This window comes from Vigna umbellata, chromosome 5, assembly GCF_029865625.1.
Source record: "Vigna umbellata cultivar VRB3 chromosome 5, Vumbellata_1.0, whole genome shotgun sequence".
NCBI classification, from domain to species: Eukaryota; Viridiplantae; Streptophyta; class Magnoliopsida; order Fabales; family Fabaceae; genus Vigna; species Vigna umbellata.
The window spans coordinates 54,353,388-54,425,476 of NC_142169.1; the positions used below are offsets into that span (position 1 = coordinate 54,353,388).

Consider the following 72,089-nt stretch of genomic DNA (forward strand, 5'->3'; position numbering starts at 1 on the left):
TCTTGTCTCCATAGCAATTAATCATGCATTACATTTGCACATAAGCTTAAAGGCAACCGATCCTCCTATTTCTATGTCTAGGTAATATTGCTTCCGAGAGAATTTCCTCAGTTCTAGATTTCCCCGTATGTGTCCATATCGACAAAATCAAAGATCATGCAATTGAATGACTTAAACAAAGCATGCAAAGAGTAAAGAGGAAAAACCCTAAAAATTAATGAAGTAAAGCATATATAATCAAGAATCAATTCAATACATGAGGGTTTAAGATGTTACATCTTTCCCAACAACAAATAAGGTTTAGTTCTCCATCGTCATGGAAGAACTAGATGGACAATGGAATGAAAGAATGGAAGAGATAGAAAAACCCTAGAAAGAGAAGAGGAGAGCCATCACCATCTCCAAATCTACCCCTAAGGGGTGAAAAATGTGTTTCTGTGTTCAAGCCATCAAAAGATACAATCCCTAGGACGTGCAAGTCCTTAAATAGAATATAAAAGTAACAGAAAACAGGTCTAAGCCCATAAAAATAACATAAAACAGGTCCAAGCCCACGTCGTCGGCGCTTAGCGCCAAAATGGTGCTCAGCGCAACTTTTTCTTCACGCTGGTTGACTGGTTGACTTTTCTGCATTCCAACCATTCGGTACTTTAACTCTTCTTTCAAATCATTCCAATAGCCTTCAAAATCAAGGGAATCTAGCACAAAACCATTAAATTCACCTTCAACTCTCTTATTCACAAAACTAAAGAAAAAACATAAGTTAAATCAAGTTTCTAGTCAGAAAGGGTGTTTTAAATATCAAAATTAAGTATAAAAATAACGGTTTTTCAATCGTTATCAACCAGTTCACAGGTCTCGGCAATACACAGAAATCAAGCCAATATCAAATTATTCACACATGCACACGTTCAACAAATCATTTCAAACATAAACAAACATAATTAAATTACTAACTTCCCTTACCTCGAATAGACCCGACACTTCCTATGCTTCCACAGTTTTGACTAACCAGAAAGCAACTTTTGAGGCAACCTACTAATTTCTGATCGGTGAAAAGGAACCGATCAGAGGATCAAAGGCAGAAAACAGATTCAGAGAAGTAGATGATGAACACATGCAAGTTGAACAGTGCTTGCATGTATCAGAAAATACAAAAACTTCAAAGAACGAGTGAATTTAACTTACCAACTCCAAACAACAACTTGATTGGTGAAAAGAGAGACTCTTGCCACCCGGGAAAAACTCAGGCACAACCTGGTTCATGATCAGAAGAAGGAAAAGGTGAGAATTTGTAGAGAGAAGGAGGAGAATTTTAGAGAGAAGGAGGAGAATTTAAAACTCAGAAATTTGGAGAGAAGAGATGCATGCAGAAAGTGGCTCGAAGTTTTGAAAATTTTACTTATATACTACCGTCAAAAATCATTCGATCCAACCAGCTGCATACACCTGGATTCCACTTTTCTCTGAATTTAATGGTCTTGACATTCTCCCTAACAACAACAAAATTTTTGTCCCCGAAAATTGAACTTACTAGAGAACAGATGAGGATACAGCTCCCTCATGAGTTCTTTCAACTCCCAGGTAAAATCACTTGTCTTCTTATCCCAGACCACCTTAAATAAACTGATGGATTTTCCTCTAAGAATCTTAGTTAGGCTCTCGGCAATATTGAATGGCTGCATCTCAACCGAACGGTCTTCTCGTACTTGAATTTCATCCACTTCCAATACGTGAGAAGGATCCGATACATACTTTCTGAGTTGTGATACATGGAAAACCGAGTGAAGGTTGGCTAGTTGAGGAGGCAAGGCTATTTCATAAGCAACTGGTCCTATCCGCCTTAAAATTTGATAGGGTGCAATAAACTTAGGAGATAGCTTCTTAGACCGAATGACCCTTCTAATTCTCGTAGTATGATTTAGTCTAAGAAAGACGTGATCTCCAACAGCAAACTCCAAAGGTCTTCTTCTCCTGTCGGCATAAGACTTTTGTCTACTCTGTGAAGCTCTTAACCTTTCTTGAATTAGCTCCACCTTTTCAGTAGTCTGCTGAATCACCTCTGGCCCAGTCAACACTGATTCGTCTTCTTGAAACCAACAAAGAGGAGTCCTACAACGTCTTCCATACAAGGCTTCAAATGGCGTCATGCCAATACTAGATTGATTGTTATTTTTGTAGGTAAATTTCACTAAAGGTAACACTTCACCCCATACTCCCAAGTGATCCAAAACACACGTCCTCAATAAGTCTTAAAGTGTTTGGATTGTCCTTTCAGACTGACCGTCCGTCTGGGGATGATAAGCTGAACTCATCTGCAACCTACTGCCCAATTCACTCTACAATGATTGCCAAAACCGAGAGGTGAACCTAGTGTCTCAGTCAGAGATAATACTAGATGGCACCCCATGCAACCGAACCACCTCTCTGATGTAGAGTTGAGCCAACTTGGCCATTGACATCTTTAAATTAACAGCAAGGAAGTGAGCACTTTTAGTTACTCGATCCACTATCACCCAAATAGCATCATGATTTCTGACTGTTCGGGGTAAAAGGGTCACATAATCCATAGCGATGCTATCCCACTTCCATTCAAGAATTTCCAATTGTTGTAGCAAACCGTCCAATCTTTGATGTTCCACTTTTGCTCTTTGACAGGTTAAACATGACGTCACAAACCGAGCCACATCACTCTTCATACCTAGCCACCAAAATGACTCCTTAAGGTCCTGATACATTTTAGTCATGCTTGGATGCATGCTAAAACGACTTTGATGTCCTTCCTCAAGGATCATCCTCTTCAACTCACCATCATCATGTTAATCTTTACTTTGTCGATTAGTCCTCTTGATTTTTGTAACTTCACATCTATTGCTTGCTTCTCTCGTATTCGGCTCAACAATTCACTTTCTACTACTAAGCGATTACAATTGATACCGTTCGGTTCTAACTTAACTTGCAGCTTCAAGTCTCTAAAGCTCTTAATTAAATCCCACTCTCGAACCATCATTGTAGACACATGCATGATCTTTCTGCTCAAGGCATCAACAACTACATTAGCTTTTCCAGGATGGTAAAGTAAATCAAATTCATAATCTTTTATGAATTACATCCATCTTCTCTGCCTCATGTTCAATTCCTTTTGATCAAAAAGATACTTCAAGCTCTTGTGATACTGAACACCTAAAATCGAGCACCATACAGATAATGCCTCCAAATTTTCAAGGCAAAAACCACTGTTGCCAACTCCAAATCATGCGTCAGATAATTCTTCTCATGAGTTTTAAGTTTCCTTGAAGCATATGCAACCACCTTCCCTTCTTGCATCAGTACACAACCCAATCCTTGGTAAGAGGCATCACAGAAAACTTCAAAGGGTTTACGCGTGTCTGGAATTACTAACACATGAGTGATCGTCAACCTTTTCTTTAACTCTTGGAAACTAGCTTCACACAGATCGGTCAATGCAAAAGGTTGATCTTTCCTGATCAATTGAGTTAACAGTGCTACTATCTTAGAGAATGCTTCAATAAACCGCCTATAGTAGCTCGTCAATCCCACAAAACTCCTGATCTCAGTGACCGAACGAGGTTTCTCCTATTGAAGCACAACCTGTACTTTTGCAGGATCCACGGAGATACCACCTGCTGATATTACATGCCTAAGAATTGCACCTCTTCCATCCAGAAGTCACACTTAGACATTTTAGCATAAAGCTTCTTCTCTCTCAACACACCGAGCACCTTCCTAAGGTGGTCCTCATGTTCTTCATGAGTTTTAGAATAAATAAGTATGTCATCTATAAAGATGACAACGAATTTAACTAAGAATGGTCTGAAGATACGGTTCATGTAATCCATGAATATAGCTGGAGCATTAGTAACATCGAACGGTATTACTACATACTCATAATGACCATACCGAGACCGGAAGGCTGTCTTCTGCACATCTTCCTCCTTAACCAAAATCTGATGATATCCAGACCTCAAATCTATCTTGGAAAACACAGTAGCCCCATATAATTGATCCAACAGATCATCAATCCTTGGTAAAGGGTACTTATTCTTGATTGTCAACTTGTTCAGCTGCCTATAATCTACACAGAGCCGAGAACTGTCATCTTTCTTCTTAACTAACAACATAGGAGCACCCCACGGTGATACACTTGGCCTAATGAATTGTTTATCCATCAACTCTTCAATTTGCTTCTTAAGTTCAACTAGCTCTGCTGGAGCCATTCTGTAAGGGTCTATGGATACTGGCCCTGCTCCTGACACCAAATCAATTGAGAATTCCACTTCTCTAGGAGAAGGCAATCCAAGTATCTCTTCAGGAAAAACGTCCAGAAATTCGTTTACAATCGAACGGTCTACCCTCTGCTTACACTGCACCGATCGGTCCAAATTCTGCTCACCCTGAACCACTTCCAAATGAGATAGTATTGGGAAGCACTAGCACCTTCCATTATATCCTGCCTCAACTGACCAATTGCTAATGACTTTTCCTGCTCTTCATTTTGAAACAACAATTTCTTCCCACCACAATCTATAAGAATGCGATTGACAGCTAACCAATTCATTCCCAATATTACCTCTAAACCTTGAAGAGGTAAACAAATCAAATTCACTTTGAACCGACGACCCTCAACCACTATTGGACATTTAACACAATATGTAGCCGTCCTAACCTCCCCAACTGTTGGGTTGACACCACCTGATCAAACTAAAGCTCATCTACTGACAATCCCAACTTCTCAACACATTCCTTCGAGATAAAGGAATGTGTTGCCCCCAATCAAAAAGCACACAACAAGATATTCCATACAACAAGCAAGAACTGACAATGAGATTACCTGAACTTGTTGCTTTTGTTCCTGTTAGTACATATACTCGACCAACAGCCTGAGCTCTTCCTCCACCACCACCACCTCTTGGATGAAACCTTCCTACATGTTGCGGTTGACCACTAGCTCTTTCTCCCAGAGTACAGTCTCTCTCGTAGTGCCCTGCACTTCCACATCGAATACACCATCTACTACTATTCTTCTAAGGACAAACCGGTTGATAGTGTGGACCCCCACAAGAAAAACACCTCACATTCACAGGGACGTTTGGCTGCCCGAACTGTACTGGAGGTCTTGGAGACTAACCTCTAGATCTTGAAGAAGGAGGCCGAGCATAAGGAGTCTTCCTAGGACCGAGACTAATTCGGGAAGAAGTCGGCCCTCCAATATTCTGTTGTTGCTTCTGTTGTCTTTCTACTTCAAGCGTATTTTTCTTTAATACCTTGGCCCTTTCCACCAAAGAAGAAAACGACTTGATGCACAAACTGGAGATCAACAATTTAAGATCCCCTCTTAACCCACTTTCAAACTTTCTACACTGTCACTCCTCATCTATGGCCATTGTATAAAACCTCACTAGGTGTTTAAACCTATCAGTATATTCAGATGCAGTCATCCCTTCTTGAACCAGTTCGAGAAATTTCACCTCTTTGGCAAACAGGACACTATTAGGGAAGTATTCTTCACAAAACTTCTTGAAACTTTCCCAAGAGATGGGAGTACCACTGCTCTCTAGTAGCATCCTCATGCTACTCCACTAGTGACTGGCCTCTCCAGTCAGTAGGTACTCAGAGAACGCCAACCTATTGTCATATGGACATCTCTTAGCGTTGTAAATCCTTTCCATGTCGCATAACCACTGATCAATGGCGTCTGAACTACATTTACCATCAAACTTGGCCGGATGATGTTGAAGAAAACTCTCCAAAACTCCATTTGAGTTGATGACTAACAGAAGAAGTAGACGGCCCGGTTGTGTTTATGCCACTTGTCATCATGTCCACAAGTTGTCTTTGGGTTATCTTTGTTGATACCCTGGCAGCCTCCAAATTCTGTAGAGCCACAGTGTTTTGTTGAACTAATGCAGCGTTCTGTTGCTACATGGCTGCTATTATGGACTCCAACATTCGGGTGTTGTCTGGTGCATCTGTATCTGCCGGTGGGGGAGAAGGAGGTCTAGGTGCCATCTTCTGGTTTAACAGAGAGAAAGAACCATTAGTTTAACTCAAGGAGACAGAAACATTATCTAAACCAAACACTGAGTACACAGAACAACCACAGTATACTCATAACCTACAGAATTTATAAGAAACTAACTGCTCTGATACCATTAATATAACATCCCAAAATATAACATAATACTATATCATAGATTAATCACATATAACAATATGCTAGATCAGTTCTCCAAAAGTTAGTAAAGTATGTAACATTACAGTTATCCAAAATAACTATAAAATTAAAAACTTTACAGAGCACCATAAGTATAAATCAAGACATAGGAAATAAACCGAACGGTTCTACAACTAGGTTTATACAAAACATCACATAACGAACGGTTATACAACATTATGCATAAACCGATCGGTTTACAAAAGATAAGCTAAGTCTAATGACCGAACAGTCCTAACTAGGCTGCAGGATCCTCGCCTTCCAACGCTTGTTCCACCGAACACTCATCGCCTTCTGCTCACATCCAAAGGATGATCATTGCAAGAGAAAAGGTAATCGGACGGACAATACAAGACAAAACAAGAAAGTAGGATAAGCTAATGTAATTTAATTATAAACATATTTATACATTTCATACAAGTTCAAACCATGTGAGACCGAACGCTACCTCATGCCAACAACAATACAAGCAATCTTATACAAAATGAACACCACAATTTATATATAGACCGAACACTATGACTTGACCATCCGAATTGTATGAATATGTAGCTACAGTCGTCATTGCACTTGTGGTAATGTAACAGCTAACACCATTCAAGCTACTACCCAAGGTTAATCCCATAATACCTACCTCGGCACCCTGAGGTGGTAGGACCTCCTGTTATTCTCACAAATGAAATATGTCTCTCTATGTGAGAATGATACTCATAGAATTTCAGGATGAACGTCAGCTTAGCAATATCCATATTCATACTTTACAATTCAATAACCATCCACAAGACATTCCACCTTGGAATTCTCTTCCACAGTTTTGAAAGCATAATTCTCATAAATTAACATAAACAGTCATTCATCAGTTATATTTTCACTCATAAGACAAAGAGAACCTGTGAACATTGGAGACCAGACACCTTCACACTACCCAAAAGATAGGATCAAACGATCCATAATAGATACAACTGAAGAAATTGCCAAACGTAAATACTGGCTGATTACTAGAGAAAAGCTTACTACTAGGAGCTTAGCCAAACCCTAAGAGTTTAAAACGAACGCTTAAAAACTTAAACCGAATGCATATAGCTCAGACCGAGCGCTAGTACAAGACCGAGCACTACTAAGAACGAGCGCTAGTACATGACTGAGCACTACCAAGAACGAGCGCTAGTACAAGACCGATCACTATCAAGAACGAGCGCTAGTACAAGACTGAGCACTACCGAGAACGAGCGCTAGTACAAGACCGAGCACTACCAAGAACGAGCGCTAGTACAATACCGAGCACTACCAAGAACGAGCGCTAGTACAATACCGAGCACTACCAAGAATGAGCGCTAGTACAAGACCGAACACTACCGAGAACGAGCGTTAGTACAAGACCGAGCACTATCAAGAACGACCAACACACCTAAGACCAAACGTTCAACATCGGTAACACTAAAGAGAACAAACTCGGTTAATGACCGAGCAGGCCGATCGCTATGACTACCGAATACTACTAACACCGAACGCTAAACATAGTACGACTAAGAACGAACGTTAATACCAACCCAAAGACTGCCGAGGTCGAAAACAAGTATTTATAAAACTGAACGTCAATACTAAACCGAACAACACTAAGTTAAAATATCACTGCAAAACCGAATACCGCTAAACCCGATTACATGACCTAACCGAGCGTTCAACAATGAGCGTTCTGCTTTCTACATAATTCTACAGAACTTCTCAACCAGTTCACAGGTCTTAGCAATACACAGAAATCAAGCCAATGTCAAATTATTCACACATGCACACGTTCAACCAATCATTTCAAACATAAACAAACATAATTAAATTACTAACTTCCCTTACCTCGAATAGACCCGACACTTCCTATGCTTCCACAGTTTTGACTAACTAGCAAGCAACTTTTAAGGCAACCTACTAATTTCTGATGGGTGAAAAGGAACCTACCAGAGGATCAAAGGCAGAAAACAGATTCAGAGAAGTAGATGATGAACACATGCAAGCTGAACAGTGCTTGCATGTATCAGAAAATACAGAAACTTCAAAGAACGAGTGAATTTAACTTACCAACTCCAAACAACAACTTGATTGGTGAAAAGAGAGACTCTTGCCACCAGGAAAAACCTCAGGCACAACCTGGTTAATGATCAGAAGAAGGAAAAGGTGAGAGTTTGTAGAGAGAATGAGGAAAATTTTAGAGAGAAGGATGAGAAAATAAAACTCAGGAATTTGGAGAGAAGAGGTGCATACAGAAAGTGGCTCGAAGTTTTGAAAAGTTTACTTATATACTACCGTCAAAAACCGCTTAGTCCAACCAGCTGCATACACCTCGATTCCATTTTTATCTGAATGGTTTGACAATTAGTGTCTCATTTGATATAAAAAGTTGGATAAAAAAAATTATTGTCTCTTGCATTTTCTTTAAATTAAGAAAATTCTAAATTTAGTGAGAGAAAAGATATTGAAATTACAAAAGGATATTAAAACGTTATTAATAAATAAACTATGTAGTACAAAATATAATTAGTCAATTAATGTTTAAATAATATGTACGCATTTTTTAAATACTAATAAATATTTTAAATTTTAAAAATAATAATTAAAAATATAAAATTGAAAAAACAAAAAATATATATAATTATAAATATAATTTTAGATAAAATAAATTTTAGTTATAAATAATATTATGTAATTTTTTTATTATGAGTAATTATTTAAATAAAAGAATAAAAAATTCTTTTATAATGAATAATTGGAAGAATGTAATTACTAAAATGATAAAACTGAAAAACAATTTTCTATTGTGAATAATTATTTAAATTTAAAAAATAATAATTAAGAGAATAAAATTGGAAAAAAGAAAAGCATTAAAGAGGTATATATATAATTATAAATATATAATTATAACTTATATCTTTTTTAAAATTTGATATTTTTTCTAAATTAACCATTTTTTAGATTTAATAATTTTTAAAAAAATAAATATTTTTTGTGATAAAAAAATTACATACAAAATAAATAAAAATCATCAAAACTTTTAATTATAATAAATAATAATATTATTATCTTTTGTTACCATAAAAAAATGCACATACATATGTACCAGTTATTACTAATAGAAATACATGTTATGTGCACATGTGTTATAGATAATAAAACATAATAAAATTACTATAATTATAAAAATAAATATAAACAATTTTTAAAATTTTATTATAGTTAATTTTTATTTGTTTTATAATATTTTTATTATATGGTTATTTTAACTTAAAAATTTAATTAAATTTAAAAATGATTAAATAAATTAATAGTTCAAATTTAAAAAAAATTAAAATATAATGTTAATAAAATAATTAATTAATTTTAAAAAATAGTTAATTAAAAGATAAGATTGGAAGAAAAAAAATTTTATATAATGTTATAGCTAAAACATTTGACCGCCGCAATATTATTTTTCTAATAATAATAAATAAATAAAGATGTGGATGAAGTTTAACGTTCCTTGTGAATTGGAAACAATTTGGTTTCTCTCTTCCCTCTATCTTCTTCTTCCTCTGTTACATTAGGGTTTTCTTTTCTCAGAAGGAGCTTCCAATTGAAACACTATTTTGCAATCCCTCCATACTTTTTCGTTCGCACAATTTGTTAATTTGAAAGAAATCGGCGCCCCGAGTGGTAAGTTACCAATTTTTGTTCCTTTATATGATATCAACTTAAAGGTTCAATTTTGATCGTCTTTTTGGCCACCATTTATCACTTTGTGATTGGTTTGTTGTGCTGTAAATTCTCCCGTTGAGTTTCATTAGAAGCTGTTGGTTATGAAAAACAAGGCAATTTTCCTCGTACATGGTTCTGTTTGTGTTTGTGTTGAGACGTGTGTTATTTTCTTATGGTGGAGGGTGTTGTGTATGCAGAAAAATCGAATTTTAGAGGTTCTGGAAATAGGTCTAAGGGATTTGGTACTTGTGTCATGGGATAAGAGTTTCAAAGACGTTGAAGTGATTAGAGTTTGAATTGTGAAATGGGGTTTTAATTTGGATGCTCTGACAATGTAAAGAAATGTTGATTACCATCTACCAATAGTTGTTTTGTCTTTTAATGAGTTTGGTGAATGGCAAGTTGACTATATTTCGAGATGTCAGACATATTTAATTATTTGGCAGTGATTCATATTCTTGGACAGTGGTGTAAAATGTTTTTATGTTGACTAATCATTTGCACTAGATTCATAGGATGTATGACAGAGTGAATAAGAACTTGAGACTGATGTAAAACAATTTGTATTCCAATTATTCAACAATGAATGTATTCTACTTAAGAAATTTCTGATTTCCTTTTGCTAGATCTTTGCTGTTTATGTTTACCCTCTTATGAAAGTTCTCACATTAAACAAGATGGCTAGGAAGTAGTGGAGAATGTTTTTTAAATCAATGAAGCTGAAGTTTGAAGAGTAGAAGATGATGACAAATTGATTTATTTCTTATTTGCATTGGACAATTGAATCTGCTGGCAATCTAATCATCACTTAACTATAAAGTTGTATAAATGGAGCTCATCTTCAACCCTCTGCCCATGATAACTCTAAGCTGCCCCTGCAATGTGGAGAACCTTCTGCCATACCGTCACCTAAACATTTTTTTTCATTAAAAAAGAAAACTATAATAATCTATGCTGATTTCCATTCTTGGCTCTTTTTTTGGTTGTGTTTTGATCTTTTATTATCATCTTGGAAGTTTGTTGGAGAATTTATCCGTCTTTTGACATTGTTTACTGATATTATCTTCTATTTTCTTCAGTTATACATATAACTTTTTGTTTTTCTAAACTCAAATTTTGTTTTCATGTCAGCTGTCTTCCTGCCTGGTTATCAATGTTGGCTACTAGTGCTGTTACTTCTTTGCCCGTGTTACCACCAGGTAATGACGATTTATGACTTTTTGCATTTCAATTTAAACTTGTGTTTAGGATAAGTATTGAAGAAATTACAGTTCTCATCACTTTATTTTGCATCTGTTTCACAATTCCTGCACATAGAAGTCCTTGGACCAATATTTGTATACTTTATAGGAATGTGAGATTTTGCCAACAAAAGTTCTTAGGCTGTGGTGGTGTGACCAGAGGTCTAGATTGAGCAACCTGCAAACAAAATTGATGCATGTTTCACTGCATTGTTGGTAGCTTTATGATCCAAGCATTAACGTATCCATGTTTGAAATCCGAAATTTTCAACATATCACTTTCATGTAAAAATTTCATCTAATTTCTTAATTACACAATGGATTGGATTCAGTGTGAGGTGAAGATTTAGTACAGGTTGTCCTATTGTCCGCATTTGTGTAAAATGAACTGCTTTCATATACATTTGTTCTCTCTATTTGTATGGGTTACAGTGATTAATGTAACCCTTTGCAATCCCTAATTGAATTTCATTTCTAACAGTGATTGTATTTTTGCTAACAGTGAGAAGAGGTGGCCACCACAACGAGCAGAATGTTGGTACCTCATTGAGTTTACCAAGACTATCATGGACAACTAATAATTCAAAATCTCCTAGTTGTGCACAGTTTCCATTTGGTACAAGAGCTCGCTCTCCTCAAACAGCAACTATAATATGTTCTGCAGCTTTGGTAATGTTCTTTACTTTCTAAAGTTCACCTTTGATTCTTTTGACACTATTAGAATAATTACTGTTATATATCATCATTAAGGCTTGTCTGCTAGACCATTAATGAGTCGTACCTAGTTCTGTACCTAGAGGTCTAGTGCAGACTCTTGATGTTCCATGTACTATTATGTTTTCAATATATATAGAAGATAATGAGAGGGATCAGTTAAGCCCTCAAGAATATATTTTATCAGTTTTAATTTCAAGTTGGTATCAGAGCAGTTCATCCTGCTCTGGTTTCTGTCCTGGGTTGTCCACCAGCATTGTCATTACTGTTCGCATATGTCCAGTGTCCTTTGCCGTTGTCCGTGGTTGTCTTGTCACTATCTGTAGCTGTCAACTGCAATTTGAAGCTCTTCAACTTGGTTCTCTGCCATCTCACATCTGTCCGCCGTTGTCCGCCGCCGTCCGACGTCACTGTTTCGTCCGGCAACCACTGGATCTGGTTCGTCTCTTCATGCGACGACCACCCCACCGGTGTCGGAGTCTGATTCTCCTCCACGCTCCGCCACGCGCAGCTTCTTCGTGCGTTGTGAACAGGCGCGTACTGTTCACACGCTGCCCTCTGCCCGTCGGAAAGTCACCGTGACACCTCCATAGCTGTCGCCTGAGCCTCCTCTCTCTGTTCTGACCCTCAAAACCTTACTTCAGTGAAGTCCAGAAGCTCCCCTTGAAGAAAACCCTAAGAAACCCTCTAGGGTTTTCTGGTTCCTCACTGTCGCACTTTTCTTTCTCCTATTTTTGTCAAGAATGGCGTCTGGAAGTGTTCTTTCTTTCTCAATTACTTCCGAAAAGCTAAACGGAAAGAATTATCTATCTTGGTCTGCTGTCGTGGAAATGTGGTTCCTCGATCAAGGACATTATGACCACTTTGAGTAGGATGGAAGCCAAGTACCTTCTGAAAAAGCTGAACAATGGAAACAAGCAGATTGCCAATTGTGTGCCCTATTGTGGCAATCTGTGGAACCCCGACTGTTGATATCTCTTAGAGCCTTCAATCACTCTTTTTGGAAGAAAGCTCAGCATTTATGCTAATGATATTCAACGTCTATATGATATAGCAAACAAGCTTGCATGTCTCAAAATGACAGACCATGATATGGTCTCCTTCATGACTGAAGCCCAAGCAGTTGTGGAAGAGTTGAGAATGTTCTTGGAAGTGGAATCTTCGGAAGACATCAAGAAGAAGCTTGACAAGTATTATATGGTGATGATCCTCCGTGCTTTACATCCAGATTTGAATAATATCAGAGATCAACTTCTGACAAGTTATGAGGTCCCTCCCTTGGAAGCCTTGACCACACGTCTTCTTTGTGTTCCAGTGCCTCAATCTTAGGAAGCTCATGAAACAATGGAACCATCTGTCATGGTTGCCACGCGAGGAAGAGGAGGACGTGGCACTAGAGGAGGAGGACGTGGCACTAGAGGAGGAGGACGTGGAGGTCGGGGACGTCCACAGTGCGCTTGTTGTAAGAGGGTGGGTCACACCCAAGAAAACTGCTACTATTCCTTGCATGGTTTTCCTTCAAAAACAACCAATATCTCTAAAGCTGAAACTCGCACTTCCAACTCCAAGTTCACTGAGGAAGAGTATCTGCGATTAAAGTCTAACAGCTTGGCACAATCATCTCAGTAGTACGTCCACAGCTTGCATTTCTCAATCCATGGAAGGTCAAAATTCATTGGTAATTGACTCGGGTGCTTCTGATCACATCTATGGTAATACCTCATTGTTCTCAACCCTTTCCCTCCAAGAAAAACCCCATTTCATTACCCTTGCAAATGGCTCTAAAACTTGTTCAAAGGGAGTCGGCCAAGTCTCCCTGTCTCCCTCTCTAATTCTGAAATTTGTTCTTTTTGTCCCTAACTGTCCATTCAACTTAATTTCCTTAAGTCAGTTAACCAAAATGTTACATTGTTCAATAATTTTCGATTCAAAATCTTTTGTTATACAGGAGCGTGGTTCGGGGAGACAAATTGGAAAAGGATATGAAGTTTGAGGTTTATACCATTTTGGATCTCGTCCACGGGTATCCTGTGTTGCAGCACTTCCCCCTAAAGTGTTACATGACCGATTTGGCCATCCTCACTTGTCAAAGTTAAAAAAGATGTGTCCTGAACTAGTGGTCTTCAGACTTTAGAATGTGAGTCTTGTCAACTAGGAAAACATGTTAAATCTGTCTTTCCTAAAAGGTCTCAATTAATGTGTAATTCTAGTTTTTCTATTATTCATTCTGATGTCTGGGGACCCAGTCGCGTCTCTTCTTTTGGTTTTAGGTATTTTGTTACATTTATTGATGAGTGTTTTAGATGTACTTGGGTTTATCTAATGAAAGATCGCTCTGAATTGTTACCCATCTTCACATCCTTTTTGAGTGAAATCAAGAACCAATTTGGTCAAGTAATTAAAATCTTAAGAAGTGATAATGCTAAAGAGTATTTCTCATCCACTTTTTCTGCAATCCTTAGCTCCCATGGTATTTTGCATCAGTCCACTTGTCCTCATACACCCCAGCAAAATGGTATAGTCGAAAGAAAAAATAGACACTTGGTTGAAACTGCCCGTACCCTTTTGCGTGGTGCCCATATTCCGGTTCATCATTGGGGGATGCCATCTTGACTGCATGTTTTCTTATTAATAGGATGCCCTCCTCCTCTCTCAATAATAAAGTCCTTTCTCCATTCTCTTTCCCAATGATCCTCTCTTTCACACCCCTCTTCGAGTTTTTGGTTGTGTATGTTTTGTTCACGACATGTCTCCGGGGCTAGACAAGCTCTCCGCTCGTTCGATCAAATGTGTCTTTTTAGGCTATTCTCGGCTTCAAAAAGGGTATCGGTGTTACTCTCCTGAAACCAAGAAGTACTACATGTCTGCCAATGTTACATTCTTTGAACAAACACCTTTCTTCTCTCCATCTGTTTAAGATGTTCATATCCTCCAACAGGTCCTTCCTCTTCCAGTGGTTGAGTCCAATATCTCCAATTTCTCAGTCAATCCAAGTCATGCTCAAGGTCCTCCCGAACCTTCCTCTCCATATATTGATATCTTCCGACACAGTACCCCGATGGGTAGTCCTCTTCTAGAAAATGGTGGATCTCCTCCTTCAGATTCTTCTCCCTCACCGCCTCCTGCCACGCCTCCTGGTGAAGATGATTTTGGTTGGCCCATTGCTCCCAAAAAAGGTACTCGTTCCACTCGAAACACTCATCCCAATTATAATTTTCTTAGCTATCACAGATTGTCGCCCTCCTTTTGTTCCCTTTTATCCTCAGTGTCTTCTGTGGTTATACCCAAAAATGTAAAAGAAGCACTTGATCATCCTGGATGGCGCCAAGCCATGATTGTAGAAATGCAGGCTCTTGATCACAGTAATACTTGGGAGCTTGTGCCACTTCCCCCGGGCAAAAAGGTTGTTGGTTGTCGATGGGTATATGTAATTAAAGTTGGCCCTAATGGTGACATTGGCAGCAATTCGTCATTGGTCACTTCATCAATTGGATATCAAAAATGTCTTTCTTCATGGTGATCTTGAGGAAGAAGTTTATATGGAGCAACCTCCTGGGTTTGTTGCTCAGAGGGAGTCTGGTATGATTTGCAAATTGCACCGATCTTTATATGGGCTCAAGCAATCACCACATGCTTGGTTTGGAAAATTCAGCTCCATTGTTCAAAAATTTGGGCTAAAACGCAGTGAAGCAGATCATTCAGTCTTTTATTATCATTCGTCTCGCGGGAAATGTGTTTACTTAATAGTATATGTTGATGATATAGTCATTACAGGAAATGATATATGTTAATGATATAGTCATTACAGGAAATGATACTGCTGGAATATCTCAATTGAAGGAGTACTTGTGTAGACATTTCCAAACTAAGGATCTTGGAAGCCTCAAATACTTCTTAGGCATTGAAGTAGCTCAGTCAAAAGATGGAGTTGTAATCTCCCAAAGGAAGTATGCTCTGGATATTTTGCAAGAAACAGGCATGTTTGATTGTAGACCGGTTAACAGTCCTATGGACCCAAATCAAAAATTAACAACAAAAGAAGGTGAGTTATTCTTCGACCCGAAGAGATATAGGAGGCTAATTGGAAAACTAATCTCTCACTATTACAAGGCCGGATCTATCTTTTGCAGTTGGAGTGGTTAGTCAGTTCATGCAAGCTCCATGTGTTGGCCATTGGAATGCTATCATTCGCATTCTAAGGTATGTGAAAAAGGCTCCCGAGCAAGGGCCTTTATATGAAGAAAAAGGAAGCCTTCAGGTATAAGGATATTGTGATGTTGATTGGGCAGGTTCTCCTATTGATAGACGATCTACTACTGGATATTGTGTTTTCCTTGGAGGAAACATTATCTCATGGAAAAGTAAGAAACAGAATGTAGTGGCTCGATCAACAGCTGAAGCTGAATATAGGGCAATGGCGTCACTAACATGTGAACTTATATGGGTGAAGCAGTTCCTTCAAGAGCTTAGCTTCTGTGACATCCAGAGTATGAAGATGTATTGTGATAACCAAGCTGCTGTTCACATTGCATCAAATCCAGTGTTTCACGAGAGAACTAAATATATAGAAATTGATTGTCATTTTGTTCGGGAAAAGTTATTGTCAAAAGAAATATGTACCGAGTTTGTTGGATCATTAAGGAGTTTGTTGGATCAAATGACTAACTCTTATTTGTTCCAAGCTTGGTACATACAATCTGTATGCTCCAGCCTGAGGGGGAGTGTTAGAATAATTACTGTTATATATCATCATTAAGGCTTGTCTACTAGACCATTAATGAGTCGTACCTAGTTCTGTACCTAGAGGTCTAGTGCAGACTCTTAATGTTTCATGTACTCTTGTGTTTTCGATATATATAGAAGATAATGAGAGGGATCAGTTAAGCCCTCAAGAATATATTTTATCAGTTTTAATCTCAAGTGACACATTTCAGAACGCTAACTCCCCTAAATTTGATATTTTTTCATATAGAACTTGGTTTTGTTCAGACCTACTAGGCATATAAAGTCTAACCACTTGGGGAAAACTTCATTTGAGGCAACATCTTTAATGGCCACTTGGGACATTTTGGGAACATGGAATAAATGACTTTTAAAAGTCACGTTGTATATTGATTTTCATTTGTATTTGTGGCATTCTACTTTAAGGCATTAAATATCATACATCAATGTGCATCCAAGGTTTACATGCTTTGATGTGTTATCTGTCTTTGGTCTGAAAATATCTAAGTTTAACCATTTCTGTACTTTTAGTCCCTTACCCTGTAGACATTTTTCATTCTATTATTTCCCCATTTTTATCCTAAGAATTTTTAAAACAATTTACATGTGCTGAGATTTTATTTTTTTTTACACACGCATAATTATAATAAAAAAACAATATTTGATAGATCATCCATTTACTAGCATCCTCTGATATGTGCAGAATGCAAGATGTGGTGCAGAGCAAACCCAAACTGTTACTCGAGAGGCTCCTACAATTACTCACATTCCTGGTAATTGCTGAGCCATCATTACTGGTTTTTTGAGTCCTTTTAGTCAGGGCATATCCCTTCTTGTTTTGCAATTTATTTGTCTATTTTTAACTAATAATTAAGGACCTGTTCAGAGGAAAAAAGTTTAGCTTCTTCAAAGCTAAAATTATCTTATATGCGAGTTATAAGTCAGAGTTTGGAAAAGCTTACCTGAAATGACTTCTACGAATTAACTCATTATAAACTAACTTTACTTTTAGTTTATGGAGAAACTTATCCAACTTTTCCTTTTTACTTTTTTCTCTAGAAGTGCTTATGGTGAAGTTTCTCCAAACAAGCCTTTATTGCCCCTTCTAAAAGAAGTACCATGCTTCCTAACATGGAAAATTGAGCAGAAGTCCTTTAAAATAAAGTTAACTCCGTTGTAATTTGTGCTACATGTTATCTGTTACGTGTAGACTCTTATTCCCAAGCATGTTCTAGATTGCTCATCCTGGTTTAATTCAATTTTCAGGAAAGGAGAAGTCACCACAGCTTGACGACGGAGGAACTGGATTTCCACCTCGTGATGATGATGATGGTGGTGGTGGAGGCGGCGGAGGTGGAGGCAACTGGTCTGGCGGATTCTTCTTTTTTGGGTTTCTTGCTTTTCTTGGTTTCTTAAAGGATAAGGAAACCGAAGACACATACGGGGATGACCGAAGAAGGTGAAGAAGAATAGGTCACCACAAATGCATGCTTAACTTGAAGTATTCTTTAATTTCCTCTGTCATATTTGCATACCATAATAGGTTGCATTGGTCAATTGATGTTCTGGGCTTGCGTGAGATGATGTAATGCGCAGAATTTTGTAATTCCACTTGAAACTTTAGTATGTGAGGAAATGTAATAATAATTAGTATCAAATTACATCAGTATCTGATTAGCCTTGGCTTTACTGTAGTAGCTTCAGTTTTTTTTACCTAAATGGAGTTTTTCATCCCTTATCTTACACAACAATGGAATCATGGAACACAATAATATAAGCATTTCATTGTATCAAATATTACTGCAATAAAGCTAATTCATTCTAAATTGTATCACTTTACAAACCTGAAAATAGAGTTAATGGACACCGGTGAAAGATTCACGCAAGTAATTGTAAATTCACGCATACTCTTTTCTCTTGCATTTTTTATTGAGTTAATATTCTTTTTCATATACTAAAGCTTTATACGGTTTTCCTGACGAAGAAAAATTAGTGGATCTTAATTGGGTAACATCCCGTATGAGTATGGACTACTAATTCTCATAATGCACAGTGGATAAATATGAAATATACAAATTATCAATAGAGTTATATGGTATAATAATCATATTAACATAGAATATGTACAAGAATACATAAAGGATTATACAAGTTTTTCAAAAACTAAATAACTATTAAAGAAACATTTAACTAAAACTCCAAAAGATCACTCCAGAACATCTTCGACCTTTACCAAAGACATGTTAACATTTAATTTATTATCTGTTTCCACCAAACAAATGATCATTAAAAAAAAATAATATAAACAAAAAGAATATAAGATAAACTAGTATTAAAAAAATTTATAAAACAATTTAACATATTACATATTAGTTCAACATTTATAATATTTTATAAATCATATAATTATATAAACAGTTGGCTCAAAACTTAATTATTCGGATACATGTTTTGATATAGAACTTCACTATAGATGTGTATTCATAGTAGTATTTATGCTCTGGAGAGTCATAAACGTAAAGGTTATTCTACTATTCACAAGGTTAATCTCTTACACCTGAAACCAAAAGTTCAGGATAAAGACTTATCATTATCTTTTCTACCCCATACATCTCTGTATGAGTTGAATGGTAGTATATCAAGATATCTACTTTTTGAATTGTCATATGAGAAAGCATACACTAAACAAAACTATAACTAATTTCTCCTTGAATTGGTTCCAACCATTCTTAAATGAACATCACAAATCAATTATCACATTAACATTCACAAAAAATCCTTTATCGATTATAAACTAACAAAACACACGAGTTTAATGTTAGATTTTGTTAATCTCATTAAACGAGAATATTCTAACGAGATCATCATTGAATCTCACAAGCTTAATATATCACAAATATCTTGTCCAACGAGATTATTCTTGTCTAATGAACACCAAATCAATAACTCTTTAACTTTGAGCTCGTCCAACAATCATATTTTCGCCTAGCGAAGGCCAAGTTAGTGAATCCCTTGACTTTGTTGGTTTCGCATAGCGAGTAAATCTCGTATAGCAACAACTAAGTTAGTAGTTTCCAGACTTTAACCTTGTCCAACGAGAGTATATTTGCCTAACGAGTCTGCATAATTCTGCAGAACATACATTGTGCATATTTAGGACTTACTAGCCTCTACAATTCAACCAATCTTAGATGACCAAACCAAATTGTTCTTAGATTATATACATTTTAACCACACAATCCACCTCAAATACAGACTTAAATCATTCAATCATAACAGAGTTTCAATCACATTGTTTCTAAGGCTAATTCAAACTTCCTAATTCAACTCAATAGGTCATATTTCATTAGACAATTCAAATAGACAATTCAACTGCCATACAAACATCCATGCATGACTGAAAAACCTTAGTCAAGGATCCAAACACTAGAAGTATGGTCAAGCAAATCCAAGAAGAGTCATTAGTGGAAAGCGAAATCAAGCTCTTCTTCTCTTAGGCCATCATGGTGTAGAATAAACTTAGGCCTTGTATTTTGGACCAAGTAGAATAAAGTTTTAGATCACCTAAGTCAACAAAGGCCAAGGCCCAATGTTGACCAAAGTGGGGCATCCAAAAGTTAAAGTGGGGCTCAAGAAAGGGTTGTTCAAAACTTTGAAAGAGTGGTCATGTGTCATACTCACATTGGAAAAGATTTCTCATAGGTAGTGGTCACATATCATTCTTCTAACGGAAAGGATTTTTTATACTTGACATTCTCCTAATGGAAAGAATTTTTCACTTTATTCTCCAAGCTAGCCAAGGTTGAGTTTTAGGTCCAACTTTTACAATTTGGAGACACCCTTAATCTATAAATAGAGGTGTCTCTTACTCTTATAATCACCTTTGAATTTGAGTAAAGTTATGCTGTCATTTTTATGTCATACTTATCTTAGGTCACCAAAGACTAGAGTATCATGTGTGGTCTCCTCTGGCCACCTTCATCTAAAGAGTAGAAATTAAATTACTTTTTTACAGAAACTGATCAAGTAGACTTGAATATCTAATCTTAAGAATCACTCAAGCGATACAGGGAATCAAAAAACTTAGACAAATAATAGAAAGTCTTAAAAAAAAGAATTGTGAAAAAATAGTGTGTATTTAAATAATAAAAATCATTAATAAAAATTATATTTATACATTTAAAATTTTAATAATTAAATAATTAAATTTTATTATTTAAAACACTCTCTTCCCTCTAATACTTGATTTTCTAAATTCTTACAAATTGTCTCTATCATACTAATAATGACTCTTCTTATATTATTTTGTTATTAAAAGTACTAATGATGATAATATTATAAAAATTATTACACTACTAATGATAGCACCATCTCTATTTAGTCTACTTTTAACCAAGACATCTCACTACTATATGAAATTATTCTTGTTAATAATCTTTGATGAAATTGTGCTTGACGTCAAACACACTTTCAATTAGAATATTAAAATACTCAATTAAAAATATAAAAAAAAAGTTTAATAAAAATACAATTAAAAATAATCAAATTAATTAAAACAATTAATTAAGACTAAAAAAGATATAATTTCTTTAAAGTGTTACTTTTCATCGCTTTTACTTTAACGGTAAAAATTGATTTGCTCGTTAAAACATCAAATTGATACAGAAAAAATGAAGAAAAAGAACAAAAGAAAGATGTTACTGAAATAAGTGTCTCCACAAATTCTTTAAATTGAGACAGCAAATGCTGCAAACGGTTGATCGTTGATTTTCACCAGATTTTACACATTTCAACTGATTTTCATTATTTTCCATTCCAAGGCTCATCTGTATTATATATTTTGCAAACCAAACCAGTTTCCGTGAAATTTCAATACTTCTATTTCAACAAGTTTTTTCATAGAGAAAAAACAAACACTTGAAATAGAAAATTATCTTAACTTTTTCATAACTTAAAATTAACAAATAAAAAATCATATTTTTTTATAAGTTTTATTTTTCTACCTTACATATAAATTAAAAATTCATATAGGAAATCGTCATGAAGAAATTTGTGGAAACAGCTCTACGTCTTATATGTCCCTTCCTTTCCTTTGAATTATACACACAAAAATGGTCCACAATAACAATATTTACCATGGTTCAATTCTGCACCACCACCACCACCACCACCATTTCAAACAAAAAAGTGAGCTGCTATTTAGAAATGCTCTGTCGTAGTACATATAAAGGTCAGGAATAAATCAAATATCTCGGTTTTCTAGCATGCCCCCCAGACACTAATTAAAGCCTACTAACACAATACGAGGAAAAGAGAAACAAAAAGTTCTAAGCATTAAAATCCTTTGTTAGCTCATCTTGTTGGCCTAGTCCATGTTGTCTCCGAGGTGATGGTGTTACCATAATAAATCTGTTTTGTACTATCGTCCCAATAAGCCTGAATACCAAGTAAAAATGAGTAAGACAAAATGACTCAGTTTCATGGTTTATAGAGAAAATGAATAAGGTTCGGTGTATAGAAGTTATGGTTATGACTTATTACTATTTGCTTAAGAAACAAGTTTACTAGTAGTTGAAAACACTCAAGAAAAGTGGTTACCCCAAGTTAGCTCAGTTGAAGCAGAAATATAAATTCTGTAATCAGAAGTGCTTTTAACCCATCCTTCTCAAATCAAATTTCTCTCTCTAGAAGTGAGGACAACAGATATTGCAGCAGCATACTGAATGCGATTGTTTTAAAGAGCGCATTAAAAAGGTTAATGAACACATACCTGCCAATTACTTGGGAGACCCTTGGCGAGTTCAGTCAGATCTGGTTGTTGTTGGTTCTGCTTAATAGCATCTTGCGGTTTGCTACCAGATTCTTTTGCTGCCTGTGCTCTCTTGCGTTTGACCTTCTCTCGCCTGAAAACAAGAAATCTAATTATTGTGCAAGATGGACGGGTTAATGTGAAATTAAAGGTTTCTGGAGTTCCATACCAATCACCACCAAGAGGCTGAAAATTAGCATTATCTTTGGCCTCTCCACTTGCAATTTGCTTGGCATGCCACTCCTAAAATCAAAGGAAATTGAGAGACAAAGATCCCGAAGACTGAAACGTTTAATGAAGGTAAGTTCCACATGCAAACCTCTATTTCCCTTTGGCGCTTTCTTTCTAAGGCCTCATACACACTGTCAGGTTCTTCCTCTTCTTCAAGCATCTCCTCTTTAGCTGCCTTCCACTAATAACAGAAAGAGACCAGAAAGGTCAAATATTAGAAACTAATATCAATTTCACATTGAAGAGGAAATAATACAGCAAATGAAATAAGAAAATCTACATATTTTTATTTTAAAAAATCCTACCTTGTCTACCAAACTTGAAACTTTCTTATTAGACTTTAACGAGGATCCAACTGCAACTGCTCGCTTCCTAGTGCGAGCAACTGAAAACAAGGAAAAATAAGAATCAAGAATGGAAGGATTGCTATTTATCATATAGCTTCACGGGCACAAACATCATTCAACAATTACATTTCAAATTTAAAAGGATGAACGAATAAAAACAATTAGGAAGAAACTGTATGCAGATGCTTGAAAAATAAATAAACCTAATTATCAAGAATACCAAAAATGCATTGTCTAAGAGTGGACAATTTGAAAACACGAATTAACCTCTCAATCCACAAATGGAAAGGCGTGCATACAAATAAACCACTCATTACCGTCAGCCAATACAAGGAGGGAGGAAGAAGGTTAAAACGACACTACCAAGTACTTGCAACTGAATATAGTCAATTATTAAAAACAGGATATAATACCTAATAAACCTAGGAATGTGTTCTAGAACCCTTAGATTGCGAACAAAACCAATCAGCCTCTTAACTTTACAAACTGAATTTGAAACAGGATCAACCAACCAGTAACACTAGACTGACTCTTGCTTGACATCTGTACCTTTAGATTGGGCTTTAGAAACTACTGATGAGGCATTATTTTCTGCAGCAGTTTCAGAAGAAGCCGGAGGTAACGAGACACCTTCATCAACTGAAACAGTTGCAGGTGCCTGGATACTAGATGAGGTGGACGGAACATCACTAGATAACCAGTTGGCCCCACCAACACCAGAACCGTTAATATTGATAGCAGGTATGGGCTTTGAACCAGCTCCTGAAAAATTAAAGGAAACCACATTGATTTAAAGAAATGTTGGAATTACTCAGAGTCGGACAGTATTATTTACAGTAATAGAAAAATAGAAATTGCATCACTGTCATATGGTACCAAAACAAACCTACCATCTTGAACATCATAATAAGCAACAGTGTCAGTTGGATTGATCATAACTTGAGGATTTTCACTATACATGTTAGGAATCGCGCTATTATAGTAAATCTGTGCAGGGGGCATAGCAATTTGTCCATATATATTACTGCTTGGGACTTCAGCAGCTGTCTGACCATAATATTCAACAGCAACACCAGGATAAGATAGAGTATACTGGGCATAGGAAAGGGGCTGCCCTGTCTCAGCATAAGATGGTAGAATACTATAAGAAGGTGGTAGCGGATCACCAGGTGGAGGAGGCACCTGATCATTATCTGGCGGTGGTGGTGGAGGCACATGCTCATTATCAGGGGGTGGAGGAGGAATCCATTCATCATCTGGTGGGGGAGGAACAACAAACTCACCCTCCTCAAGCAACACAGAATGGTAGTCCATAGGAGGATTCAACTGAACCACTTGATCTATTTGCACAGAATCCTTTGCAACAGGCACATCCATGACAGCAGTATTGTCTGAGGAATTCATATCTTCGACTTCCATATCAATATCCATATCAACATCTTCACCGGATACATACCCATGTTTATGAATTGGTTCCTGGGGATTTATAACTGCTTCAACTTTTGAATTAATATCTACACATGTTTCCATATGACTACCAGGAGAACTAGACGATGGAACATGCTGACCATTGGTAAAAAAATTATTGTTGATATCTTTTACAACTACAGCTGAACCATCAACCTGAGATCCATGACAAGCTTCAGAAGTAAGAAGGCTCCCTTTGCTCTTACTTTGATCTACCTCATACTCATGTTCCATACCATTCAATTGGTCCCCCAATTCTTCACAGACAGAGACATTTTTATCCTCAACTTCATCATGTGAAGATTTACCAGTTTCAAGCAAATCATCGTTGATTAAACTTTCAAGCAATTTTATCTTTCTGTCAGAATGCACCCAGAAAGGAAGCAAAGATGATCCGTGTGAAGCAAGAAACCTAATATCAGAGAGCCTAATCTCAATCTCTAGCATGTACTTTGACAGGAATTCCTGGCCTTGAAGATTTTCCTTTGACCTGTGCAGTATTCTGTTAGTTACTTAAATCTGGAACTGGAAAAAATAAGCTATGAAACAAATAAATAATCAAACAAAATTCTGAAAATAAATAATAAAGAGCCGCTAACGTTATATACATACTTTTTCAGTGATTCCAGCCTCTCTAACAAACTCTCACACTGATTCACAAGACGAGAAGGAAAATCAAGGTCCACTTGCTGTTCTTCAACACTAAACTTGGAAACAGATGAATGATGTTCACCTTCGAATATACTCATATGACTGTCATCTCTTGTCAATTCATTACCATTAACATCAGAACCCTGATTTTGACTTCTACATTCAACACTACCTTCATTCATTTGGGACCCATGACCATACAACTCTTTATGAGAAGTCCTTGTAGCATCCAAAGAAGTGTCAGTAGTGAAAGCAGCAGAAGTGTCCAGCATAACAGTTGAGAGCACACTGGAACTATCACCAACAGCAGCACCCTCCGTTTTATCATTAACAGAAGCATGAGGTATCAAGTCATTAGCCAACTGATCTGTAGGAGCCAAGACCTGGGGCACTTCCCATGAAGTTTCACCGGTTTCAGTGTTCCAGTAGTAATAGCTTTGGCTTTCCTCATGCATCACGATCTTCCACCCCATACCAACATCAGTGACAACTCTTTCATCAAAACTTTCAGAGACACATATTTGATCTTTGGAAACCATTCCATTTTCCAAATTTCCAGTAACACCGTGACTTTCATTTCTTTCACAGGATCCGGCATCAACTGAAGCAGAATTTGGCATTGCATTTTGCTGTTCGTTATTTTGAGGAACAAGATCTGCAGAGACACTGATATTCACATCTTTGGAGCCTTCATCGAGTTCACCCTTACCCTAACAAAAATAAAACAGTAAAATATATAAATAATAAATAAAAATATAGCTTACTCACTGTAGGATTAAGCACCACCCACATTCCATAGACAATATTTCCTCAAATTAATTATGACTGGGTCAGCATTCAGGAATATCCAAATATCAAACAATGCAATGAAACGTAAAAAAGGAGTACACAACTCATACTTCTAGATAGAAGCACTAAATAAATATGAATATCGTAATATATTATGAACAAGTTAAAAATGAATATCATATCATATTATATTATATTATATTATGAACAAGGTAAACAGAATTCCATTCAAAAGAAGTACTCAAAGTTTCACAAATCATAAGCCTCAAATTAAAAAATAAAAATCATATTACAGCATCAGAAAAGTGGACCTCAAGCAAAGGACGCCAGAATTGAAATTTTATAAAATTTGCTAACGAATGATAGACACAAAAACTTGTAATTCATAGCCATTAAGAAAACAGGATATCACTCTCTCAAATAACAGGAGCATACAATTAATCCATAAAAAAGCAATTCAAATATAACACTAACATTGAACCAAGCCAAGTATTGGTGGCACACCCCTCCTTACCATTAGAGATTTAATCTAGAAGATTATTAAAATCAAGAAATATCAATTTAAGCACTGCAAGGAAAGCCACAAAAATGAAGCTCAGACATATATCTAGTAGGTCATAGAATACCTCTTCATTGAGCACAGGGCTTTGCAAATTCGCATCATTAAGCCTTTTGCTTGATCCGTCGTCCCCTTCATCATCACTATATTGCCCAAGTAGCAGCAAGGGATTTTGCGGTTCTTGACCTGAAGACAAGATGCCAGCATGTTAGAAACTACAGAAATGCTGGATTATTGACCATGAAACAGCAAGAGCCTTAAAAAAACTATTAAAAAAGGTGTGCTACAATTGACAAGACAAAAAGCAACTCAAGGATGAAAAATAGATTCACAAGCATTTTAGCTTGTATAATCTAAGTCACCTGTTACAATGGGAAATGTCAGTTAGTCATTAAGAAAATAAAGTCAAAAACATACGAACCGATAAAACTTTTTACCGTCTGAACCTCAGTAATCCCTTGATGCAGCCAAAGGGGGGAAAACGAGATTACGAGTCATTCATATTTCAAAGTGGCAGGGCCGACGTCATCTGAAATGAATATTCCCAAGACCACACAGCAGCCCTACAGTCTGCGAACAGTTTCTTGGGGCAAACAACAAAACATGTCTTGTATATATAGATCCATATTTCCACCAATTTAATGTTGAGCACTCATGTCCTCTAAATATAGTCCTTTTGAGAAAACTGACAGAACCCACCTGAAGACGAGGGTGAATTGGGTAACCCATCACGATGTTGAGAATCAGTATCTCCTCCAGCATCACCATGTAGAGTGGAGCCACCCAACTCTCCTGGAGAGGTATCAGATTAAGAACATAGCATGACAAGTAAAGAAATGTATTAAAAGCCATTTCCATAATTTGATTCTAGAAAAAAAAAACCCTGGCATCCTCTTTGACAGGTGTACTACGCTCAACGCTCAAAGCATAGCTTTTCAAAATCAGTAATCTTCTACAATAAAATATGTCTTGTGCATAGTTCTACAAGTCATGCGCATTCCAGATCATTGCACTTGCGCCAATTATTTTTCAGACACATAAAAAATAACTAATACATGGATAGAAACTAGCCAACAGATAGCGCCCAAATATGTGAAAACTCTAAACTTCTTATTTCGCTTAAGACAAAAAACATATGTAACAACAGCACACGCCTAATTTCAACCAACGACAATGTGAAAAAAAAAAACAAGTGCGAGAAACCCCGGAAAGCATGAACAATACAGTCTGGTGAGATAAGACAAGTATCATTGTAACATGCATATATCAACTCATTCCAATCTCGTAACAATAGACTAACCACGAACAAGTCATACTACAATCACTTCCAGTAAAAAATAAAAGAAAAAAAATGAAGAAAAAAAGTAGAAAGCAAAAATAATACAACAGGGAAAAGATCATAGAGACATTGAAATGGATAAACTATCTCGTTCGAAATTCATGTACAAATCATATTACTTTCATCCTCAATTAAACTCTAACAAAACCTTAGAAAACAGTAATAGTACAAATTTAAAAAAAAAATCATAATCAGCAAAGATATGGACCAAAATTAGGGTTTTCGAATTCGAACTAATAAGACAAAGATCACAGAATAAAAAATTGAACATTCAAACGAGAGGTTATAGGAAGCAAAGATAGTGACTACCAGAGGGTTCCGCAAAAAGATCGAGTTTGACTCGGCGACCGGAGTTGCTGAGAGCGGCGAGACGACGCTCTTTTCTCTTCCCCATTCGATTCGCTCTTCGAATTTCGATTCAACAAACGGCCAGTGGAGGAAACCGAGCTGCAGATTCTAGGGTTTGTTTGCAGTGATCTTTTGCTTTTTAGTCTCAGAAGAACCAAAAACGAACAAAGCAGATGATAACGAATCGGGTCACTTGGTACGGTTTCAAATATTCGGGTCGAGCAACTCGGATACGGTTCCTCTGCAGTTCCGTGCCAAGCTCGTTAATACTTACAGTGTCATCATATTTGAGCGCCACGTGGAAAAGTCAAAGGTATAAATAATATAAATAATTTTAATACACTTATTACTGAAATTATTTTACTTTCAATAAATACATTTCATTTACTACACTTATTCTTTAATTAACAATATAAATTTTAAAAAATATTAATCAATAATATATTATCATCTGAGAAGATATATAGTTTTTAAATAAAATTATTAAAACTGCAAATAACTTGAGATAAAAGTAGTAATATTTTCTTTTTTTCTTTTTATTTTTGTGTGATATTGAGGTTTGTATTTTTTTATTTCATTAATATATCTTATCAGGTTTAAATATATTTTTTAAATTTTAAAATATTCTTAATTTTGGTTTTTAATTTTTAATTACTTATAACTTTATTCTATAAGACTTCTGAGATTCGTTATCTTTTTCTTTTCTCTTTCTTCATTATTTTCTTAAGAAACTTTATCTTTTTAACTTTTATCTTTCCATGTCTCTTTTAAATTTCTTAGTTTAATTAATTCATATCTATTATCTATTTCAACATCATATCAATGTCTGGCATGGAGTACACAATGATTAAATGACCAATCTTCTTTCAATTAAAATAAGTTTCCTTTTCTCTTAAAATCATTAAATTTATTTTCTTATTAGGATTTGAATTTAATGTTGGATTGATTAATTAAGAAAAGTGGTTTTTTCAATTAATTTAGTATTGAAGTTTTGTTTTATTTAGTTCTGTTAGCTTAAGTCTCTATCATTTTGATATTCACCAACTTTTGTATATTTATTACTTAGTATAGAAGTCACTTTTAAGGGAATTTTTCTTTGATTAACAATTAATAATATGTTAAATTTAGAATGTTTGTTGAAACTCAATTTGACTTAATGCACATGAAACTACTAAAAAGTTGAAAGCAATTTTATAAAAAATTTATAATTTTGAATTTATTAGTTCTATATGTTAAAACAGTATGAGTTAATTCAGTCTATTTTTTTAGTTAAAAATTTTGAAATTTGGTTTAACTTGAATGGATCATGTTTTTTAATTTATTTTATATATTTATTGTAAAATAGATTATTCAGTTTATTTATTTTTTACAGTAATATAACTAAAGTGTTTAATTATTTTACCTAATATTATTATAAAATTATAGTTAAAAATTAAAATATTAATTAACACGTATAATTTAATAAATAAATAAATTAAAAACCTAAACTATTTATATATTATTAAATAAACATTCCAACTTAAATAGTAAAAAATAATAAAAAGTTATAATAAAAAACTTCTAAAAAAATTATAAAATCAATAAATAAAACTATTAGTGGTGGATTATGATGAATTCACTCTTATTGTCTTTTATTATCTTTTTAAATGAATTAGGTGAGTCATATTTAATTCGACCCACATTAAAATAAATTATTCATATGATTATCCTTTTCTAATATCATCATTGTATTTTCATTCAAATATTTTTCATTGAGTCACATGGCGGTTGGTGATTATTTTTTCTTCTTTATCGTATTAACTAATTCTTCAACTTACATTATGTCTATAGTGTGTTGGAAATCAATTATATCTTGAAACAATCATATGATCCAATCCTCCAAAACATTTCAAACACAAAGGTACAAGTTTTTCTCTTATAGCATCTTGCAAATTAATATTTTAATGTTAAAATCAAGTTGCTTTAAATAATTATGATTATGATTTATTTGGGTAGAAAAAAAGGGTTTGATAATTGACCTACCCTTACTTAGGAAGAAAAAGAAAGCCTTTGTGGTTGTAAAGTGTTGGTTGTAAGACTAATAGTTGTTTCTTCTCAGGAAGAGATGTTCCACCTACCCTTGCTTATTAACTCCTCCAATTTTATTCAACTTTCAATTTCAAAATATTTCCCTTTTTATTTTCATTTTTCATGTACCATCTAATGAATATTTTTGTATTGAAATGTGTATAATTGACTAGTAAATTTTCGTCCTCACTTCTATTTGAAGATGCCTTATTGAAAATTTCTCTATATAATATTAGAAGCTTAATTTTAATATATTAATTGTATGAAGTTTTGTACATTGTGTATTTAACTATATAGCACTTTCTGGTTTTCAAGTAATTTTGTCACCGTATCTAATTATTTAATATTTAATTATTGATTGGTCAAGTTATATATATATATTATTTAATATTTAATTATTTTGTTATATTATGGTTTAGTTAATAATTTGTTTCTTAAATTTAGTTATATGATATATTTTTGTTTTAATGTGTTCCAACATAGTTTAAATAGAATCAAATTGGTTATTTTCATTAAATTGGTGTTAGCGTCATGTATAAAACTTTGTGTTATCTTCTACATTAAGTTCTTTTAGTTTTGACATATCACATTTCTAAATTTTGACAAATAGCCAAATACTATTAATCAATTTAACAAAAATACTTAATTGATTTTATTTAAAAAGTATTGAAGTTCAATTGAGTGAAAAAAAAATTAAGACCAAAGTGAATTATAATTCTAAACATAAAAACCAAATTACTAAGTAAGCCTTAAATAATTTATGCAATTATTTTAACTAATTTTAGTTATAATTATATTCCTATATAATCAATTATTTTAGTTTAATAAAAATTTTAAAATGCATGAAATAGACAAAGGTTTGCTCAGAAAACTTCTTTGAATTTATTTCGCTTTTAGCAGAGTAACCTATATCTTATTTGTTAATAACCCTTTTCTGGGATCCTAGCCAGCCTCAAGATTGGATCTTTTTAGATTGGATCTTCTTAGAGTAAACGTGGATAGTGTACTGATTAAGTATTTAATTTTCTCTAGGTGTGTTGGATAATCAGTGCAGTCTTGAACAACAATTTTTATTTCAACTTTAGCATTCTTACCAAATTGTAAAGCATTATCAAGTTCAGTTTTTAGACATGCATTATCATCAACCAGGTTCCACATTTAAAGTCCTTTTTTTCACTATTTAACCGATTAACCTTGTACTGTAATCTCATAGCTTCAGCATGCAGTTACTGAAAAGCATCCAATAGTTGATAGTACTTGTCTTCTACAGGCTCTTCATTAAGATTGTAATCACTACTTTTTGAATTCACTGAACCAACCATTAAGCATAGATTTGTCTCTTCTTCTAGACTTTGATCATTGTCACTTGAAGAGTTGTCTGAATCACTGTCTTCTCAGGCAACAGAGGTTTTCCTTTGCATGTCCTTTCTTCTATCTTGATTAGTCTTCTCATCAGATCTTTGTTTAATCTTCAAGACAAGACATTCAGACTTGATATGGCCTTCTTTTCCACATTCATAGCATGTAGGAATCACAATCCTCTTTTTACTGTCTCTTGAGTTACCTGCAAAGTCAGAAACAACTTTTCTAGATTTCATAAATTTAGAGAAATTCTTTACCATCATGTTCATTACTTCCTGTTTAGGTATCTCTGAGTATGAGTCAGTTTCTCTAACTTATTTTCTTAAGACATTCTTGCTTGTAGTTTTGAGGACAATGAAGTGTTTTTATTCACTTTCTTCCTTCTCTCCCAATCTGCCTAACTCAAGCTCATGCTCTCTTAGTTTCCCAAGCAGAGTTGCCATGTTCATGGTAGGAGGTCTCTAGATTTTGAAATTGTAGTGACTTTTGGTTGCCAGTTCCTGCTAAGACTTTTTAGGATCTTGATGTTGATTTCCTTTTTATCAAAGTTCTTTCCAAGAGCAGTAAGATGATTTACAATGTGTGTAAACCGTTTCTGAACATCATATATATTTTCTCCAGCCTTCATTCTAAACCATTCATATTCCTGGATAAGCGAATTTTTCCTAGCTTTTTTTAACTTCATTTGTACCCTCATGTGTTACCTCAAGGACATCCCACATTTCTTTTTGTTGTAATGCAAGTTGATATCCCGAACAATTCATCAATAGTCAGTATAGAGGAAATGATGTTCCTTTCCTTCACATCATAATGTGCTCTTTTTCTTTCATCCAAACTCCATTCCGAGAAGTTATTGTTCACAGTCTTGCCATCAATCACTTTAGTAGGCTCATATGGACCATTGATTACAGCATCCCAAAGACCCTTGTCAATTGATTCCAAGAAAATCTTCATTATGACTTTCCAGAAGGGGTAATTTTCACCTGCAAACAGTGGTAGTCTGTTTATAGACGCACCTTCTCCAAAAGTTTAAGAAGTATTGGCCATCAGTAAAATTTAATCGATTATATTGAAAAACCTAACCGATTAAAATTTGAGTAAAGTTCGAATTCTCAGCTCTAGTGCCAATTGTAGAAAAAGTTAAGCCAATACTCTTAACCAAGAGGGAGGGGGGATGAATTGGTTTTCCCCTTTAAAAAAATGTTCTTTAAAAAGCTTTTTGAAATCTTTGAAGTTTTCTTGGAATGAATCCAATCAAGAATAAGAACAATGTAAGAGTGTAGGGATAGAGAGACTCACACAGTTGTTTATACTGGTTCGACCCACTGCCTACGTCCAGTCTTCCTTCAATCAACCTTAGATGAAGGGATCCACTATATTGATAGAGTTATTACAAGCAAGACATATAGAGAACAATCCTCTCAATTGTATTCTCCTTTCTAACTAAATATCAATTATAGCAACCTAGAAAGATCACCCACTTTTTGTCACCCGTAGAGCAGTCCCAACTCCAAGTCCTAGAACTTCACCAAGTCCTCTTCTTAGTTGCAGCAATAGGGACACAATCAACCTTGATTGTAGATAACACTGATCTGAAGAAGTACACCTCAAAGTGCAGAAATGATCAGCAATGTTGAAGCACAATGTTCTTGCAAGAATCTTTAAGTATTTCCTTCCAGTGAAGCAATCTTGATTTTCCAAGAAACTCAGGACGTTCTTGCAATTAAAATCTCAACAATCAAGTTAGTTATGAAAGTTATGAATCATAAAATTGTTGAATACAGAGAGCAATGCATATATTTATAGATTTTTAAACTATAACGCATTTTAATCGATTAAACAATTAATGTAATATGTTAAGCTTTTCCTTTAGCTTTACCAGTTTTACATTTGCACAGGATTTAACAGATTAAAAGTGCATGTAATCGATTAAACATATCATACAAGTCACAAGATTCAAAATATGACCGTTATTGACAGTTATGGCTTTCCAAGAAAAAGTTTTAACATAAAACGCACTTTAACCGATTAGAAAAATAACATAATCGGTTAAGTTTCATTGTTAACCAATTTCGAAAACTTTTTTCATTAAGTACTAGCACAACAATGTGTTTTAATCGATTATCCACCTAATGTAATCAGTTAAAACATAGTCGTTTTGCCCATATTATGCATATATTGAAATTTGATTAAATCTAACAGATTATACAAACATTTAATTAACTATTTCATATAGATATGCAATGTGTTTCACCCAATAATTCATTATAAATCAATGAATGCATATATCAATTAGTTCAAGCACAAATATAGATATGATCAAGCAAAAGTTTTGTCATTTTGTTGTGTAAGAAACTATAAAACATTTATTTTGTCATCATAAAAAAATCATATGTGAAATATGGGTTTAGTTGTGCATAGCTCCCCTATCAATAGAAAGATTATTTATTTATTTAAAAAAATAATAACTTTATGTTTAACTTTAGTGACGGAAAATATATTTATTATGTTTTATGAAATATATATTATATACCAAACTAAATAATATATATATATATATATATATATATATATATATATATATATATATATTGTTTAAAAAATAACTTTTACAAAAATTTGGAAAAAACTTTAAAATTACGAGTTTATTTGATACTTTGTTATAAAAGTTCCTTTCTTATGGAAAGTGTCGGGTGATAAAATATTTATATTATTTTCACTAGAGAATATCTATTTGAACCTACAAAATACCAAATTGAAAATGAACAGAGTTTAAAAATAAAAAAATATTTAGAAAATTAGAAAATTATTTTATTATACCTACAAATTCGATTTATATTTAAAATAAAATATTTGATCTCATTATTTTATTATACCTACAAATTCTAATATTCTATTTTCTAAAAACAAAAGAATATTTAGAAAAATACAAATTATATTACACTTAACATTCGTATTAAAAACATCTTTGAATATATAAATCATTTTTTTTATGAGAAACAATTTGAGTTAGAATACAAAATTATTTTTTAACTATTAACAACTTTCAATAAATTATTAAAATTTAGTTTAGGATTAAAAACTAAAAGGATAAATTAAGTTAAAAATATGATAGATACCAAACTCATTTGATTTTATCACTAAGTTATGAATATTTTTATACTACATTGTTTATTTTAGTTATTATACTATTTCTGCTTCAAAAGTATGCTATTTCGTACTATATTTTAATTGATATAACGGCCATATCATATCCATTTAAAAGTATGCTATTTTTATTATATTTTAAATTAGATTGAAAATATATAAAAATGTAGTATAAGATGAACACTAAAATACACAATATAAAACTATAAAACAAAAATCCGTAAATAAAAATAAAAACAAAAAAAAATTATAAATACTAAAAAATATATTTGATTGATTAAACAAAATTAAATTTAAACAAACTACCGTATAAAACTGTATATTTCTGTTATTTTTTATCCTTAATTATTTCAACAAATAACTTCATTAGATATTTATGATTTAATAAGATAGTAACTGAGCATTGTTAAGTTACTAAGTACCAATTTTTTGTTGCAGTTAATTTTTTAGTCTCTTAACAAACCATATTAACATTTAGAAAAGAAAAAAAATAATTTAATTTAAATATAATAGTAAGAATGGAAGCATCACTTTCCAAAATTCAACTTTTACTTATAATTTTGAATCAAACTCTACAAAAATTCACTGATTTTGTGAGAAGTAATGAAATCAAACTAAATTTGTAACAACTTGGGATTATTTGGTAGTTTGAAATATTTTGTAGATAACTTATCTTCTATTTACTAATTTTTTAGAGATAAGTTTATGATATGAAAAATTGAGTTAACCTTTGATATAAAATAATGTCAGAGGTTCTTGTGGGTTGTACTCTATCTGTCATCGACAACATCACTTGCGTCACCTTCATAAACACATTCCTTCCAATCATCCATCCCACTTCCACAAATTCCTTTTAATTCCAACCAAACCCTTCACTTCTCCAAATCTTCTACGCACTTTCTTTTTCCTTTTCTGGTGTCTGATCTTCTGCCTCCAAGGTCTGATTTTTTCCCCTACCCTTCTGGGCTGTTTGCTTTTCAATCATGGTCGAAGCTTCATAACTTGATTTTATGGTGTATTTTGATTTGGGGTTCTTGAGTTTTCTGTAAATTTTGTTTCTTTTATTTTATGTCTTGATTCGGTGCCGGTTCCCATAGATCGATGGGTTTTTTTCATGCTTATGAGGTGGTGGATATGTGTGTGCTGTGAATTGCCCTGTATTCATAATCTGGTACCTTAAAAGTTTGTAATTTTTTATGTGGGGAGGTTGAAATTTAAATCTGATGTTGTTCGAAGGCGACTTTGAGAGGATTTGTGTGAGGAGCTTGATGTGGGTTCATGGATTCTTAGTTTGTCAATTATCAGTAATTTTGTGTTTGTGTTTTGAAGATTATGGACTTGCTGAAAATTTGTTTTTAATATGGGCATAAGACCAATGTAGCATTACCCCCCATCTTGCTGAGTAAGGTTTTGTTTGTTTCTATTTTTGTAGTTGTTTATGTACGGTGTTATGCCGAGTTCCTTAATGCCTATTAATTTGAAAATTTTGTAACTAGCTTAAGGAGTGTCAATATATATATACACACATCATTGAAATATGAATTTTTATGCACATTTTCTTGTGATTCAAAGTGAAAGGAAGAAAACAATGCACAGTGTATAGTCTTGATGCTTGTAGTACGTGGTGATAAGTACTTTGAATTTTCAATGAGTTCAGCGTGTGGTTGAAAGTGGAACTAGTGGTGTTGCTTTATTTTCAAGTCGGTATCATGTTTCAAGTCTGAAACTAGGTTTCTTTTTCTCTGTTGTTACCTTTTCAGATCTTGCCATTTGGGATTTTTCACCGGAATTGGAAATGGTTAAAAGGTTCGTTTGCCTTGTGATTTATTATAATGACTTTATGATGGATGAACTAAATGGAATTTCTAACTGATTTATTCTTGGAACAGTTATGGAGTGTTCTGATTTGCGAAAGATATCATGTTGCACTGCTTAGAGGGATTAAAGTCTTTATTTGCTTCCATATTGAAATGTTGTGATCTGGACATATACAACCAGCCGAGAGGCCTTGAAGATCCTGAACTTCTTGCTAGAGAGACAGTGTGTACGTACTTACCCTTACTTTATGGTTATAATTCATTACTTGTCATTTTCGTTCTTACATAATTAGATTACAAATTGATTCTGATATTTCAACCTGTGTTTTTACTGAGAATATACACTTCTGAATTCCTTTATCTTCTATTATTCCACCATATTTTGAGGTAATTTAATTAGTGGCAGTGAACATTGCTGTTAGGAAATAAATACGTTATTTTTGTACTAGAAAATAGCAATATATTTCTTGTATGTGCAGTCAGTGTAAGTGAAATAGAAGCACTTTATGAGCTCTTCAAAAAGATCAGCAGTGCTGTTATTGATGATGGCTTGATTAACAAGGTACATAGTTGAGCATTTTCCAACACCGAAAGAAAGTGCATGTCTAATAGTTTTATTTATCATTCTTTATCTATGCTGTTAATTCTATTGTTCTATTTTGTCATTTACTTTGGGTTTAGTTTTAGAAACTCTATCAGATGTTATACTCAACTTTACATATCATTTACAGGAAGAGTTTCAGTTAGCATTGTTCAAGACAAACAAAAAAGAAAGTCTTTTTGCCGATCGGGTATTGCTTTCGTTTCATTTTATTGATTTCCTATGCAAATATCTTTATTTTGACGCATGAAAGTGTCTTTCCATGGTCATATCAGGTTAATATACACACAGATGCACAGAAAAAAAAACTGGTTCTATGTCTAATGCTTATTGTAATGACTGAAATGTTTGTAGTCCTCCCTTTTTTGTTATATTATTGGTCACTATGTTCCAAGGCAACCTTTTTAGCAGTTTTACAACTGTATCAATCACCTTGTCTAGTCATACTCATTTCTAGATGTTCAGTTGTCTCTCTATTCTATAATTTCTTCTCATTGGTCTGTGTATAATACTGCATATTATGTCACTAGTCCATCATATTTTTTTAGACACACTAGCTTGAATAGTTCACTGAACATGAGGATTGTGAAAATTATGTTAAACTTATGTACCTTGAGAAGGGATGTCATTTTAAAAATTAGTCTGTGCCTGTTTGTACATGTAACTAAAAGAATGGCATATTTAATGCAGTACGAAATAGTTAGTTTACTTGCCCACAAGTAGTGTATGCACACAATGCATGCTATGGTATTACAGCCTTTTAGCTTATTATGCACGCAAGCAAGTGTTATATTTTGTAGATTGTTCAACAGAAACTCATGCAGAATGAATTCTTCTCTAATTATGTTAGGTATTTGATTTGTTTGACACAAAGCACAATGGAATACTGGGTTTTGAAGAGTTTGCTCGTGCTCTCTCCGTTTTCCATCCAAATGCTCCCATTGATGATAAGATTGAATGTATGTTGTAAGGTTTTTCTTTTTGTACAATTATTAGTTTAGCATGAATTTTGTGTTTACAATGCATAATTGAAATCAAGTCTTCAATTTTCTGCACTGACCTTTTTAAGCAAACAAAACTAAACCCATATGATATCATGTTTCAGTTTCCTTTCAACTGTATGATCTCAAGCAGCAGGGTTTTATTGAAAGGCAAGAGGTACTTAGTCAGTTTTGTTTAATTCTAATTTTTTTTCTCTTCATTCAAGACAAGCCTGATTTTTATGTCTTTTTATGCAGGTGAAGCAAATGGTTGTGGCTACTCTTGCCGAATCTGGCATGAACCTATCAGATGATGTTATAGAAAGTATAATTGACAAGGTTTTACCCCATTCTTCTATCAACTACATTTCTAAGTTCTAACTGTGTCCACTAGTCTCAAGAGTCTCATTCTCTCTTTTTGATAACTCACATGGATGGTTTTAACATAAAGTTTTGGATTTTTGTAGACCTTTGAGGAAGCAGATACAAAGCATGATGGCAAGATTGACAAGGAGGAGTGGAGAAACCTGGTTCTGCGTCATCCATCACTTCTGAAGAACATGACCCTTCAATATCTCAAGTAATTATTGAATTTATATTTTTCTTGTCAATTTCTGCATTACATTTTCCAGAGTGTAAATAGTAAAATAACTCTTAGAAAGATTATACTTAACCCAACTTCACAAAACCAACTTGTGAGGTGAATATTGAACCCATTTATATATATATATATATATATATATATATATATATATATATATATATATATATAATTTAGCACTATTCCTAATTGATGTCGGACCTCCAACCCATCTTCTCCTGCTAAGGAATGAACATAGCAGTCTAATAGGAGTTCTATAATGGTGTCATAATAGTTCTAAAAAACTTGACTATGATTGATTCTAATATCATTTTGAGTTTATGTCCAACTTAATCTCACAAAGCTGATGGTTAAGGTGAGGATTGCACCTTGATTGTATATTATAATTTGGCTGTACTCTTTATTTATGTGGGATCACCAGCAATAACATTGATCTTTATATCTTTATAACTTCTCATCATTAAATCTCTGTTAAAAAAAGTATGAGAGTTGCAAAGTCTTGAGTTAACTTCAGCACATTTGGTATTAGTATACTGCTAATATTTTTTTATTTGTCCTTTGTCTTTCACTGGAGTTTTCTGACATCCTATTGAATGTGTTTGGGCAGGGACATCACCACAACATTCCCAAGCTTTGTATTCCATTCACAAGTAGACGATACTTGAAGATAAATTCTCCTATGGTTTCATCCTTTTGGGTTGCAGGGCCGCTTGTGTAGAAAAGGGCATGCCACTTTTACCATACATTTGTTACATCTTTGAATAATATATTTTATTTTGTGGATTCTTTTGCTGGCTTTCTTTATCATTTTTTTTTCTTCAAATTCCGGACAGATTTGGTTCCCATTTTTCAAATCTAGGATTGGAAGGTTGTGTAGAGTTTGGTTTAAATTGTGATTTATATTTTATATTGATTGATGAAGATGGTGGAGATACCCAAATATTTAGAAACGCTTATGTTTAGACAATGTATTTTAAGATGGTAGTTTATTTATTTTTGAAGAATTTGAAATGTTTTATGATAAAATATTTTGTTTGAGTAATAAATTTTTTTAAAAAAAATTAAATTCTTTCATGAGAATAATTGGATTACTTAAAGTTAAAGAATTTTAAACTTCATCTAAAAAGTAAGAATTTGGAATTCCTTTATTCTCGAATTTATATTTTAGTTTGTGTAGTTTTGGTTGATTTTGTTCTATTCAACTTAGTTTGACATGATTTTAACCTGTTTTATCTCAACTCAATTGAACTTAGTAGGGTTTATCTCAAACTCAAATGGGTTTAATTTAATTTGGATTTGATTTAAGTTATATCAGGTGATCTTATGCTAACTTGACTCAATCTAGATTTGGATTGACTCATTTTTATATATATGTTTGGATAAACTTAACACGAGTTTGACATAGATAGATTCAACTTGACTTGGATTAGCTTGGTCTTGATTGAATTAGACTAGACTTGGTCTTAATTATGAAGTTGGTATGAATTGATTGAATTAGGCTAGATTTGGTCTTAGTTATGAAATTGATATGAATTGACTTAATTTGGGTTCAAATCAACTTGATTTAGATGTATTCAACTTGATTTAAGTTTGAGTTAACTTAATTTGACTTGGAATTGAGCTAGTTTAATTCGATTTTAACTCAATTTAGGTTTCAACTAACTTGATTTTTGATCAAATTAGATTTTAACTCAATGTAAGTTTAGATTAACTTGATTTTTTATCAATTTAACTTGATTCTTATGAAGGAAGTATCAATCTAACTTTAGATGAGTTCAACATAATATTATCTTATTTAAGATGTTTAACATAAACTGAGAAAAATATTTACAGATATAAAATAAAAAAGCTTGAAAATATTTTATAAAAAGAAAAACTGATTATAAAAGATAATTAATATTTAATATTAATATTTTTAATTTTAACAATTATTTGATATTTAAATAACTTTTTGAATTTATTGATAACTAAAATACTTTATTTAAATAAAAAATTTGAATAGTCTTACCTAAATAATACATTTGAAAAATAAAATAATTTAAAATAAAATAAATTTGAATTCAATGTATTTTAATGTTTTAAAAAAATTGAATTTCTCCATCAAAGAGAAAGTAAAACCTTATTATTTAATGTTTTAACTAAGTTTAAACATGTTTGAAGTTATTAAAAATGGAAAAACCTCACTCGATTCTTAAAATAAATCATTCTCTTGTAGTTGCTTATTTTGGAAATGTTTTAGTGCTTTTCTATTTCAGAAATATGGACGATAACAATTTTTGTCCCGAATTAAGAATTATACATCCAAATACACTTTAAAAAACATGTAAATTAAGTAAAATAAAGAAAAACAATTTCACATTGTGTCATTATAACTTGAAAAAGCTAGAGAAAGAAAATAAGTTCATAAAAAAATTAATACAAACATTTAATTAAAAAGATCAAATATTATATATGTACGTAGTGGGTATGGATCGCGTGACTATGATATTAAAATTTAGGCTTTTGTTTCGTACAACCTTATAATTACTGTCTGCACCCCATGTAATAAGATAGTGCATAGAATACTATAAAATTAATGAGAAAGACAATTTCACATAAAGTAAATTGAAGTTGTTCAATAATAATAATAATAATAATAATAATAATAATAATAATAATAATAATAATAATAATAATAATTACTATTTTTATTATTATTTTCAAAACACATAATTAGTTTTAAAAAGTTGCATGAAATCTACGTTTCTTTCAATGGTTATAGTAACATCTAACAATTATTGTTTGTTATTTATCAAACTCTAATTTTACTTAAATTTTATAAATTTTCGAACTTCTAAAAATAATTATACCTCAAATGCATAATAAAACTTAATATTTAAATAAAATTAAAAATTCAAATGGTTAAATAAAAAAACAAACCAAGTTCACTTAATTTAAAAATAAAAACTTAATTTACTTAAACAAAAACCTCGGAGAATCAAACTCTAACACAGTAAATTTAATGGATACAAAATATAATTAAGTTAAAAAAAACCCTATATTTGTAATAGAAAAATGTATATTTTTTTAACAAATGAAAAATAAAAAAGACAAGAAATTAAAAAAAATATAATCTAAAATCACATTTTCTCTTTTTTTTTGTCTAATCAAATAAAAAGAATGAGTACAACATTATGATATTTTCTCTCTGTTTTTAATTTTGCTTTTTCACTTTGCATTTATAATGGAAGTTGCAAACAGTAACTAATTCTGGGCTTGGTGGGTCCATACCCATCAACAAGTACCTTACTTTTGGATAGAGTCATATGATAATGCTTTTTGTTTGATAATTGAAATTCAGTGGCCACACAAGTATCAACCTTAATTCTCAAATTTCAATTTGAGCATGGCAGTTTTACCTTTTCTCTTGGTTCCATCTCCATGTGCTGCTTCTGTGCATGCATCTCCAAGGCATGAAATTTCTTTCCAATCTCATTTTTCTTAGTAATTATGCCCAAATGTGGATCTTCTCTGTACCCTTGAAATACGTATTTTACATTAATATAATAGTTTATTGTTCTTATGTTTACATTCGTTTTCCACTGTTCTTATGAATTGCTATAATTATTTCCTGGTAATGCCATCAGTTAATTGTTGGTTATATAAATCCCAATCTGTATTTTACATCATATTTTACCCTGCAGTTTTTAGCTCACTAGTTTTACGGTACTTTGTATTGCTCCGATTATATTTTCTTTGGAAATAGAGTTTCTATCCTTTTATTATATCCCATAAGTGCATCATTTGATTAAAGCTTGCCAACCGATGTCTGGATTTTAATGGATTTCATTCTACAAACTGAGTTTCAAGACAAATGCCAGATATTCTTCTTTCTAGAGAAACTAGAAACATACCATGAAAGTAAGTTTGCTATGGTAAATTGAAAGAGGCCAAATGGTAAACCTTTTTTTGAGAATCAATCCAATTTTTCAAACATTATGCTTGAAGATAGAAGACACACCCAATCTAGGGAGGGGGTCACCACCCTAAAGGAGAGGGGTGGTCATGTAATGGAGAGGGCTTCTCTGATTTATTGTAATGGGGAGAGTTTCTCAGGACTGTGCAAAAATGTTAATGTGTTGAAATGAAATGAACTGTTTTTTAGATGGTTTCGTGCACATAGGCAAGAGGTTCAGAATCATTCATGTCTTTCTCTATTTTTCTTTTGTGATGGTGCTTTGTGTTTATCTTATATCTTTGATCCTCATTATGAAAATGGATTCTTCTAATGCATAAAGTTATCATCATGCTTCTTGAGAAGCATCTTTGTTGACCAAGTGCTTTAAACCTCTGATAAATCCAGGTGCTGGGAGGATGCAAAACTCAGCTATGCTGACTCTAACAGAGTCTCCATGTTAACAGTGAAAAGATTTTCAAGAAGGATGGTTCTTCAGTTTCTGGGGATTAATCACATGATATGGCATGCTTCTCCTGCTTTGGCCGCACCAATTATGCCAGACATGAAGGAACCTGAATTCATACGGTTTGTCTGTCTTTCTTCCTTTTTTTAACCTAATCTAATATTGTGAAATGAAAAATGTCAGTGTATCATGATTTATGATTTACTATTTTTTATGTGAAGCATCTAGGACTTTGAAGCTACCTAGTGGAGTGAGAATTCAAGGTAAAGAATTTTAAAACTTCTCCACTATATTCCTTCAGTAAAACGAAGCTTGTTTGTATGAGAGAAATTGTTGATGCAAAAACACTTTGAGGATTCACACTTTTCGTTCTTGTTTGATGGAAAGACCAACAACAACCTTATTATCTTTTCATTTGAGTGTGTATGTGTTTTTTCCCACATCCCATTGTAAGATTAAGCAACACTTGATTCTTCCATGTTTCTTCAAATATACGAGTGAAATATACTTGGTTCTTGATAAAATCATTGAACTCTAATGCATTTTAGTGATTTTGCTATTCTTTCGTATTGAACTAAATCAAGCTATCAATACAAGTCTTTGTACTCAAATAGGTATTCATATCAAGTTTTCAAATTAGATATTGTTAAAGGGGAAGGACCAGAAGCACATAATGGAGACGTGGTTAAATTCAATTGTGTATGCAGGCGTGCAAATGGATACTTTGTTTTCAGGTAATTGCAAACTGAATTTTTCATTGACATGATATTCCACTGATTTCCATGATTCAAATCATTTTTGTATTCTAATACACGCAACCATTCAATTTCTAGTTCATATTTTCCCCCTTAATTTCCCTTAAACCAGTTTATCTGACCCAAACTTGTCCTACTGTTGCATGGTTTCATACTCTAATTCATGATAGTACAGTGGACCAATTCAGTGGAGAAAGTACACCTGTTACACTTCCCTTGGATGAGAACCAGGTAAGTATTTTTTCATTCAACTTGTATGTTTACCATTCAAATGTAAATGAAGTTGTATGGTCTTTTTTTTTCAGCATATAATGTATTAGAAATAGTTCCTTAATTCTATGGAAAAATATAACACCCCAATTTTTCTCGCTTCCTAAAATCTATAATTAATATAAATTACATAATTTAGAATAAACTTCATTCCTATTTTATTGAAAATCTCAATAAACAAAAATAAATATTGTTTTACAAACAGACTTTATAAAAAAAAAAATTTAAGACTAAAAGATTATCCTAAATGTCTTCTATTGACTATTCTTTCTAATGTCGTGTATCTTCCCCAACCCATATACTATCATCTACTCCCATATCGAATAAGATCATCACATATAAAAACCACAATCACAAGCAGATGGGTAAGCAAAAGTAAACAAATAGTTGTCATAACAATAGTTCATTATTTTAGACTTTCACCAATCAACACATGACCATAGTCATAACAAGATTATATTATTGATCATTTGACATTCAAATTCTTGGTTCTTGTTCTTTTGAAAACAATTATGAGGTCACATTATACCAATTGCATTGCATTTGTATGCAGATGATAGTGGGCTTAAAGGAGGTTCTCACAGGCATGAGAGTTGGTGGTATGTTCCTCCATGGCATGTATAAAAGTTGTTATATATGTATTTTACGCCAAACTTTGGCATGCAATCTATCTATACATAGGTTTATAACATATGCTTTCATAAACATAACAATGGGCATGACATAAAAATAACATGTTAAATTAAGGTCAATTAATTAATGTTATCATTGTAGTTATTGTTTTATGGCATTTACTTGTACTTTTAGGAAAGAGAAGAGCACTGATCCCACCTTCAGCAGGATATGTAAACGAGAACTTGAAACCAATACCTGAAGAGGTTAGATTAGATATTCTTTTAATTGCTAAGGTAAATTCTCAATAATTGTTATATTTGATTGTAATAGTAGATTGCAAAGTGTGTTTTTGTTAATTGCAGTTTGGCCCTCGTCGCAGCCTTTTCTCTCATGCACAGGAGCCGTTGGTTTTTGAAGTTCAACTCCTGAAAATTTTGAGCCCTCCAGTTAATTAGTTATGCTTATTATTTTTTTGAATTCTACTTTCATTTTTTAGATATCTTAATTGCGCTCATTATATTTAAATTATACCAATTGAATACCTTAGATGTTACGAATATGTGATTTTATTTATTTTTGAATAATTATGTAACTTTATAAATCAATATTATGTAAACCCATTTTAATTGATGGAGGACCTAAAATAGTATAATTGTAGTATTTAAGGGACCTGATTAATAAATTAGAAATTGAGAAACTAAAATAGTACATGTAAATTAAGAAGAAGAAAAAAATTAACTTCGAGTGTATATGTTGCCTTTGCCATGAGAATCGTTTGTTTTGGTGTCAAGTAGGACTATACCATGATTACGTACAATAATGGATCAACATAAAAAAATATCAATCTAAGATATAAAATATACTCACTACATTGTTCATTACACATTTTCCATCCCAATAACTCATTACCAGATTCTCAATTTAAAATGATATATAACATATACAAATTACACATGAATAAGTGTTCAAAACAACATGAGTCATCAACTCAGTAATTTGTTTTTACTAGTAAAACCAACTTCAAATTCGTACGTGAAGAAAATTCCTTACATTAACTATGGCAAATTTTATTATAAAAAATTTCTTTTAACTTTTCTCTACTTAATATCTTAATATATGTGATTTTATACTATTTGTAAAACTAGAATATCACATTTTCTTAACAAGCTTTTATACTTATTATGACAACCACAAGGATTATGATGTCATTCTAAATATAGAGATATCAAACATATCTTAAACTATCTTATCTCATAATATACATCTACAACATGAATGCATAAATTTGTTAAAATAAGATGATCCAACGTTGTTAAGATTAAACAATCTATATACATCTATCAGACAGTCTAGTGTGTATAAGATCACATAATAATGATAACAAATATTATAAATGATGTGAATTAATATTTTATATATATCTAACATGCGTGTTCATGTAGCTAAATGTCTTGCATTTTTGTCTTTGATAAAAAGTATACGGAACCTTGTTTGAAGTGTTATTAGATGATATCTAATATTTCAAAATTCAGTTTGAATTCAATTCTAATTCTAATGTACTTAATATCATCATATTTCTTTCTAGATAATCAAATATATATTTCATAAATGAATTATATATATATATATATATATATATATATATTAATTAATTAATTAATTAAAGTGTTTTAAATGATCAACATTATATCTCCATATGGATGCACATGACTTTTAATTAAATAATCTTATTTGCATTTAATTTCTCTTAACTGCATATACCTGTTTATATTTTTGAATTGTTTCCTTTAACAGAATTGAAAATTAGTTTTTGAAGATCTTATATCAACACTTTTTTTCTTGAGCATGAAAAAGAGGAAGCAATGTGTTTTAAAGCTTATACACATTCTCAAAATCTAAGAGATATATTTTTTGAAGCTTCAACGATCATTTTCTAGACAATATACAAATAATTGAAGTTGAAAACGAAGAACAACAAGAAACAACAATAAGTTACACAAACACAATGTTGAGATTGTTGATAGGGGAGCACAAGTGTTGCTTAACCCAATCTCATAAATATCTGTGTTTTTCATGATGACAACACATAATTAATAACATATGTATATTCTGTGTTACATGTTCTATGTTTACATATTATATGTTGTTCTTTACTGTGTTAAATCTGTATAAGCATATATGAGAACATGATTGTGTTGTTCATTGCACACCACTATGTTAAATATGTGATTTTATATGTGTATGCATGACATATGTTTTTTGGAAAAGGAAAACCATATGCACTTTAGTTGAACTTTAAATATGTGACAAAACAACAGTTTTAAGTCGATTACATTATGGGGTGAATCGATTAAAACTTGTGTGTTTGCACAGAATCTTTTCAAGTGTGCTGTGAGATTTTTCAAGAAGAAAAGTTATCAAAATTGTGCTAAGTATTGTTGCTTAATCGATTGCATATGCTTTGTATTCGACTAAGTTGGTTAATGTTTTGAAAAACTGTTAAATGCTTGTCACAACTAACATAACGGTCATATTTTTAATTGTGTTGACCAAGCATTAAATGATAGTCGATTGCATTGATTGCACATTCAATTAATTGCTGTGATTGCTGTTAAACTGTTATAACTGAATGGTGCATTCGATTACGTTAATAGGAAAGTCGATTAAAATGCATCTGATATGTGTTTAACTATAAATTGACGTTGATTTGAATTCTGTAAGAACTTTTGTGATTCTAAGACTTTCATATTCTTTACAGAAAAACTTTGTGATCTTATAGAGAAGGGAAAAGCTCTAAGAATCAAGATTGACCGTGGTGATCAAGGATTCTGAGATTTGTTAAGGAGCAAGACTTGTTGTGTTTCAAACGTCTAATCAATCTGCACATTTGGGTGTTTACTGTGTGATCAGGATTTGCAATCTTGTGGAGATTGGCTTGGTTTCCCTGTTGTGATTACAAGAAGAAGAACGGTGGTGTTCTTGACTTTGAGGGTGCCTCAAAGGGTTAGACAATAGAAGAGGGTGTTGTTGTTATTGGTCTTGTTGTTGATTGCCTATATTAGATTAGAGGGTTAGAGAGGTGTTTTATATTTTTGATGTGAGGTATCTATAAAAACCTTGTTGTAAAAACCTTGATCTTTATAGCGCATTGGCTTCCTGTGATTGGAAGGCCACTAGATGTAGGCTTGGCCGAACCAGTATAAAAACACAGCGTTTGAATTTTCTGATCCCTACTCTCTTTTATTCATTCGATTAAGTTCTTTGCATATTCGATTAAGTTTCCGCTGCATTGCAAATCATTTACCTTGCTATTCAAGAAAAGTGTAAAAGCATCACATTTTGTAAAAAAGATTTTAAAAGCTTTTGTTTTTACACTTCACCAATTCACCCCCCCTCTTGGTGTGAGAAATTGAGCCATTCTATTTTAACAATTCGCACCAGAGTTGGTTTTCAAAAAATATTTGAAAAACTAATCGATTACTATTTTCGTTTAATCGATTGATCCTTGAAAATGGCTTCCATTTCTCAAACAAGAAAGACAAGTGAATCTGTGTTTGAACTTGTGCATGTTACTTGTAATACTAAGTCAAATTATATTAGTAATGGCTTTATGAATCTCTTGAAACAGGTCTCTTGCGAAAAAAGAAAAATGATGCAGATCGGTTACAATACATGGCTGAAAGAATAAATCTGCAGGCTGAAAAGTTTACAAGATTTCTAAATGAGAGGAAAAGTCACGGGTATCAAAATGATAGTAAAGAGAATGTGTCAGGAAGTAATCTCATCATGATGGCAAAATCTGAATAGGCAAAAGCGTGTTTGGAACAAGAAGCAAAAGGCTCCATGTGGTATCTGGACAGTGGATGCTCAAGGCACATGACAGGAGATCCAACAAAATTTACAAGCATCTCTTACAAGACTACTGGACACGTCACTTATGGGGACAACAACAAAGGGAAAATCATCGGTATTGGTAAAATTCAAACTCCCTCTGCATATGAAATTGACAATGTGCTGTTCGTTGAAGGATTGAAACATAATTTGCTCAACATTAGTTAGTTGTGTGATAAAGGGCTAAAAATAACTTTTGAACCAAAATACTGTTTGATTAGCAACAAGTCAACTGATGAATTGTCATTAATCAGAAAAAGATATAGCAACATTTACATAATCGACTTTAGAAAAACTTCATTCAAATTTGTTGTTTGTCTTATGTCTAAAGAAGATGATGCATGGTTATGGCACAAAATATTAGCTCATATTAATATGGGTCAATTGAACAAGCTAGTGTCTAAAGATCTTGTCATTGGTCTTCTTAATATACGCTATGCTTCTGAAAGATTGTGTGATGCATGTCAAAAAGGAAAACAAACAAGACCTCTGCAACTATTGCACATGGACTTATTTGGTCCCTCAAGGGTTAGGAGTCTTGGAGGTAACTTGTATGACTTAGTTATTGTTGATGACTATTCTCGATTTACTTAGACTTTCTGCATGCTTGCCAAGAGTGAAACTTTCAGGGTGTTCAAGAGCTGAACGGTCGTATTGCCTCTGTCCCCAGACAACCGAGATATATTAGTGGACAAAATGAACTTGGAACGTTCGGTTACTGCCTCGGTTCATAGCAGAACCGAAACCGAACGATCCTATTGCCTCTGTCCCCAGAAAACCAAAGCATATTAGTGGACAAAATGCATGGAACATTCGATTACTGTGTTGGTTGATTGCAAAACTGAAGCCGAACGGTCGTATTGCCTCGGTCCCCAAACAACCAAGGCCTATAAGTTCACCATAACTACGAAAATGCCACCGCATATTTATATGCTTCGGTTTTTACAAAACCGAAGCATATGGTGCGAGTTAAAAAACCATTTTTTTACTAGTGTTAAGAGCCTTCTGTTTTTTCTTTTTTATGTTGATCTACTATCCCTTAAATAGGGAAGTATGTGTATTAGGGTTAAGTGAACAATAATAATAAAGCTAGTGTAGAAGAAAAGCCTCCATTATTATTGAAGAGCCATTGTAAATCTTGATGTTGTATACTATACGGACTGATCACATTCTATTTCATAATCTAAATTTATATGGCTTAGATGTTGAAAATCTGTGGATTGGGGTCTTGCCTCTGCAACCGTTAGTCATATGTATTTTGTTATCTCATGATCTATGTACTTGATAATTGAGAATGGATGACTTTAAAATGTTAGAACTGTATGCTATGAAACTGGTCGTACTAAATTTGATTTTACATTGTTGAATACATACTGACTTTGGTTTATAGTTCTTTTCATTGATAATGCTAAATTTTATCATTATCTAAGCATCATTTTAGTAGCAAAATCAACTCCTTTCTAACTTATAACTTGTTAAATCCTCTTCTTTTGTCTTGTTTTATGAATAATTGTGTTTTTGGCTACTTTGATGTACTTTCATCAATAATCCCTTATTTTGTAGCTAAAAATGAGCTTGGAAGAGTCTCCAACAATGTATAGAGCTGGACCAAGAAGTTAGCACGCAGAAACGCTCGTCGACCAGCGAAAGAACGCTCGCCATGTGGACGACAGAGAGGACGCTCGTCCGGTTAGGAGAATAGGACGCTCGTCCAGAAAAGAGAGAACGAGAGGATGCTCGTTCAGAATGGAAGCACGAGCGAACGCTCGTCCAACGTAGGAAGAAGTGGACGCTCGTCCAGCCAGGCAGGGCGCTCGTCCAGCGAAGAGAGCAGTGGACGCTCGTCCAGCTATGCAGAAGAGGACGCTCGTCCAGATTTCAGTGGACGCTGCTTTTCCAGATGGTCCGCGCCCGGGCGCGACAAAGGGGCGCCGGGCGCGATTTTCCAGAGAGTTTCGTGCCAGGGCGTGAGAAATGGGGCGCCCGGGCGTGACTTTCCAGAGGGGTTCGCGCCCGAGCGCGACTGAGGGGGCGCCGGGCGCGACTTTTGCTGATGTGTCATATCCAGCTTATTTAACCCTAAAACGCGAATGGGAAAGGGTCTTTGGTTCTTTGGAGGCGCGATTTCACTCAGAGGAGAGCTTGGAGGGCTGCTAGGGTTCGTGGGAACACTCCCTTCTTCCTCTTGGGTTCTTCATCTTCTTTCATGGCCATTTTGTAAGCTTAAAGGCTCTCCATGGGAATGGAGAGCCAAACCCATCTTGTTGGGATTAGTTGTAGCCTTTGAATCTTGTGTAATTGTTGAATGATTTGAATATATATATATATATATATATATATATATATATATATATATATATGCCTTTTCTATCAATTGCTAGTATTCTTGTTTCCGATCTTAAAGCTTGCATGTAATGGAGACGTTCATGACTTGATTTTGGGGTTTCATGGATTATGGGGACGTAAGATGAAATCTTGAACTGAAATAAGAGTCCTTGTGGTCATTGATTCTAGGGATGGAAGATGATTCACATGTTGTCTTAAGATCCTAGCTCTTTAATGCGGGTTTGCTTGTTAGATTGTTCAAGGGATTGGAGTTTGATAAGGAAAACCTAGGCTCTTTCACCTAAGGGATTAGGGCTAGAGTGTTTTAGTGGATTGACTTTAGTAAATTGATAGAGAGGAGATGAAATTGGTTATACACAAGAGTGCATTGGTGAAAACTAGCCTTAACAATGTCATTTCATACCATTTTTAGTCTTTTCCATTTTCAAGTGCCTTCAATACCAAAGTCTAACCTTGTAATTACTTGTGAATTTATGTTTCTGCACATATTCTTAATTGATGTTATGTTCTTGAGTCTAGATGAGTTGTTAATCGCACAATTCTCTAGTATTACGAGTCTCTTGGGAAAACGATACCTGGTCTTACCACGGTTTATTACTTGAACGATTCGGTCCGCTTGCCGAAATCGACCAACATTCATCAAGAAATGTTAATGAAAAATTGATGTCCACAGTAATATGCCGAAACCATTCTTTCCTCTAACTTTTCCTGTATGTCGAAGTCTAAATCTTATATTGTCTGGTTTGTTAACTTTTTCTCTAACACAATGTTTTGTGTTACAACCGAGGGCGGAACAACCGACCGGGAACGTTTGGACAAGGCCGAGCGGGTCGAAGCAAGGCTAACAGGTCCGATCGGGTGTTCCAGCCTGATATGTCCGATCGGAACTCTTTAGCACAACGTGTCCGATCGGGCAGATGTATTAAACTGTGGACTGGAGACAACAGTTGAATGCTCATGAATGTGTAGTTAATGAGGTAATGATCATTTTCGAGTATTTAAAGTGTGCATTGAAAGCCATTAAGAGGTAAATTAATGGGTAATATTCTCTGAAATCATATAAATAGTAGTCAAAGGAGAAGGTAAACTCTCTGTTCTTTGATAATTATATAGACTTGCAAAAGCCCATTCTGACTTGAGCGTCGGAGTGTTTGCTGCAGGTCAACCCATTTGTGTGACGAAGAGGTGCGAGGAGAGCGAAGGGAGAAGGACCGATCGAAGAAGGAGGAGTGTTTCCGGACGGAGGTAGCAGGAGCTTTCCCCGGTCCCATTCAGCAGAAGCATTTTCCTCTCTCCTGTCACTTCTCTCCACCCTAGTCCTTCTGGGTGAGCTTCTCGTCTTTCGTTCCTCCTTGATAAACCTCCTCAGATTTTACATTGTTGAATACATACTGACTTTGGTTTATAGTTCTGTTCATCAAGAAATGTTAATGAAAAATTGATGTCCACAGTAATATGCCGAAACCATTCTTTCCTCTAACTTTTCCTGTATGTCGAAGTCTAAATCTTATATTGTCTGGTTTGTTAACTTTTTCTCTAACACAATGTTTTGTGTTACTACCGAGGGCGGAACAACCGACCGGGAAGGTTTGGACAAGGCCGAGCGGGTCGAAGCAAGGCTAATAGGTCCGATCGGGTATTCCAGAATGATATGTCCGATCGGAACTCTTTAGCACAACGTATCCGATCGGGCAGATGTATAAAACTGTGGACTAGAGACAACAATTGAATGCTCATGAATGTGTAGTTAATGAGGTAACGGTCATTGTCGAGTATTTAAAATGTGCATTGAAAGCCATTAAGAGGTAAATTAATGAGTAATATTATCTGAAATCATATAAATAGCAGTCAAAGGAGAAGGTAAACTCTCTGTTCTTTGATAATTATATAGACTTGCAAAAGCCCATTCTGACTTGAGCGTCAGAGTGTTTGCTGTAAGTCAACCCATTTGTGTGACGAAGAGGTGCGAGGAGAGCGAAGGGAGAAGGACTGATCGGAGAAGGAGGAGTGTTTCCGGACGGAGGTAGCAGGAGCTTTCCCTGGTCCCATTCAGCAGAAACATTTTCCTCTCTCCTGTCACTTCTCTCCACCCTAGTCCTTCTGGGTGGGCTTCTTGTCTTTCGTTCTTCCTTGATAAACCTCCTCAGATGACCCGCTCGGATCAATTCTTCCTCCTTATCCTTCAACACCGTGCAATCCTCGGTGTTATGCCCTATGTTTAGGTGATAGGTACAATGTTTAGTTCCATCTGCTTTAGGTGATGACCGGGAAGGTCTTACCTTTATCAAATCTGCATTCAGGGCTTCCTCCAGCACCCTTGCCCTTGGCATATTCAACGGGGTGTACCGTTCGTACCTACCCCCTTCGGGCCATCTCTAAACTTCTGGCCCTTCGGCCGTTCGCCTGGAACGAACGGTTTCTTGCCTTCTTTTTTCTCCTGCCCCGAACTCGTGCCTTGCTCTTGCTGTCATCTCTGGACCGCCCTCATTTCTTCTATTCTAATGAACCGAGCGGCCCTCTCTTGCAACTCGTCTAGGGTTAATGGGTGCTCTGCGAACAAGTTATCGGCAAATGGGGAAGGCCTCAGCGCGGTAGCTAGAGTACTAATGGTAAACTTCTTGCCTACCCCCTTACTTGCCGAGCGGTTCTGTTGAACCTGTCCATGAAATCCCTAAGACTCTCTCCCTTCTCCTGCTTTATGTTGGTCAACTCTAGATACGTCAGATTTCGCGCTCTACCCGCCGAAAATTGTCGTTCGAACATATCCCTCAAGGTGGCAAAATTATTAATGGTTCGAGGTCTTAACGAGCGGAACCAGGCTAAAGCTTCTCCTTTTATTGACAAAGAAAAAACTCTACACCACACATTTTCCCTGGGGGAATAAATGGTCATCGCGTCAACAAAAGATCTCAAATGCTCCTCCGGATCCCCCGAGCCATCATACTTCTCCAAGGCCGGGAACGCTCTATCCGGAATCCGCTCCTCCATGATCACTGCTGTGAACGGATGTAACGCTCTAGCTCGACCTACCGGGGCCGGACGGTTTGCAGTTCGATGCGAGCCGGCCTCACTCTGTTCCTCTCCCTGATAACTATCAGGAATGGGGTCTGTGTCGTCTTCTGAGTCTGGCTCGGTTTCCGGCATCTCTACAATTGGTGGTGTCCGAGTGCGGGTAGAAGATGGACAATTAGCTTGCGCCCCTCTGGCCGCATCACGCTCCGCCCTGAGGGTTTCAATTTCCGCCTGCATTGCCTCCATTCTCCTCCTCATCTCCTGTAAAAACGCTGTCGGGTCTTGCTCCATCCTTACAATCGTAAAGGTTGTTCTTCAACGATCCTCAGCCCCACGGTGGGCGCCAAAATGTTTCTGCTGAATGGGACCGGGGAAAGCTCCTACTACCTCCGTCCGGAAACACTCCTCCTTCTCCGATCGGTCCTTCTCCCTTCGCTCTCCTCGCACCTCTTCGTCACACAAATGGGTTGACCTGCAGCAAACACTCCGACGCTCAAGTCAAGATGGGCTTTTGCAAGTCTATATAATTATCAAAGAACAGAGAGTTTACCTTCTGCTTTGACTGCTATTTATATGATTTCAGAGAATATTACCCATTAATTTACCTCTTAATGGCTTTCAATGCACACTTTAAATACTCGACAATGACCGTTACCTCATTAACTACACATTCATGAGCATTCAACTGCTGTTTCCAGTCCACAGTTTTATACATCTGTCCGATCGGACACGTTGTGCTAAAGAGTTTCGATCGGACATATCAGGCTGGAACACCCGATCGGACTTGTTAGCCTTGCTTCGACCCGCTCGGCCTTGTCCAAACCTTCCCGGTCGGTTGTTCCGCCCTCGGTAGTAACATTTTGAAAATGTATTATGTAATCCTTCTCTAAATATATTGTGTACCATGCAGGTTGTACCAACAGAACAAGCTCGAAAAATTTAGCAGGCTCTAAAGGAAAAAGGTGTGCCAGTTGCTCTTGTTGAGTATGAAGGAGAACAACATGGTTTCCGAAAGGTATGCACCACTTGCTCTTGGTTGGACACTTCAATGTTGCTGATGATATTACTCCCATCAAAATTGACAACTTTGATTGAGAATGGCATTTTCAGTAGTACTCATGTTGAAGCATGTCTTGAAAAATCTTGAAAGAAGTCAGTAATGGCAATGGTCTATTTCAAATTCTATCACGTCAACTCCTGTTTACAAAAATAATCTTGTTATTTCAAACCAACATGATGCCTCTTAACTCCAAGATATCAAAGTGAGTGTTTAGATATGCAAATGGCGACCAATGTTGTCCAATGATTTTGACAATATTATTGTAATTAATCTCAAATCTTTGCAGGAACTAAAATTGTGTTGTTTCAGTCCACCGTAAGCACTAAAATTGTGTTATTGCAATTTTTGTTAAGTATGAATGCTAAAAGCTGAAGTTTTTACAACTATAAGAATTAGTTGAGTAATTAAATCTAAATTTAAAAATGTTTAGAAATTGAAAACCGTTTTTAAGGATGAAAGCCTAATTTACAATTTTTGCAAATGCAACTTTAGTAGTACCAACATATTATTTAAGATTGAGAAAGTAATCATTTAAATGGTGTAATTTTAATAGCAAGAAAATAAATACTATTTATAGTTGAGTCAATTCTGGACAATGAGAATTTAAAACAAACTTAAATTTAATAGGAAAGTGATTATTTTCATTTCAGTTAATTCGGGAAAATAAGAATTTTAATAGAAGAAAAATATTCATTATAATTAGATAGATAAAGGGAAATATGAATTTAAAATAAAATAAATTAGTAAGAGTGCTTTTTAGGTTTTGAATTCAACAAGCAAGAACATAAGTTGAATTAATTCGTATGAAGGAAGCAACATTGTTCAATATTTTTCATTCAGAATTTTTAATCTAGGGTTTCCATTATAAAAATTTATTTGAATCTCATGTTTTAAGAAATTATTATTTGGTTTAGTTAAAATTTATGTTTATGATAAACTTAGATATTTTCAATTAAATATTTATTAAATTTTTGTTTTCAATTCACTATTTAAAATTTTTATATTTTTCAAATAAATATTTGTCGTTTAAATTTTTTTCATTATTTATTTTTGTTTTATATATTAAGAAATACGAGTTTTTTTTATATTTATATTAAACACAGTGATTAATTTAAATGATAAGTAATTTTTATTACTTTCTATTTTTTATATTAATTCAATATTTTATATTTCTTAACACACAAAAAGGATGACAGAGTAGTAAAATAATAGTGATATTAAACTGGTATGAACTCAAGTAAAATATAAAAGTTGATTATTCAATAAAATAAAATATTCAAATTTATTAAGAAATTATACTTATTAACTAAGTCTTATTATTTTTATCTCAAATTAACAACTCTAACTTTTTTAGTTGAAATTAAATATAAATAAACATTAACACTGGAAATCTTAAATGGGACTGGTTATACATTAACCGATTTTAGTCTAAAGAATTACTATAGGTAAGAAATATATCAAGTTTTTTTTTTTTTGAAATATCTAGTCGCCAAATGCAACACTAATACAATAAAAGATGAGATCGTGTCATGTTTGTCCCTTTTACTTGTTGACTCTTATCCTTCATTTCTCATCAATGTCTCGCTATCTGTCTTTAGTCTCTTGCAGTTGTAATCAAAATTCAACATCGAATAATGTTTGGAGTTACAAAATATAATATAATTTCTCTTATGGTTATGGGATCAAGAGTTTTAATGTACAATTATTTATGATTTTAAAGATTTTTTCTGCATTTGTTTTCTGATATGTAATTCAATAAGGATTTTCTAATGTAGAAATTTTGGGATTAGAGTTTAGTAAAAACATTGACACATAAATGTTTATAAATTGGGAGTTTTGAAACAGAAAATAAGATAAGCGAAATTGCGGATTTTAAACAAAAAAGAAGAGAACCAAAATTGAGGATTTGTAACAGAGAAGAAGAAAAGCAAAATTAAGAATTTTGAACAGAGAAGAAGAGAAGAAAAGAAGAAAAATTGGGGATTTCGAACAAAGAAGAAGTCGAAGTGCAAAATCAACATTTCTTTAACAACGAAGTAGGTTCTATTGAAGGTGAAAGGTATATATTTGTTGAATATACATGATTATGTGTGTCTATTTTGGATTTTTGCTAGTGTTGTGGTGTTGCAATGATTGGACAATCTAGGGCTTTTAAAGTTGTGGTTCTATTTTAAACGTTTTCGAATCTTGTGCTCCCTTCTAATTTTGTGTGAAATGTGGTTGATTGCATATTTGTTTATGGAATTACTTGATAGTGGTGATCCCCATTATGTGAGATGTTGTTTTCGTTGTGGTTCCCCATTATATTCTTTGGTCATTTTGATATATGACAGGTGTCGCAACCGGGATCGCGACGGGACGACGAGCCGAAAAACAAACGAGTTTAAGAAAATATTTTGGAGTCGCCGCCATAATTTATTATGGAAAAAACTATGGAAAACCATAAAATAAGACATGGCATACGAAAACTAGATTTTATGTTCGGGAATCGGTTACGCGTAAGGAAGATGTTAGCACCCTACCACGCTGCCCAAAGACAGTACCTTTAATTAAATGTATAAAGTTGACGTCAAAATATTTAATTTTCCCCAAAAATAAAAAAAATAAAGAAATTATTAAGAAACAAAAATATTTTTTTTGTTTTATGAACCCGACAAGGATTGACCTTGCTCCTACGTATATCCATTTATGATGGACAATCAAGGATCGCATAATTCTTTATCTAAAAAAAGGTTTGCGAGTTTGTTTGAAAATTATTATGGATTATTTTGGATTTTTGAAAAGTGAACTAGATTAGGATTAACATCGCTTTTTTTTTATTTTGAAGAAAATCTTTTATTTTGAAAAATGGTGGAAAAAAAAAGAATGAAATCGACGAGTACTTATAGAATTTATTTTATAACTTATTATTATTTTTTATAGGAAAATACGTGATAAGAAATATTAATTTTTATTTATTTTGAAGTTGTTTATTTATTATTTATAAAATAAATAAATATCACGTGATGCAGAAGATATAACCAATACCAAAAGAAACAATAGAAGATATTCTTTTTATGAAAAACATTATTGGTGTGTAGTAAAAAAAATAATACCTTTAGAAAGACCTTCAACGAAAAGAGAAATAGAAAGGTGCAGAAATGACATACCTTTTCAGCTTTCAATACTCCCTTAGAGTTCCTCTAGGGTGAGAACTTACTTTTCTCTATACTCTTCCATACTCTTTCTATCTCTATTATTTCAGAGTATTTCTCTTTACTTTTTATTTTCGTCCCTTTTTCTATCATAGGATGCATATTTATATACACACATTGTAATATTATGGTAATTTTGTCCTTAATTGTGAATTAATTGACAATGAACAAAATAGGGAAAGAAAATGTCTCGGTTCCAAGAAAAAGAAATCAAATAATATTCAAGACATTGATTATAATTATTTGCAGAAAATTTGTTCATTTTTAAAATCATATTTTCGTCTTTAAAAGCAACCAACTGGCAAATTATATTAATATACTATTTTAATTATTGTTTATAATTACTGGCATAATATTGATTCAAATTATTACCATATCAAACAAATATTTCAAAAATATTTTCTAATGATGTGTCTTGCATTAAGGAAATTTATTTTATTATTTTCTTTTTTTTTCTTTACCCACCATTAATTATTATTCTCTTATTCTTTATTTTTAATTATTTACTTACCCGGACGAAATTGGGTGTTGACAACAGGGTTAAATATATAGGGATATATTAGTTGATGTCGAGGGTCAGGGTGAGGTTCATTTGGAGGGAGAGGGTAATTGTGAAGAAGTAAATGTGGATGGTGAAGTTGAGGGTACTGCGAATGAGGTTGTTGTTAAGGGAGAGGGTTACGTGAGGTTGGTGTAGAGGGACATGGTTTACATGAGGTTGCTGTGGAGGGGGAGGGGAGGGTCAAAATGAGATTGTTATGGAGGGAGATGGTCTACATGATGTTGGTTTAAAGGATGATGGTTTGCATGAGGTTGCTGTGGAGGGAGAGGGTAAGGGTTTGGATGAGTTTGATGTTGGTAGTTCTAATGGGTCCGAACAGGACATCTTGAGTGAAGATTATCTAATGGATGTTAGTGTACATGGAGATGAAGTGGAAGATGATTTCTGGAAAGGTAGTGTCAAAGTTGAAGTGGGTGGACCAAGTGGGTCTTCTAGTCGATTTCAATCTATACATGAATGAGGTTTATCTGATAGTGAATGAGATTCTGAAAGTTTAGGCAGTGTTGTATTAAGTGATTCACTGAATGATGATAGAGACTGGTATGGAAACTTTGGGATTTTCTGAATCCCAAAACTATGTATGAATATAATTGGGAAGTGGAGACATACTTCATTAAAACAGAAGAGTTTACTGAAGCAATAAGAACTTATGGTGTGGAGAACAGTAGAAAATTAAAGATTTTTGGAAATGACAAACGAAAAGTTTGTGTTAAATGTTGTGGCGCAAAAGACAAATATCCATGGTACACTTATTATGCTTATAAGGCAGCACAAAATACATGGTAGTTAAGAAAAATTATGAACAAGCATGCTTAGGGTAAAGAATTAAATATTCGTTTAGTGACTTCAAAATGGTTAAATGACAGCTTAGAGAAGACCATAAAAGAAAATCAAAATATTAATCTGATTGACCTTTGAAACAAAGTTTGTAAGAAATGAAACATTGGTGTGTTTAGGTCTACCACATTTAGGGAAAAAACAATGGCATACAAAAACGTTGATGGTTATTTTAAAGAACAATATAAAAGAGTATATGATTATGCAAATGAGCGACTGAGGTCAAATCTTGGATCACCTGTGAAAGTGAATGTAGAACATACATAATGAGGAGAACCCAATATTCAAGAGATTGTACGTGTGTTTGAAGGCATGCAAGGACAACTTTATATCATGTAGGCCTATTATTGGTTTGGATGATTTTTTTTGAAAGGGAAATATGGAGGTGAGTTGTTAACTATAGTTGAAAGAGATAGTAATGACCACATGTTGCCTTAGGCATACATTATTGTTGAAGTTGAGATTAAGGAAACATGGACTTGGTTTTTGGAGTGGTTGATTGACGACCTTGAAGAGGTTGCATTATGTTCAAGATGTACATTTATTTCAGACCAATATAAAGTAAGTAGTATATTTCTTTCTTGTTTTGTAGTATGACTAGCCTTGATTCTGACTATGTCATAATTTAAATGTGATATTTTGTACAATTACTTTTGTAGGGACTTTTGTCAACATTACAACAACTTTTACCTGGTGTGGATCAAATGTTCTGAATGCGCCACATATATGCAAAATTTAGAAAGAAATTTCCTAGCAAAAATCTGAAACTTTTGTTATGGAAGACAACATCATCCACACACCCTCAAGCATGAAAGGCAGTGATGAGAGATATTAAAGAGTTGAATGAAGAACCTTTGATAGCTATTCTCTCGAGGCATGTATTCAAAACTCAAAACCATGTTCATTATTTATAATTTTTTGTTAATGTTTTAAATGTTTCATTTCTTTTCAACTAGATTTTGATCAAGGTTAACGTTTACAACAACAACTGTTTGTGACATGCTTGTGAATAATATGTCAGATGCTTTTAATAGTGTAATAGTCAATTCAAGGAGTAAGTGATAAGTAATTATTTTCTCCTATTTACTTATCTTTCTATACCATACTTTATTACGCAATTTTGCTTAATTGTCCATTATTCTCTTAATTTTGCTATTTGGGTTTAATCTGACTAATAATTCATATTTTAATTCATTTCAATTGTCTAAGCTTAATTATTCCTATTATTATTTTCAGGACAATTTTGGAATTATAATTTTGGGACTTAAAGAGAGATGCCACAATGTTTGTATTGTAATTTCATTATTATATTTCATTGTAATTTTCATTTGTATTCCATTTCAACGAAATTTGGACATAATTGAAAATAAGGCTAAAGGGGTGGGCATTTTCGTCCTTCCTTCCCTTTAAGACCACTAATTTAGATTTCGAAGTCTTCTCCCTTTCTTTCCCTTTGTTGTTACGTTTCTAGACATGTAAAATAAGAGTTCTTCTCCTTCTTCTCCCTTAAGGGACGTTTTGTAGGAGCTTTGATATGGCTTTCTTTCTCACTTCAATTCAGATTTCTTTCCTTTCCTTGTAATTTTGGATCTTTGATTGATGAATAATAGATTCATGTTTTGTTTTAGTTTTCTATTATATTTTATTCTAGTTTTACAGCATTAATTTAATGTTTCATTTTACTGTATTTTGTATTGTTGTATTTTTCGTTTTTTTGCTCTAATTTATGTTTTCATTCAGGATCTGTTTTTTTGTTGCTACAATTTCATTTCTATATTTTGTTTCTGCCATTTCTATATTATATTTCTGCAATTTCATTTATGTATTTTGTTTCTGCAATTTTGTTTCTGTATTTTGTTTATGTAATTTCTATATTCTATTTCTGCAATTTTTGTATTCTATTTTTGATTTTTTGTATTTAGTTATGCACTTATGTTTTTTATGCACTGCAATTTCTAGATTTCTGTATTTTTGTTTTTTGAGTTTTCGTTTTCTGTTTTTTCATTTTTTGTATTTTCATTTTCTGCCATTGCATTTAGATTTCCAATTTCATTTTAATTTTGCACTTTCATTTCAGCTTTACTTTCAATTGCATATTACGTTTCTAGTCATGTTGATGTTTAATTTTAATTCTGTTGTGATGAAATTCAGTATAATGGGAGCTTAATTCTGATTTGGTTGGAGACTAGGAAGATTACAATAATGTCATGAGATTTCTGCACTATTAATTGGTATTTTGTTGTTCTTGTCTTGCACGATGTTTAATCTGATTTGAGCTTACAATTAGGTACACACTTAGTTGTCTAAATTGTGTTTAATATTCAATTAGTTGATTAGAGTCACAAATGTTTAATTTGTGGTAGCGTTAAATTGATTGAATGTGTGCACTACGTTTACTTAATTCACATTTATGAAAACTAAATTGATCTTCCCTTAGTTGATTAATTTGTGTTGGATTGGGGGTGAAAGGAGTGGGTAATTGTTGCTAATTTGGGATTGGAAATATTGTAATTGAACTAGTGACCAACTGTTTTTTAATTACTGTTTTATCTTCATCTGTGTTTAGTTGTTCACACTAGTACAAAAACAACATACAACGTCAAATATTTTTGGTTTTTTCATGTCGAATTCGAGAACGACGTCATATTGGGAGACGTTAAATTGACGTTGAATTTAAAAAATTCGATGTTAATTTACAGTCAAATTTTGTCAATATACGACGTTAATCAAGTTTTTTTTAAATAATTGTAATCCTTTTTTACAACTCTACAAAACCTGAAAAGCAAAACTATGAACGGTAATATAGGATCAACAACAAATAACAATAACAAACAACAAACAAGTTCAATTAAACAACAACAAACAAGTTCAACCAAACAATAACAACAAACAAATTCAAATAAAAAAACAACAAACAAGTTCAACAAATAAGTTCTTCAAAACGAAAATGAAAACTAACCTTCAAAAGGTGGGTTCATCGGAATAAAGTGTTGCCCCCTGTCGCAACCGGAATCGCGACGGGACGACGATCCAAATAGAAAACGGGTTTTAAAAAGAGATTTGGAGTCGCCACCATAGTTTATTATGGAAAACTATGGAAAAACCTCAAAATGATAAAGCACGGTCCACGAAAACCATATTCTGGGTTCGGGAGTCGGTTACGTGTAGGGAAGGTGTTAGCACCCTACAACGCCTGCCCTAAGGCAGTACCTTTAACTAAATGCGCGAATATGATGTGGTTTTCAAAATGTTTAACTATCCCCTAAAATAAAATTATAAATAAACAAAATATATTTTTTTAGTTTTTTGGGCCCGACAAGGATTGACCTTGCTCCTACGTATTCTCATTCAAAATGAGAAATCAGGGTTACGTAGTTCTAGCTAAAAGATTGTTTGTTGTTTGGAAAAGCATATGTTTTTAATTTTTGGAGATTTTTATGTTTTTAATATTTTCGAGAAGGTAATGAGTACTAGGCTGACGCGAACGGTCGCACGAGTACTCATACCTTTAAAATGATATTTAAATATTTTTAATTATTTTGAAAAGAGAGATAACGATATTAAGCACTAGGCCGATGCGAACGATCACACGAGCACTCATACCGTTATCTACTTATTTAGGATGACTTGAGAGCATTGAGTGCTAGGCTGATGCGGACGATCGCACGAGCACTCATACCCTCGTTTAATATTACGTAAATAAGAGAGAAAAGTATTGAACACTAGGACGATGCGAACGATCACACGAGTGTTCAACCTTTAAACGTATTTTTGAAATTTTATTTAAGAAAAGAAGAAAAAGGTTTTTAGCACAAGGACGACGCGAGCGGTCACACGTGTGCTTAAACCTTTAAAACATATTTTTGTAAATTTATTTAAGGAAGAAGAAGAGGTTTTTAGCACAAGGACGACGCGAGCGGTCACACGTGTGCTTAAACCTTTAAAACGTATTTTTGAAATTTTATTTAAGAAAAGAAGAAGAGGTTTTTAGCACAAGGACGACGCGAGCGGTCACACGTGTGCTTAAACCTTTAAAACATATTTTTGTAAATTTATTTAAGAAAGAAGAAGAGGTTTTTAGCACAAGGACGACGCGAGCGGTCACACGTGTGCTTAAACCTTTAAAACGTATTTTTGAAAATTTATTTAAGAAAAGAAGAAAAGGTTTTTAGCACAAGGACGACGCGAGCGGTCACACGTGCGCTCAAACCTTTAAAACGTATTTTTGTAATTTTTATTATTTTATTTAAACTATCAATATTGTATTATTAATATATATCTTAGGATAAGTAAATGTCTAAAATAAATAAATAGAACAAGATAAAATAAGACAATAAAGAAAAATAAATAAACAAAAGAAATTGGAGAGGCTGAACGGACGTTGGGAAGAGATTCAGAATAACGAGCGTTCGTTAGCTAAAGAACGAACGTTCGTTGGGGGAGAGGACGAACGTCCATTGGGGAACATGACGGACGGACGTTTAGAAATGTGAGCTGAATGACGAGCGTTCGTCGAGAGATATGACGAACGGACGTTGAGAACGAAGGCTCAATAACGAACGCTCATTGAATGCATGACGAACGGACGTTGAGAAATTAAGGCTGAGTAACGAGCGTTCATTGGTTCGGAAACGAACGCTCGTTCGTTTGGATAACGAGCGCTCTTCAGGGAGAAGATTTGAACGAACGGTCAAGAAGGCTTAAGGTAACGCGCGTTCGCTAGTTTGGATAACGAGCGCTCGTTGGTGAGAATGTTTAATGAACGTTCCAAAAGGCGAGCGTTCGCTCGTTTGGATAATGAGCGCTCGTTCGTTTGGAATGGTTAACGAACGGTCAAAAAGGCTCAAGGTTAACGAGCGCTCGCTCGTTTAGATAACGAGTGCTCGTTGGTGAGAAACGAACGCTCAAAAAAGGCTTAAGGATAACGAGCGTTCGCTCGTTTGGATAATGAGCGCTCGTTCGTTTGGAATGGTTAACGAACGGTCAAAAAGGCTCAAGGTTAACGAGCGCTCGCTCGTTTAGATAACGAGCGCTCGTTGGTGAGAAACGAACGCTCAAAAAAGGCTTAAGGATAACGAGCGCTCGTTGGTGAGAATGTTGAACGAACGGTCAAAGAAGGCTTAAGGATAACGAGCGTTCGCTCGTTTGGATAACGAGCGCTCGTTGGTGAGAATGTTTAACGAACGTTCCAAAAGAGGCCCAAGGCTCCCGGACGTACGCTCATTTCTGGGCCTGGCCCAGTCCAATGCTTTCTAACCTAGAATTTTCTAGGGGTTCAGAGATTCATCCTCATTCCCACTCCTTCACGCCGGTTCACACCTTCTCTAGAGATTCAAGGTCTCTTGTTCAGCACCACAACTGATCATCACCTCTGCCATGGCCGACCACCGTTGCTTCAACCAGAACACACCTTAGGCTCGCCGGCGACAACTTGCACCACCAGAACCACCACCAGCCACGACGCCACCTTCTCCGCTCTTCTCTTTTCGAAAACATTGATCTCCAGGGAGGGTCTTCCTCCGCCACACATGTGCCAATACTTCTTCAAATCGATCACCGCGAAACGTCGTCTATGGCGTTGCCAGTAACGTCGCCTGCCGCCGAAGCCGTCGTCCGATTCACCGAGAATAGCACAGAGAACCTTCTCCTCTTCCCCTCAGCACCACTACCCTAATCTAGTGTCCTACAACGGGATGGTGAACCTGAAGGTGGTGGTGTGTGTCTCTTCCCAGATTGAACAAGAATGAATGGAAAGGGAGATCGGTGTTGCGCGGTTGAAGACGACAGTGAACGACACAGTGGTCAATCCCTGTTTTGGCTCAGTGAAGGTAAAGTATGGGCTTGTGTTTGGATGCTGGAAATTGGTCATTGTTCTAGACTGTGGCTTTGTATAATGCAGTTTGAGGATAACGGTTGATGAGTGAATGAGGGAATGAGGTTTGGTTGAGTAAATGGAGGAGTACCAAGTTTGCGAGACCGTGATGATGGGTGGAATATGCAGCAGGGAATGAAGATGATCATGGATATTGGAAGTCAAGTGTTGGAGGTGAAGATTGAAGATGTTTGGTGATAATGAGCATATACAAATATCCAGTGCATTCAACAATATTCACATACAAATTTAACAACAATCGGAGTAGACCCTGGAGTGTTAGATATTACTTACCTCTCTATTACTCTTGCCAACCTTGCGTCTCCAATCCTTTCTTTCCTTTTGCTGGCGTCTCTCTTTTCTTCAGGTCCAAAGATGGTGAATCTGGGTGATGATTCCCGCACTGATCGTTCCCCGTATGCCCTCCTCCTTTCTATTCTCTCTCTCTGATCCCAACAAAATCCCCTCCCAAAATCTTGGGAAATATTCCTTTCTAACCACCTGGTCCCCCTCACCCCAGCCACGTCTCACATACCCATTTCCCACGTTTTCTATTTTCCCCTTTTTTTAATTTTTATTTTATTTATTATTTATTTTCAGTTTTAATTTCATTTTTTAATTTTTTAATTATTAACTCTATTAAAACAAAATTGAAGATAAGAAAAGTAAAAATTGAATTAAAAGCAAAAATCTAAATACATAAAAATAGAATAAAACAAAAAGGTAAAATAAAATAAAAAAAAACCAATAAAAACACTTCTTTTTTTCAACCCGGACAAAATTGAGTGTTGACAGCTGCCCCTCTTTACTTAGATATTACTAAATAATATGAAAATTTAATCTTTTCTTATTATTTAAGTAAAGCTAAGTAAAGATAAAGACACTAATTTTGTCCGGGTTTCAATCATGAAAGAAAACGAACAAAATAATTCAAATCACAATGCCAAATGACCAATGTCAAGTAGAGTATCAGTAACAAAAACTAAAACCTGGATTTGACCATTGCCTCGCAGAGGGCCAAAATCACAGCACAGAAATTTAAACCCGACCATTGCCATGCAGAGGGTCGATAACAGAAAACTAAAACCTGGATTTGACCATTGCCTCGCAGAGGGCCAAACTCACATAACAGAAATTTAAATCTGACCATTGCCATGCAGAGGGTCGATAACAGAAAATAAAACCTGGATTTGACCATTGCCTCGCAGAGGGCCAAACTCACAGAACAGAAATTTAAATCTGACCATTGCCATGCAGAGGGTCAATAACAGAAAATTAAAACCTGGATTTGACCATTGCCTCGCAGAGGGCCAAACTCACAGAACAAAAATTTAAATCTGACCATTGCCATGCAGAGGGTCAATAACAGAAAATTAAAACCTGGATTTGACCATTGCCTCGCAGAGGGCCAAACTCACAGAACAAAAATTTAAATCTGACCATTGCCATGCAGAGGGTCGATAACAGAAAATTAAAACCTGGATTTGACCATTGCCTCGCAGAGGGCCAAACTCACAGAACAAAAATTTAAATCTGACCATTGCCATGCAGAGGGTCGATAACAGAAAATTAAAACCTGGATTTGACCATTGCCTCGCAGAGGGTCAAACTCACAGAACAGAAATTTAAATCCGACCATTGCCATGCAGAAGGCCGATAACAGAAAATTAAAACCTGGATTTGACCATTGCCTCGCAGAGGGCCAAACTCACAGAACAGAAATTTAAATCCGACCATTGCCATGCAGAGGGTCGATAACAGAGGAGAAAAACTTGAAATCGACCATTGCCACGCAGAGGGTCAATATCGTAGGAGAAAAACTTGAATTCGACCATTGCCACGCAGAGGGTCAACAATACAGAGCAACGAGCTGAAATTGACCATTGCCGAGCAGATGGCCAGTAATACAACAACGAGATGGGATTAGACCATTGCTTAGCAGAGGGCCATAAAGCGAAAACTGGATTCGACCAATGCCTTGCAGAGGGCCAATATCGTAGGAGAAAAACTTGAATTTGACCATTGCGAAGCAGAGGGTCGGTATCGCAGAAGAAAACTTGGATTTGAAATTTTCTGAAACGCTGGTAAACACTTAGCAAAACATTGAATAAACTTAAAAGCAAATGTTGTATTAACTTTTTCACAACTTCTCTTGTGCCTAAAGGATTTTTTCAAACAAAATACCTTGCTTATTATGAAATGTATGATGTAATGTCATGAGGGTGCATGAATGAATAAACACATGAGACCTTTGCTTTTTTTTTTTTTTTTTTTTTTTTTTTTTTTTTGCCACTCTCTCTTAATTAGACTGCCCATGTTTGAAACTCATTGTCAACATTGTCATCAAACCTAATGTACGTTCAAAACGTAATCATAAAATGTCAGGAGACAGTGAGCCCTCTAATGAGAAAGAGAAGGGTGTAACCATGAGTTCAAGTTCTCTTTATCGCTTCCTGCAGTCCAATTTGGCTTGAACCCGAGAAGGTGAGGGAAAAATAGGGACGAGAAGTAGATAGCTGAATGATTGTATGTGGAGCTAACATTTGTGTTCTCCTCATCTGGGGAGATATGGTTAACATAGAAACATGTAGGGCCCACAAGACTGCCCCAATTTTGTTGTGCACAATAAGTACGATTTGGGGAGGTGAAAAGGTTTGGGTAGGAAGGATTGCCCCAGTTGAGAATTCCTTCTTGACATGACGATTGACGGGGAGACTTTACATTGTATTTTCACTTTTCATTTTCAATGTCCTTTCTTTTCTTCTAGTGATGTTATCAGTCACCACATCATTCCTTCCCAGAGTTAAGTTCGTAAGAAAGACCAGGACGAACAATCTTCAGTCGGTGTGGACTTTAATCGGCTTGTAACGTGGCTAAAAGGCAAACGGGTTATGAAAGAAATGGATAATGAAGGCTCAAATAAGTGTTTGACGGTTAAAGTTTTTAAACAAGAATCATTTGCAAGGTGCCCAGTCAACTATCTTTAGGGATTTGAACTTCAGGCATCCTTTATTGTTGTTTTTTTCTTTCTTTCCTTTTGGATCAATCTTTTTGTTGCCCCTGCTGGGGTCCTTTATGATACTTTCCTTTTCATTTTTGTTTTGTTTTTTTTTTTTTTTTTTTTTTTTTTAGAGATTTCCTCCTCAACTTTGGATGCTTATGATGTATGTTTTTGAGTTGACGTCGATATGTTAATGATTCTTGTCTAGGGTAATGAAAAATGATTACGACTTACGGCTCAAAGTGGGTGCAATTGATTAAACCTCTTTTATCATTTGGATAAAAAACGGCCACACGTCATCCTGAAGCTTGCTTGACTTGCTTTCCACAACCTTAACCATGAGACGAAATTCTGTAGCGGTTGACACATCGACTTCATTTTTTTCGGTTTGTTTTTTTTTTTCTTTTTGCTCCCCGATCACGGATCATTGAGCATGGGCACAATGATGACAACTGCCCCAGTGTTATATCCACGACAATCTTTTGTTTTGAAGGGAAATGAAAAGGTTAGGGGTTCACGCAATAAGAAAGCGGATGCTTTAACGAGAAATGAACACAGGTTACCCCCGAAACTCTGAATTAGGAGAAGACTCTGCATCTTTGCCATTTCCAGTTATTGTGTTTTTTTTTTTTTTTTTTTTTTTTTTTTTTTTTTTGAACGTACTATGCCCTAGACAACCTAATTGACAATGAATTCAACATGTGCATTTTATTCTCTCTTTTTTTAATCTTTCACGACATCCATCAGGAACGAGCTGGTGCCAACCGAATATACCCGTGATGCTTTTACTCATGTGTGCTTGATTATCATTACCTTTATTTTCCTTTATTTACCTAAAAGCTCAGCGCGACATGCAATATTTCAAGAAGCGTGCAAACAAAAATTACGAATGAAACCATGCAGTATTTATTGAATGAAATAACACAGAGTACAACAAACTAGATTATCACGCTGAGCACAAAAACTAAACGTCAACCCGTAAGTCATGAATCCTAAAGCCCCGGGTGAAACTATAGGATTACTTAAAACTATTACATTTTACTCAAATTAAGCATCACAGGTAAACTCGGAGTTCCAATTGTTGAGTGGTGCATCTGGGGAGCCGGCCCGCACGAAACTTGAGCATTCAAAGCTATCTTCATCCTCCATGGCTGTTATATAGCCCGTGTTGATCCAACTAGCACTACGAAATTTCTCCCTGATGTCACGAATACGAATCTTTTCCACCCTGGGCTCACGCCTTTCTACACGAGCTAGCCCGCGCTCTCTCCTTTCTTCCATCAGCCTTCTCGTTTTGTAAGGAAAGGGAGACGGCGCCCGGATGATGACAGACAACTTTTCTTCAGCCTCTGGCACAGGGGTGGTTCTAGTGAAATGGATCACCAACGGCTCAGGCAGAGTTACGTCGGATTCTCCACCAATCTGTGTAAACACTTTCCCCTCCTTATCCTTGTAGCATACTTGCATCAAACCCCGATCCAGCAGGTCTTGCAAAACATACTCAAATTCACCACATTCCTCAATAGAGTGCCCATCATCCGGATGAAGCGCGCATGTTACATCCTCGTCATAATCACCTTTTAAAAGGCCCACCTTTATTAGCGCCTTGAAGATAAACTTTCTGGAACTTCGGATTCCACCCGCGTCCCTTATCAACTCATATTTTTCATCCTCGATGGCATTCGTCGAGGCACTCTCATGCCCAGAAAGTGGGTTAGTCTCAATGCTGGGTTTATCTTCTTGAAACTTTAACCACCCAGAGTCGATTAGAGTCTGTACTTTGTGTTTAAAAGCCAGACATCTCTCAGTTGAATGACCAACACCTCCCCCATGATAACTACATTTGGCCTCTGCATCATAACCCCTGGGATACGGAGGTTGCATGGGCTTCATTGGACAAATAGCAACCAAACCCCTTTGGACGAGTTGGGGTAACAATTCTGTGTAAGTTGTAGGGATAGGGGTGAAATTAACAAATTGGTTCCTTCTTGGGTAAGTATTTTGGCCCGCATTCTGATTTGGACCTACAATTGCCCCAGCCCTCCAAGTATCAGTTGGGGGCAATGGCGGTTGATAATACCCTTGTTGTTGTTGAGGCCTGGCTTGATGAGCGAACGTCGCACTAGCTGCAAAAGGGGGTTGCCCCAAGTATGGTCGGAAGCTATGAGCGGGAGCTTGACCTCTCCATACAGGCATTGCTGATGCCGCATGCACATCCCCTTCCTTCTTCTTTCCCGCATTGAAATTGGTTTTTTTGTAATTTGCAGTTGCGGGCGAACTGTATGCAATTTTCCCACTTTTAACCCCAATTTCTATCCTTTCGCCTATTATAATGATATCAGCGAAATTGGCAGACACGTTCCCGACCATGTGCTCGTAAAATGGTGGCTGGAGAGTGTTCACAAACATTGCCACCATTTCTCTATCATACAAAGGTGGTTCGACTTGTGCAGCTAACTCTCTCCACCGTTGGGCATATTCCTTGAAAGTTTCGTTGTCCTTCTTTGACATATTTTGCAGCTGTAAACGATCTGGTGCAACATGGGTATTGTATATGTATTGCTTCACAAAAGCATCAGCCAAGTCCGCCCAACAACGAATTCGAGCCGGCTCCGAATGGTTATACCAATTTAATGCCACTCCAGCCAAACTATCTTGAAAAACATGAATGAGCAGCTGCTCATCGTAAGCATATGCAGCCATCTTTCTGCAAAACATGGTTAGATGGTTCTTTGGGCATGTATTTCCCTTATACTTCTCAAAATCTGGCGCCTTGAACTTATGTGGAATTTTGACGCCCGGAACCAAGCTCAATCTAGAAACATCCCCAAATCCATAACTTTCATACCCCTCCACAGCCCTCAATCTTGCCTCTAGGTTCTCCAGTTTATCCTTCGCCCCATCAACATTACTAGTTACCCCCTGAAACGAGGTATGTGGTGCAGCCCTGTAAAAAAGCCCTCTCCGGTAATCACAGGAGGCACCGGAGTTACTCGTATTCCATCAGACATGCTTGCATGCATTCCTTCATTTATCATGGGTGCGGACATTACAACAGGTCCCTGAATACTGATTGGCAGTACGTTGGCAGTGGTAGGGAAAGAGAATGAAGTCTGCTCCCCTTCTGTGTATTCTCCCACCGGTGGGGTGTAACCTGGAGGTAATCCATACATTGGGAACGGAACAGATTGGCTCCCAGAACTGAACACCGGAGGGTAATAATGAGCACTTCCCTCAACTTGCGCAGGCGTCACCCCTCCCGTAGTCTTTAGGGCTTCGAGAGCCGCCAAAATCTGGGCCATCTGATCCTTCAACTGGTTGACATCGGCCTTAATAGATTCGTGTGACTGCTCCCAATTCTCCATGACCTTCGAGTTAGCTCTGGTCCTGTACGGATGTCGTGTAAAATTTGCCGTTGTTTTCTCACTTGTACTGCTGATTATTATTTTTTATTAAATTAAATTAGATAAGGATGAAAAATGCAAAACAAAAGAAAACATGATGCATGCTAGTGATAAGTGGAA

General features: G+C 34.7%; 5 protein-coding genes across 7 annotated transcripts; 3 read left to right on the forward strand and 2 right to left on the reverse strand.

Annotated features, from left to right (window-relative positions):
* Positions 1–1,422: 1,422 nt before the first annotated feature.
* LOC148198632 (uncharacterized) lies at positions 1,423–2,150 on the reverse strand. The gene is made up of 2 exons (XM_088115884.1): positions 1,535–2,150; positions 1,423–1,493 (listed from the first exon to the last, which is right to left on the reverse strand). The coding sequence occupies exons 1-2, from the start codon at positions 2,148–2,150 to the stop codon at positions 1,423–1,425; spliced, it is 687 nt and encodes a 228-aa protein (XP_087972010.1).
* A 7,586-nt stretch (positions 2,151–9,736) lies between these two features.
* Positions 9,737–18,304, forward strand: LOC124833539 (uncharacterized). Its single transcript, XM_047308048.2, has 5 exons — positions 9,737–9,916; positions 11,090–11,157; positions 11,702–11,868; positions 17,339–17,408; positions 17,902–18,304. The coding sequence occupies exons 2-5, from the start codon at positions 11,112–11,114 to the stop codon at positions 18,096–18,098; spliced, it is 480 nt and encodes a 159-aa protein (XP_047164004.1). The 5' UTR covers positions 9,737–9,916; positions 11,090–11,111; the 3' UTR covers positions 18,099–18,304.
* Positions 18,305–21,700: 3,396 nt separating this feature from the next.
* Positions 21,701–28,387, reverse strand: LOC124833540 (WW domain-containing protein). Of its 3 annotated transcripts, none has more exons than XM_047308049.2 (11): positions 28,137–28,387; positions 27,188–27,280; positions 26,556–26,674; positions 25,102–25,850; positions 23,913–24,979; positions 23,572–23,784; positions 22,981–23,060; positions 22,764–22,856; positions 22,614–22,687; positions 22,406–22,538; positions 21,701–22,071 (listed from the first exon to the last, which is right to left on the reverse strand). In XM_047308049.2, the coding sequence occupies exons 1-11, from the start codon at positions 28,219–28,221 to the stop codon at positions 21,988–21,990; spliced, it is 2,790 nt and encodes a 929-aa protein (XP_047164005.2). In that variant the 5' UTR covers positions 28,222–28,387; the 3' UTR covers positions 21,701–21,987. The 3 variants fall into 3 exon arrangements, with proteins under 3 accessions (XP_047164005.2, XP_087972846.1, XP_047164006.2); XM_088116720.1 differs by having other exon boundaries at positions 26,926–27,280; positions 28,137–28,191; XM_047308050.2 differs by having other exon boundaries at positions 26,910–27,280; positions 28,137–28,191.
* A 7,130-nt stretch (positions 28,388–35,517) lies between these two features.
* LOC124833541 (calcineurin B-like protein 3) lies at positions 35,518–39,671 on the forward strand. The gene is made up of 10 exons (XM_047308051.2): positions 35,518–35,689; positions 36,512–36,557; positions 36,641–36,795; positions 37,048–37,130; positions 37,300–37,359; positions 38,020–38,128; positions 38,275–38,327; positions 38,408–38,488; positions 38,617–38,729; positions 39,358–39,671. Exons 3-10 carry the CDS (start codon positions 36,672–36,674, stop codon positions 39,413–39,415), a joined length of 681 nt encoding a protein of 226 aa, XP_047164007.1. The 5' UTR covers positions 35,518–35,689; positions 36,512–36,557; positions 36,641–36,671; the 3' UTR covers positions 39,416–39,671.
* Positions 39,672–42,060: 2,389 nt separating this feature from the next.
* LOC124833538 (FKBP-like peptidyl-prolyl cis-trans isomerase family protein) lies at positions 42,061–45,420 on the forward strand. Its single transcript, XM_047308046.2, has 8 exons — positions 42,061–42,200; positions 43,093–43,272; positions 43,379–43,413; positions 43,791–43,884; positions 44,076–44,136; positions 44,729–44,774; positions 44,983–45,053; positions 45,153–45,420. The coding sequence occupies exons 1-8, from the start codon at positions 42,136–42,138 to the stop codon at positions 45,243–45,245; spliced, it is 645 nt and encodes a 214-aa protein (XP_047164002.1). The 5' UTR covers positions 42,061–42,135; the 3' UTR covers positions 45,246–45,420.
* Positions 45,421–72,089: the final 26,669 nt, after the last annotated feature.

Bases quoted from the DNA above. Each gene is read 5' to 3' on its own strand.
- LOC124833539 (XM_047308048.2), top strand. From the start codon at position 11,112: ATGTTGGCTACTAGTGCTGTTACTTCTTTGCCCGTGTTACCACCAG. The intron at 11,869-17,338 runs GTAATGTTCTTT...TGATATGTGCAG, and splicing joins TAATATGTTCTGCAGCTTTG to AATGCAAGATGTGGTGCAGA. The intron at 17,409-17,901 runs GTAATTGCTGAG...TTCAATTTTCAG, and splicing joins TACAATTACTCACATTCCTG to GAAAGGAGAAGTCACCACAG.
- LOC124833541 (XM_047308051.2), top strand. From the start codon at position 36,672: ATGTTGCACTGCTTAGAGGGATTAAAGTCTTTATTTGCTTCCATATTG. The intron at 37,131-37,299 runs GTACATAGTTGA...TATCATTTACAG, and splicing joins ATGATGGCTTGATTAACAAG to GAAGAGTTTCAGTTAGCATT. The intron at 38,489-38,616 runs GTTTTACCCCAT...GGATTTTTGTAG, and splicing joins TAGAAAGTATAATTGACAAG to ACCTTTGAGGAAGCAGATAC.
- LOC124833540 (XM_047308049.2), bottom strand. From the start codon at position 28,221: ATGGGGAAGAGAAAAGAGCGTCGTCTCGCCGCTCTCAGCAACTCCGGT. The intron at 23,061-23,571 runs GTACAGATGTCA...CCTTGTTTTCAG, and splicing joins TTCTAAAGCCCAATCTAAAG to TTGCTCGCACTAGGAAGCGA. The intron at 22,857-22,980 runs GTAGGATTTTTT...TTCTGTTATTAG, and splicing joins TTTCAAGTTTGGTAGACAAG to TGGAAGGCAGCTAAAGAGGA.
- LOC124833538 (XM_047308046.2), top strand. From the start codon at position 42,136: ATGGCAGTTTTACCTTTTCTCTTGGTTCCATCTCCATGTGCTGCTTCT. The intron at 42,201-43,092 runs GCATGAAATTTC...TGATAAATCCAG, and splicing joins TCTGTGCATGCATCTCCAAG to GTGCTGGGAGGATGCAAAAC. The intron at 45,054-45,152 runs GTTAGATTAGAT...TGTTAATTGCAG, and splicing joins TGAAACCAATACCTGAAGAG to TTTGGCCCTCGTCGCAGCCT.
- LOC148198632 (XM_088115884.1), bottom strand. From the start codon at position 2,150: ATGACGCCATTTGAAGCCTTGTATGGAAGACGTTGTAGGACTCCTCTT. The intron at 1,494-1,534 runs GTAAGTTCAATT...TGTTGTTGTTAG, and splicing joins GTATCCTCATCTGTTCTCTA to GGAGAATGTCAAGACCATTA.